We start from the raw sequence: 60948 nt of genomic DNA, 5'->3' as shown, positions 1-60948 counted from the left end.
TATTTCAAAATAGCATCATGTCAATCAGTCTTTTTGCTTGTTTGTTTTGAAGGAGGCGTATATGAAGGGCTGTTAGACGACAGGTCTCAAAATGTATACAAAGTATTTCACCTTTGTAAGGTGACTGTTACAGATCAGATTCTGCATACTACTGTTTTCATTAAAACAGCTGGATATGAAAAAGAAGAACCTGGTAATATTAAAGAATAAATCTTGCTCTCATTCATTGGTTTACTCCCCTCCTTTCCTTGCTCCCAATCCTTCTATGTATCATCCCACAAGATCTCTCTTCACCTCCATATTGTTGACTGAATCCCATTAGCTGAAAACATCCTCCTACCACTAGATGAAGAGAAAAAGGGTAGGAATTCTTGTTTGCGAATTACTAGAATTTCCAAAAGTCAACAGGATGATGGCATGCCATAGGAATGATGCCACCCAAAGTGGAGGTGCTTCAGTCCTTTCTCACACAGGATTTTCAGTGGCATCATTGGGACTCCTGCTGCTTCAGCAATAGCTTGTAGAACTGACACATAAAAAAATTCCACAGAATATAAACTGAATTTATGACATAACAAATAATATTTAATATATAGCATTGAATGCATACACATCAGTACCAGTGCCGTAACAACAAAACAGAACTTGTAAAATTAGCAGCAGTCTTTTTGCAAGTACAAAAATACACATTTTTTTCAGAACATATATAATAGCAAAATTTAACAGGATATATTATACAAACTCAAAGCATTTAGATAATGCATTACTCTAATATATTATATGATGTATGACACAGACAGACTGAGTGCACCCTCAGCAAGTTGGTAGGTGACAGGATGCTGAGACATGCAGTTGACACAACAGAAGGATGGGATGCCACCCAGAGGGACCTGGACAAACTTGAGAAGTGGGCCCATGAGAACCTCAGGAGGTTCAACAAGTCTAAGTGCAAGGTTCTGCACCTTGCCCCGGGTGGGACAAGCCCAGACATAGGTACAGACTGGGAGAAGAACTCACTGAGAGCGGTCATGCTGAGAAGGACTTGGTGGTGCTGGTGGGTGAGAGGCTGGCCATGAGCTGTCAGTGTGCACTCCCAGCCCAGAAAGCCAAAGGTGTCCTGGGCTGCATCCAGAGCAGCGTGGGCAGCAGGGCCAGGGAGGGGATTCTGCCCCTCTGCTCTGCTCAGACCCCACCTGCAGGGCTGCAGCAGCTCTGGGGTCCCAGCACAGGGAGGATGGGGACCTGCTGGAGCCAGTCCAGAGGAGGACCATAAAGAACATTAGAGGAATGGAAAAACTCTTCTGTGTGGAAATGCTGAGGATTTGGATTGTTAAGTCTGGAGAAGAAGAGGCTTCAAAAAGACCTCACTTAGGCCTTCCACTACCTTAATGGGACTTATAAAAGGAAGGGAGATGATTTTTTTATACAGGCAGATAGTGGCAGGACAAGGGGCAAAGTTTTTAAACTAAAAGAGAGCAGAATTAGATTAGAAAGAAATTCTACTCAGAGAGTGGTAAAGCACTAAAACAGGCTGCCCCAAGAAGTTATGGATGCTCCATCCCTGGAAGTCTTCAAGGCTGGGTTGGATGGGGCTCTGAACAACCTGGTCTAGTGGAAGGTGTCCCTGTCTCTATGGCAGGGGGTTGGAACTGGATGATCTTTAAGGTCCTTTCCAACCCAATCCATTCTGTGGTTTTATGTTTTAGATGTTGCATAATAAAATTACATGTGTTCTGCTTGCAATAATACATAATGCCATTTACAGCAATGTTAAGAAAATATTCACAACTTAAACATGAACAGAACAGCCAACAAAGCACAATAAATGAAACACAGAGCTGCAAAGGTGTTAGTTACAAGATTCAGCATTTCCCTTTACATATTTTTGGGCTTCCTTTTTACTTTCTTTTGCAGTGAAAAAGAAATAACTACACCTATTGAACATACTGTATAAACATACAGAAAACAACACACTTACTCCTTGGAGGACAATGAAGGTAATATTTATCAGTTTCAGAACAGTAGTATAATACCACAGTTATGGAAGCTATGCTGACTTTGCACGCTACATCAAAAGCACAAAGGACTGGGACTCACATCTGCAAGGCTCAACACTTGAGTGGTCAAGGAGAGAGGCCCAGCAGGCAGCCCGCTGCCCTGGTGGGTCAGGGAACAGGACACTGGCCTTAGTTACCTCCTGGGTCCCTTCCAGATTTTCAGGAGACTTCTGTTTGCTTGCTTTTAGCAATTTTTATTATTCCTACAATGTTCTTGCAAAGCTTTATATTGGAACATTACTCAGTTTCCTAAAAAAAGAAAACCCGTGAGTCTGGGGACTGCTCAATTAAATTTGAACAATCTGGATGTTAAACTTAAAATGAACACACATCAACACCAAAGGCATTTTCTTTATGGTGTTTATTTTAAGCATTAAAATTCCTCTGCAAAAAGCTTTGGTCAGTCTCTTCAAACTTTGGATTGCTGTAATGCTTTTCTAGACCTCCTCTTTGATCATGAAGTCTGTCTCCCCTGGTGACTTTCAGAGGCAATGGTTGAAGGTCAGGCTTAATGCAACAGCCGCCAACTCCATCAGTAGGTTTCAGGGGTGCTGACCTGCTGCTGGGCCCCACCAGGCTCTCCTCAGCCCCAGTGTCAGTAGATTGTGGAGATGGCAGCACCGTGGTGAGCGGAAGCAAACAGTCATCAGCCACAGCAGCAGCAGCATCCTCGTGTTTCTTTAGCGACTGGAAAGTGCTATCGAAAGGGCAGGAGGTTTCACTTAAGGTAAACAGAGCCTGGTCTGAAAACTGGGAGAAAGCACTGTCCAGGGAGCAAATTGATGACACAGATGGAGATGTCCCAGAAGAAGACTGGCTAAAAGAGCTAAATCCTGAGCAAATATTTAATCCTTCTGGCGTTGGAGGCAGGAGACAATGGGACAGGTCTTTCCTTTCAACATTTTGGTTTGTGTTGTCACTTTTACCAACGTTAATCCCTATATGCAAGCTCTGATTGCCGAGCTTTTGCCTTTCCACCTGCAACGACTGGCGCTGGCAGACACACTTCTCGTCTTCAGGATACAGGACAACGTCACAGCTGGCTTTGCGCGTCGCCTTCTCACGCCCAGCATCGGCGCGGGTGGAACTGGAGGTCTGGAGGCCAACTGCAGGCTCAGACGAGCGCCGCTGCCTCCTCACAGTCTTGGGAGCACCCGAGGTAGCTTCTGAGGGGAAACCACTGGAGTAGGGAGACTTATTTGAGTTTTCTTGCAAGGAAAACTTCAGGTGTGCATCGGCAGAAATTGCCAGCTTCAGTTTGGTTTGGCTTTGGATTTCATCCACCTCCGTCTGCTCCGAATCACCGTCGCTCAGAGTGAAGACAGACTCCCTGCTTCTGTTATCCTGATCACGGGTTTTAATCCAGTCACTGGAGGAAGAGTCAGCTTCATCATTTGCCTCATTTTCCAGGCTATCATAGGAAGAGTCATTCTGATGGAGAGAAGCAACATCTGCAAGGACAAACCAAGTGTTAACACATCGTGACTGAATCACCCTCTTGACAAGCAGCTTCTTTCTGGCAAGTATCCTTTACCTTCAGGAGCCCTTTTAAAGATTCTTCAAGCAAAAGTACTAATAATTTCATTAAAAATTACTGTCTTAATTTTGAACTGGAGAAGCTGAGGTGAGTACTAATCTACAGTTCAGCCAAGAAATAAAGTCAGGATAATGGCACAAATAAGGGTTAGGGGGTTTTTGCTGTTGTTTTGGTTTGGTTTTTTAACATGGTAATAGTAGCTAATCCATCTGTAAACAATAATTTACATACATATATACACATATGGAATTGATAATTAATTTCATTTTTTCTTTTCATTATTGGATATTGAAAGCAACATTTAGCTTTTCTTTCCTTCTTTCAGACAAATGAAGAGAACAGGGCATACTTCTTACCTCTGCTTCTTCCAGAAAATACAGTATTTTTAAGAGCAACACTATGAAGTTTTAGGCTCAGTTTAAACAGCCACCTCATTTGCCCTGAGCAGTGCACACCTGGGCCCTATCCTGTATCTGCAGTAACTGGAATTACATGAAATCTCTTTTGCTCTGGGTTAGGCTAAGCTGCCTTATCTCACATTTGCAGCAGACACAGTTCATGCACAGGCAGTCACCATGCCTCAGTGCCTGCCCAAAAGCTCATTCAGCTGCTGTAACCTGTCGTGGGTCTGAGCTCTCACTGCCAGCACATCCCAGCACAGCAGATCCCACGTGCTTCACTCTTGGGGAGGAGGCAGGCCAAATTTCACCCAATCTCACTGGAGGCAGAGCATGAGGAGCTTGAAACAGCCACACTGACTCAGTCAGACATGCTGACACAAGTGCCATTACCATTTTCGGTACAGGCCACCTGTGATAAAATTTATTTTACAAAAATGCTGCTTTAGAAATACTTTAAGGAGAGACACAAAACTCCAGGCAAAATCACAGGGCTGAAGAGAAAAAAAAGCATTAATGATTATCTGGAAAGCCCTATCAACTAGTCTGCCAAACACTTTCAGACAACAGTTCCATGATTTTTCTGTGCTAGAAGCAAAACCTGGATGTCCCATTAAAACTCTGGAGAGTTTAGTTTCCCATAAAAACTCTCTCTTTTGATAGTGAATAGACACTTCCAACCTTAATGTAATGGTGTGACAGCTGTATTATGACCATTGCTGATCAGTGACCTCCTAATATTTTAGGAAAACACAGGCTGATGCAAAAATTCTAGATTTGGGAAGAAACCTTTGCTAGATTTTTTTTTTTTTAATTTTATTTTCTTTGTTTCCCCTCCCTCCTTTTTTAACTGTAATGGTTCAGATGACTGGTATAGGAGCAAGAGTCTTTGTGAAAGCATTTTGTGGTATGATCCAGGTCTATGGTAAGTTGAATCAGTGATTATAACCAGTTTTTTTGGGAATTGAAGGGAAAGAGAACAACAGTATCTGGGTACACCACACGAAGAAGGAACAGCATTCTTCCATGGAATATACCAATCTTTTTCCTGGCTGAGTTCAGCTGTCTTAATGGAATCAAAACATTAGTCTGCATTACCTGAGCTGTTCTCTCTCTTGCATGTCATCAGTATTTCTCCGAAGAGGGAGGTAATTTCATCTCCAAAAATCCTGCTGCAATTCTCAATGAGGAACTGTACCAGACTAGAAATCTGCAACAAAACAATGGGAGAGAGATGTCAGATCTTCTATTATTCAACCCATAACAAGCTCACCATACAGATGAAGAACAGGAGCAAACTGTCACCCATGAAGGCAGCCAGAAACTACTCTCTCAGTCTCCTGGGCCTGATAAACTGTCCTGTTATACATCCTTGTAAACATCTTTTCCATTCTACTCTGTTCTGTTCCGAGGTCACCACAACCAGAGATCTTGATGAGAGAAGCATGTTGCTGATACACTGGGCATTGCTTTATGACCTCTCTCTTCTTCCAGGAAGATTATGGGATTGGATTGATGAATGTTGCTGGAGCCCTGACAAGTCCTGATCTGAAGAGGTACTGAATGTTCTCATGTTTGTAGCCAACAGCCTGATTGAATGGGATGAAGGCTGGTTTGGTTTTCTGCTACACCAAAGTGTTTCTTACCTTTTTAATATATTCACTTTCTATATCAGGAGTGGAGGAAACAGGAGGCCAGAGCAGGCTAGGTGCAATGCAGACAGCCAGATTAAATGCATTCATCTGGTTCTCTTCAGACCGCATTTCTATCCCATGCAGTACTCCAAAGATGTAACGTAAGAGAACAACATTAGCTCTGGGGAGATGCTCAATTAACCTGAAAACATATAAAAATAGAATTCTTCACATTAGTGACCACTTTGCATAGATAAACACAAGTCATGATAATGGAAATGTAGAAATAGGGTAACATAGTCCACTAATTAAATCAGGAAGGGTGTCAAAGAGATGTTTGTATTAAAAAAATATAATTTTCAGTTGAATATTTGTGGTTCTGCATTCTGGGATGTACATTTATAGGAAAAGAATATAGAGAAAATAAATAACTACCTTTGGATGCTTTTTATCTTCTCTTCATTATTTCCTTGATCCAGCACAGAGACCCACTTATCACACAGCTGGGATGATAAAATACTGCCTGGGATGTTGCGAAGAAAATCCTTATCAAGAGAAAAGAAGAACAAAACATATGAGCAGCTGTTCTGGGGCAAGTGAGGGAGTAGGAATAAGATACACAGATACAAGAGGATGTATCCATGGGACAGCACTCACTGGCAAGTATTGTTACACACAAACACCAAAATCAGAAGAAAATCATCGGAGATAGAGGCACTTTAGATTATGCTTAAAGTGAATATTTTCCAGCCTTTCTCTGAATTTTCCTGTCAAAACAGAGCTATTTGAATGCTTCATGTGATATTGCTGAACTAAAAAATCTGCAGTGAGACCAGTTATTTTGATGTTGCATAATGTCTGTCTTATCACTTAACTTCATCTGTAGCTCCTGTTTCTTCTCCTCAGCTGACAAGCTCAAATACCTCCAGATCATAAGCACTCCAAGGCATCCCTACATTCCTTCCCCTAATCAATGGAGTACTTAAACTAGTCATTGATGGTCTTGCCACTCCTCTTTCCTAACACCTCAGCCGTGGGCATGGAAATTGTTGCAGGAATTTTAGGAAGAAGGCCAAATCCTAGCTTTCCAAAATAGCTAGGGTGATGGAAGCTATGACGGTTTTTTGCATTGGTTTTGACAAACAAGACTGTAACAAAAGATAATGCATGGAAAAAATAATCCAAACATTTATGGCAACACTATAAATTCACTAGAAGCTGCAGTGTAGGGCAGTACTGATGTGTAAGGAGACAAGTCTGCAAACATGCCTTTTAGTATTTCATATGCAGAGGGTAACAGGCCCAGGCTGTAGCAGAGACCTCAGGAAAGCTGTCAGTAAAACAGACTGGCTACTCCTCTTCCTCCTCCTCGTTCAGTGGTAGCCTCCTTTGGAGATCCTCACAAGGTTAATGTGCCAGCCCATTCTTGTTAATTCAATCCACCAATTCCTCCTTGGGCCTGTCCCTGGAGGAAAGCCCTCCCTGGCTGTGCACATCCTGTGCTGCTCTCATCGAATGTAGAGTCAGGGAGGGAGTCAGGAACGTTCCTCACATACCTTAAACAAAGATGCTGTCACAAATATGGATTCACGGGCCAGGTCCACTTCAGTGCCTGAATCAAGCTTCTCTTTTAGCTCTTTGAATGTTTTTGCACTTCCAGAGCGCCTGAAAATACCCTTGGTGGAAGGCCCCTCTTGGTAAAGGAGGGAAAGCATGTCCTAAAAAAATTAAAAAGGCAAAGAGGATTTCTCATAAATATATTTTATTCTCCAGTGACACTAAAATGTAGTTTTGCCATTTTTGCCACAGCTGAAAACCTTTTAGTCCTAAAAAATATCAGAAATCAAACACAAGTCAAGGCTTGCCCTCCAAACCATGCCAAACTGCCCAGCAAAGCTGTGATTTGGGGCTCTCATTTTGGAAAATATCCCCTCAGAAATACCGTGCTGCCACTGCTGAGCGTTAACTTTCTGCATGACCTTCCAGGACCTGTGCAAGTTTCAGCCAAGTCGTTTAAATACATAAATGCTGTGGGGTATGGGAAAAGGAGAGGGGTCTATCTAACTCAAAGCTTTGCATTTGACAGTGGCCTCAGCCAGACACTACTTTGCAGGAAGATATGAAACCCTCACTGCTCATCACTGTAGTTAATATTCTCACCAACCACAGACAGAATTCTGTTTCACTGCTGATATCTAAAAAAAATCAGATTTTTATCTAAACTAGAAAATGCTTTGTTTGCTAATATATATCTGCACTCCTACAGCAGATCAGAGTCAGGTTTTTACCCCCTTTGCTGCCTGTGAGTGGTATCAGACTCTGCAAGCATCTCAGGGCTGTGAGCAGAACCAGCTCTGAGGCAAGGTGCTCCTGCTTGGGAGGTCATTCCAAGGGGGATAAAGCTCACCTTGTGGCTCCCCTGAAGCCAATGAGGCTGCATATGATTAAACAAGTAGGCAGCTTAGTACAGAGAAGGGAAAACAAGCAGATTCCTGCCTAGCTTTTAAAATAACAGGAGGGACTGAGTTTTTCCTGTTAAATAATAGAAGCAAGAAGAAAAGGAACTGCTGAAACTTCTTCTAAGATAATATGTTTAGGATGTTTGCCAGATGCTTAGTTCTCTGCAGTCTCCTGTGGGCCATATCTCAGACATGCAGGTCAACTCTTGCAGGCCTGCTCCAAGCAATGTAGAATTTGTCAGGTTTTTCTCTTTGAAAGGGGAAACACATGCAGACAGTCTCTGGGATTATGTGTATGCATGCAGTGGCCTGAGGACCAAGTTATCCAAAATGATGCCAAGAAAAGGGACACAGGGGTCCTGGGACACAGGTCTATCATCACTAAACTGAGTTAGTGAACAGGAATGGGTAAGGAATGGATTTTGGGGACTATCCTAGTCTGGGCTGTAAGGTAGGTCTTCCTGACACACAGCAGCACAAGTAAGTCTAATGGAAGTTATTACTTTTGCTTTTCTTTAATGTTATTAAACATTTTGTATTATTTAATGTATTCTTTAATGTTTCTTTCTCACTCTTGCAGAAATCCAAGATCAAGAATTCATGTAAGTGCAGATGCTTTGGAGGAGCACCTTCATGGCAGCAGGACTCATGTCAGCATTTTCATTCTCTTTGCAGGAATTTAGAGCTCTCCCCTCAAAACAGGCTGAGTCCCACAGCACAGGATGTTAGCACATGAACAACCTCTTTGAAAACACATTTTGAACAAAGTATTCAGAAGATAAAAATGGGAAGCCCCTATTAAACCAACAAACCCAGATGAAATTACATGAATGAAGCTACGGTGCAAGTTAACTCAGTGTGGCAATGGCTAAAAGAGAACCCTTCAGCTGTGAAAGCAAGCTGGAAGCTCTGAAGCAGTTATCCAGCATGCCTGCAGCATTCATCCCTGATATTTTCTTTCTCTTGCAGATAAATCCCATTCAGTCCCCCAGTATTCTATTCTCTGGAGATGCTTCATGGATTCAGAAGTAAGTTATATTTTGTGGCATAAACACAATGTTTAAAATTCAAAGCACAAAGTCTACCAAGTTGTGATTCTATGCTTAGTAACTCCAGGGATTTTTTCAAATAAAAAATTACTAATATTTATGTTTTGGAGAAATTTTTGAAATGCAGCATTGGCTCATCTCTTAAACAGAGAGAAGGAGGGAGCAGGTGATCATAGTCATACAGAGTCCATCTCTGAAAGGCTTATTTAAATAACCTAAATAATGAAAATGCACACTTCTCCTTCAAAACAAAACACTATTAATAGACCTGAAAAATCCCGGTATGATTCACTATTCAGGCAGTGTTAAAGCAGAATATCAAGCACCAGCTTAGGAGACAAAACATCTCTTCCTGTAAACTGGTGTGACCTCATGATTTCAGTGGGGTACTGGCAATTTCTTCCATCCAGAAGTCAGGCTGTTAAGATGAAGGGCCCAATCCTGCAGGGCTCAATCACACTCCATAAATACTTTATTCGCTGTACTGACAACAGGGCCTTCTAATGACCAAAAATGCCATATCCATGCCTTAATTATGCCTAGGAATGGGCTCTAGGATGACCTTTTTCATGATCCTAGGCTGGTTTTGAGAGGCACCCACAGCACCAGAGCTCCCTCAAGACAAGATGAAAAGATGCTACTGTAGCCTCCACACTCCCACCTATTTTTGCAGTGGTGCTGTCAGACCAAAAATGAGGACTCAAGAGCTGTTGCCTGCCCTGGAATGACTTCAATAAAGGCTCTGGAATTGCCTAGCTATGGGCAAGTGGCATTTTTATACATGTGTGGGCTGCCTATATGGGACAGTAGATGAGACATTTATGGATGTGGGGATTTTACAGAAATCTTGGGAGTGGTTTAAAAAGTATGTGTGAATGTGGCATTTATTTACATGGTGCAAGTGAGGATTAGGAAACCAGCCTTATAGCATGGGCTATAAAGGAGAAATAGCCCAGAGCAGCAGACTGATCATATACATTTCTCAAGCTGTTATTAACAGGGCCTGACCACAGTAGATGTTAAAAAACAAAGTTCTTGCTGGGAACTAAAAATGAGGTTTCCCTATGGAAATCTTTCTGGTTTCTTTGCTTGGGTAATTTCAATGTCCCATTTACAGACATATCCTCATTTACTACACAGAGAAATTCCACCACTCTAAGACCCAATCCTGAGCCTGGGACTCACCAAGAGGGGTTTGGGCAGGTTGTCATCCTCACAGATGGTTGTTAGTAAGAGGCCAAAGAGCTTCCCAGGAGCAGCAGATGTTGAGGAGAGGGGTGCATTGTCCAAGTGAGTGCCTGGGCCACGCCAAAAAGCCCAATTTATGATAGATCTTTTCCTTTTAAATGACTTTTGGCTTAAGTCTGGGGAAAGAGAAAGGTGTTTATTACAAGAAATGCATTTCAATTCTAGTTCCAGTATTTGGGTTTTGGTGGTTGCTATGGTTTCAAAGGAAAAAACGTCATGAACTCAACCAACTCCTTGCATCCAGCTAAGCCTAATCCACAATGTACATACCTCTGTGTGTGTATGTGTGTAGAATGTGTTGCCTTACTCATGCCCTGAAGAGTATCACTAGGATCTGCCCTGCACTGCTGGAGCAACGTCAGCACTCTTCACCAATTGCAGGATAGCAAACCTCAGCCTGCTGACTTCACAGAGCTGTACTCTGCTAAATAACTTGTTTTCCACCTACAGGTGCAAATCCACTGCCCCCACCTCAGCATGCTGTCCAGGACCATCCTAGCTCTCCTGACAGTGTGGGAGACTCCCCACAAGTAACACCAGAGAATCAACTAATGGGCTGAGGCATTTTCAGACCAGGAAAAGCCACTGCCTTTGCTCTCTTGCCCACAGCGCAGGATTATCATCAGTGTCCTCACTCCAAGCATTTGCCAACCATGGCCCAGGGACGGTGCCTGCCCTTTAATCAATGCCTTCCAGATGGCATTTCAGCATGCTGCTGGCACACTGCTGAGCTCTGCTTGTCTTCATTGTAACATTTCATGAGGTATCGACAGAGGTGTACTAACTGAAACTCTTGTTTCTTAAGTGTGGACAGAAGGAAATACTGGTATAGGGACACAAAAAGAGTTTTTTGGTTTTTTTATATGACCTTTCTCAACATCAGCCAGTGTGAAATCTTAACAGCATGGGTTACTGCTAAAGGGAAAAGGAGTGTGGACTGTTTATGACAGTAGTGCTAACCGGGTAAAACTTATTCTGATATATTTTTCCTTTCTGAGGTGTTTTCTAAGCCAATCAGCATTGATTTAGTTGCTTGCCTACCCCATACACATTTTAATCAGCTGGTTACTCCAAACATTTTACTTTCTGCTGTTGTGCAGGCCAGAACCAAGGCTTGCAGAATTAAGGATTGTGGTACAATACCAGATTTTTCTCTCCAATATTTTATTTTCTCCTATACTTTATTAGAATTGGGTTTTTAGCTGAATGAGTGATTTTCAGTATACGTCATTCCATCCCAAATAATGCTCCCTTTGGGAATGGGTGGAAGTCTTTTCATTAGATGCTTACAGGATGAAAAGTTACAGTTTAACTCAAAATGTGAACATATGAATGTGAAAGCCTGAATAAAAATGCTTTTCATAAAAAATAATGAGGATATACATTGTAAGTAGCCCAAAGCTTCAAGAAATGTAAGTCTGGCAGCGTCTAAGGTTTTACTTGACACATCATATTTTGGGAGAACACAATTGACCTGTAACTTTCAAAATGACAATTTTTTTTCCTTCAGATGAGCTGAATATTAACACCTGAATATGGTTTGCTTCACAAACTAAAGTTTGCCAGCATTCTAGTGACACAATGGCAAACACATACTGTTTGGTTTTTTTTCCTGTAAACCCCGTAGATCTCAGTGGAAGCAAAAATTAAGATGCTATTTTGGAGAACAAAGAATAGCAGAAGTGAATAAAAAAAGTCTTAAAATTAGGAACTCCTCTCAGTCTCTTACTGATTGTTCCTCTCTTAACAGCCATGTCTCAAACTGAGAATGTGAACAAGGGGTCTCTGCAACTAACTGCAGCTCTCTCCTGGGACAGGAAGGAAATCTTAGCCAGTGTTCTTCAGCATATCAGGGCAGAAACCAGCAACTGATGTGTGGCAATGAAATGTTCTGTTAAAATTAACATGTTAAAGAACACTAAAATGTTTTTAAAAATTAACATTGAAAAATATGGAAAAAAAACCTTAACATGAAAAACAGGAAAACTCCTTTTCATACCCCCTTTTAAAGGGTGTTGAGAATTCTTAAGCTGAAGAGGAGATGAGAAGGGATGGATGTACACTTTCCTTCCTTGAACCTGTGCAAAGTTATAATACTAGGAGGAAGCCAGACTCCTCTCAGCCAAGACAGATGTCAATTACTGCTCTGCAGATGTACTTCCATACAAAAACCTCATGGCCTTGTTCTGGTGGATTATTCTAAGCCATAAACAGAAAAAAGTAATACCAGTTTTCTGGAAAATTTTGGTCAGAGCTCACAGCAGCCACCTCTTCTGCTCATATTTTATATGAAGGGAATGTCTATTCATAGTTAGTGTCCTAGCCATGGAAATGGCATTTCCTTTCCTTGAAACTAATCAGAAACTTCTAAATAAATCTTCAGCTCTATTTAACATTGTGTTCATGAGCATAATTTAATGGCTATGTTTAACTGGTAGGTGACCATTCCTGTTACAAGCTGAAAGGCTACAGCAGAGGCAACAGAAACACTCAATTTCTTCCACATAGAAAATTCTCCTGTACTTTTAAAACCATCCCGCCAGGACAGTTGATGCAATTACACCACCACATTTGGTGTCCACACAGCAACATACTTGACATGAGGGCCAGCTGTCAGTCATGCCTGCCTGTCAGCACCTGCACTGCTGTCTAACCGTGGTGCACAGTGGTGGAGCTGGGCAGCTGCTCCTTGCTGCCTCCAGAAGGGACAGCATGTCCAGCACAGTGGCATCCTGCTGCAGGGAGATGATGGGAGGGAGGACAGTACAGCATGTGGCAGTGAAGTGTGGGGTTACAGATACTGCTCTCTGTAAATGCACTCTGTATGTGGCAGTGTGCTCAGTGGGTACTCAACACAGATTCTGGCCTGCTGATTTGAAGATCAAAAGCTAGATCATAGCCTTGGCTTGCATGCAGGCAATTTTTGCCATTTTCCAAACCCAAAACACTTAGGAAAAGCACAAGGAACAGTGCTGTATGTGAGATAACCCGCTTTGCATGCAGTTACACCTATACATTCCTTTAACAGGTTTTGTCTGATGAAAGAAGGAAAGGTGAATGGACTAAAAGCCTTCCTCCCATTTAGCACAGTCCCTGTGCATGACCTACAGGCTGCCCCAGGCTTCTGCTGCCCCTAGCCAGGCTCACTCCACTCCTGCAGCTTGCACATCACTGATGATAACACATCTGCATTAGAACTCTACAGGCCTGATTTGCATTTATATTTTCTTTTGCCAGTCAACATCAGCTGCCAAAGCAGGGCCTGTAAACCTAATTACACCCCTTTGCAAGACTGCCTCACTCTTAAAATATGCCATGAAGTAATATATGATACAAATTACTGGGAAGGGGGTGGATGAATGCATGTGGAAAGGAAATTAATTTATATAAAATGTAATCAATTTCCAGAATAATTTGTAATGGACTCTGGTATAGCTTCAGTGTATTTAATTTCTAAAAACATCTCAAATGGATTTTATTCATATTCATATATTGTGGGAGATCTTGGGTATTGGGGAACACCCAAGATAACAGTGTGGATGTTATTTATTCTATGATATGGTTGTTAATGGTAAAGTAGGGCAGAGTTCCTAATTGAGCTGAGTATGGTAGTGTGTTAAGAACAACAAAAACACACCATGGAATGTATCCTTGCCCTAAGTCTAATTCCCCAATCCTGTCACTATCTCCTTATTTGTTTTATCATGAGCAGAGCACAGTCATTATGTTGTTGACAACAAAGTGCAAAACAGAGAGCAGGTGCTCATATTTTCGCAGCATCAAGGCCAAAGGCACAAGAAAATATTACTTTCTTTATTTTACTCAAAGAGCATTGAAATAAAGTTCTATTTGCTGACCTCATCTGGACACCCATGTACCTGCCTAGACTTTGCCACTTGAGGGTCCCAGTGAGGTCCCAGTGAGGTAGGTGTGTAGTCCTAAGTACCTTATTGGGATGAAGGATACTGGCAAATGTTGCATGGGAATTCTGTGCCAAAGTCTTGACTCTTGAACTGCGAAACCACCCTGTCTTGTTACAGAACACAGCAAGGGCAGCAGAGGGAAGCTCAGCTAACACACTCACAAAAATTGCAGGGGAGGGATTCTGTCTTTCTTTTGCTGATTTTAGAACAATCACTTGACAGGCAGCTTGTCAAAATGTAACATACGAAGATGACACATATACAACAGCACACTCAAATCAGTGAGAGCTACACTGCAAAGTCCCCTGAGCAGCTGGAAGATACACCTGCACGCTCCTTTGCGCTTCCCACTGCGCCCCCAGCCCAGCACATTTGCCTTCTGCAGCAGAGCCAGGTGGCCAGGCAGTGGGGAGAGATGCTGGGGTGAGAGGACAACGTACCGTTCAGCTGCTGGCACACGGCCACCTGGCTGGGCTTCAGCACAAACTGGCACTGCAGCTCCTGGGGCAGCTGCTCCGTCAAGAAAGGGCCCTGAAGCTGCCTGGGGCAGGCACAGTGCTTTGATCCGTGGGGCATAGCATCACGAATGTGGCTCATTTTAATTCCAAAGGGATATTCATGTCCTGTTCAAAGAGAAATCGTAATAATCTCTGTTGGATTGATTCAAGACTTGCAAAATTCCATCTGCCCTGGAGAAAAAGCAGATTTTGCTTGCTGGCCCGCAGCACTTTCTCAGTATTCTAAGAATTGTTGCTTTTCTCCATATTTGCACGGGCATAAATCATACACTGGCAGATAGGGAGTTACTGAGTTTGGTATAGTTAAACAGATGTAAAAGTAAAATCAGATCTATTACAGCTGTATCACATAAAAGTCTGTCAGAAAAAAATAAAAGTGACTATTTCTGAATTCAGCGTTTACTCTTTCTACTGCTTTTATTGTGGCACTGAAAGTTTAGGTACTGCTTGCTCATATCATTCTGGAGAGAAATGAGATTTTGGGAGCAGTCAAGCCAAATTTTTGCTGAGCATGCAAAACCAAAAAAATTCCAGTGTGGAAGTGATCTTCCCTCCCTTAACATGTTAAGTCCAACAGCCATTAACTCAGTCAAGTGAGACACAATTATAGTTCCTGTCTGAGGCTGAAACAGGAAGGAAATGTTAATCACAGGGCTGATGCAAATGAGCTATGCTTGGCTTTAACCAGCATCTTTGGGGACTACACAGAGGCAATTCATTTCTGGAGGAGCTTTGAGAAATGCCACCGGAAAGATGCTTTTCACACTTGTCTAAAGACCTGGTGGATTAAATATATTGAATATGGATGCAGTGCTAAGATGCTTTAGTTAGCTTGCAGTTAGACTTGAACACTAAGAGAACAGAAGAGATGTTAGTTGAGATTACAGGTAGTATGAAGCTATGGCACAGTCAAACTCTGCTTCTGATGCGCACATATGATAAAAGTTTGCCTAGATAAGGCAAACCTTTGCGTAAGTATCAAGAACAGCATCACTTTCATGTCAGACTCTACTTTTCCAAAGACTGCAACTTGAATTTGCAGTGACAGTCAGTCAGTTAGGAAGACCTTTCCCATTTCTGAATTCTGTCATTCTATGTTTAAAGCCATGGATGTGATTTGATATGAAGAAGATACAATAATGGTCAGAAACCCAAAGTCTGGTATGTTTAAAAGGCAAAACAGTATGCACTCTCTATAAGGTGCACAAGTTAGACATTTTATAAATATTAGTGTTGTCTGACTCCAGAGAAGCATTTGTAGCTAAGGCTGTTTTGAGAAGGAATGTTAAAATTTACTGGGATTAGATTTGCAGGAGGAAAAAACCCAGAAAATCCACAAGTTTTCCTTGTTCTAATCATCTGCAAACTCATACTGCACAAGTAATGCTGGGCTTCTACAGGGAAATATTCTTACTAATGGAAAGGGATTTGTTCTTAGTGAATCATGGGCCAAAATCAAATCACTCCATCCAATCACTTGTGAGATTTGTGTTGATTCCTGGTCCTGAAATGTTTTGAAAAGCATTTTAGAAAGTTAACAAGCACTAGTTTGCTCCTACTCAGAGGGGAGCTGTCAGCCAGCATGAGAAATAGAGGATTGAAAAGGACTCCTTAAATGAGTGAACTTGAGTTGTGGAAGGAAAGATCATTTCTCAAAACTGCTGAGTTTTGCTGAGGAGGGGAGTAAACAATGCTATGGAGGTGTAGGAAGAAATATGGGAGAGCTGGACAACCTCCAGAAGAGGAGGTGACTGGAGAGGCCAACTCTGCAGAAACACTGGGGCTCATGCAACAAAACTGGGGTAGAAATAAATGAACTTCCTCAACCTCTTAGTGACACAAGCAGACAACTGCTCTTCAAAACAAAGGATCAGCATTTCACTAACTCCCAAGATAGGCAAATTTGCGTGATAGGGAAGTAAGAGAAAAAACAGGAATAACAAAATAAAAGAGGAAACTGAATTTCAGTCTTCTCTCTAATTCTTGCTGCCTACAGCAGTAGTGACCGAGTGAATATTAAAAACAAAACAATTTCAACAACTTACCAATAAGAGGGTAAGGAGAATGTTCTCTTCCTGAAATCACCCATAGCTTGTAGTCTTTTTCAGAGCCCTTTAAAACCAAAATTAAGAATCAGTTTGTCAGCCATTAAGGACAGGCTCTCACATAAAAATTTCTCACAATATAAGGATAATCTGCACCTTGCCAGCAGGGTCTAAGGAATCCCCTTTACTTTTGCAGTGCCCAAGCCTGCCACCAGCAATATTCCTGCAGTGTGTCTGTCATGTGCAATGTGATTTATGTGATCTGGGCTCAGCTCTGAGCAATGAGAGGTGCTGGAGCCCATAATTTCTGAAGAAAACGGGGAGATTTGCCCCCGCTTCCTTCCCTCAGACTAAAGCTCCTCCTGGCATCAGAGGGATGAATGTCAGAGCCCACTTCACTACCCTGCTCCACTCTCTCCCCAGGTTTTCTATATCTCTAAGCAGGAGGAGCTCAGGCTGGTGAGCCAACAGCATCCTGTGACTCACACTGGAGCACAGGGCAGGAGCACCTCCACCTGAGACCTGAGCCCACACTAATGATGCCAAGACAAGGATGGCAGCCCCAGGCTCCTGGCACTCAATGCTACCCCAAAATTTTGTTGTAGGGCTGCTGTCAGCCTTTCTGTGCAGCCCTTATGTGGAAGGTCCTGGGACTGCTGGAAGGTGTTGCAAGACTACTGAGCCCTCTTTAAAATGTACAGCAGAGAGGATAAATTTACATCAAAAGAGACAATTTTCAAAAGACTGGGGAATGTGATAATTTTTGGGAAAAGGTGTGAAAACCTCTGATTTAAATCAAATCAAATTAAAGCAAATTCTAAATATTGCCTTTAGCATAAATGTACAAAAGAAAAGAGAAAGTGGATAAATACACTGCATTAAAAGTGATCTACTTTGCCTTAAATCCCTTTCTGGTGACACTACTAAATCAGGATTGTTAAAATCTAGATGTTTTCTAGCCATAAAAACTGATAAATACCTCATGATAGCATTTATTTAGATCTGAAGTTAATTCCTACCTCCTTTTAAACAGACTTGCCTACTATCCTGTATTTTCTGGACCTTCACCCAGTGTTCCTGGCTTTTGAGACTCTTTCTACTTTCTGCATGCACCTGATGTAATGCTGATACACCCAATAAAGCCTTTGCAGTTTGCTCTCTGACTGCCAGAGCTTTCTGGCCCATATTAGCACTGCTGTTAAGTCAGCTAGCAGGGGGCAGAAGGAAAATAAATAGGCTTTGGAGACATCTCTGATGCCTCAGGGCAAGCAGCCAGGAGCAAATAAATACAGCTGAAGAGCACAAGAAAGGGTATTTACTTTTCCTTTTACATACATATATGAAAGGGTTCATTGCTGTGAAGGGGAAGCAGGGGGAAGGAAGAGTCAGTAAGCACGGTTCCAAGAGGCCGGCTGTTCATCTTTGACTGCAAATGCTGTCCTTTATGGCTTTATGAGGCCATTTGTCAGGATAAATGTGACTGTCCCAGAAAAGTCAGCAAGTGTACTTACAAAGCTGGGAAACCCAAGGCCCTTCCTTCTGCCCCACTTGGTAATTTGGAACAGATGATCAATGCCATTTTGCACGAGCTAGCTGTCATTTTATCAGAGAAACCACAGAGGAAAAAACCCTGATGTGTTAAACCAGAGTGAACTCAGCCAAAGTAATAGCCCCATTAATCACACAATATGTGAAATGTAGTTTTTATAATTGCCATTGAAAAGTCATGGAGCTCCTTTCAAGTGTTTCTCTGTGGACAGAAATAAAAAACCTTAATACAGTGTGTAAGGCCGAGCTTCCTTACAGCCAGAACAATCCTACCAGGGGGCTGGGTGTTTGATTGATATGCAGGCTACAGCTTAATTTATTTAGCTTGTTTGATTTTATTGCTAATCTTATGCCTCTAATGAAAAAAAGGCTTTCTGCTATAAAGAAGAAGTGAAAAAATGTAGTAAATTACTTGAGCAAATAATTCTGCAGGCAAGATTTTACATCTTTCAGATGGCTTTCATTCTTTTTCCACTTGAAATAAAAATGTAAAGAGGAGGAAAAGGTTGATTATGATAACTACAAAAGAACACAGTGCTGAAACCAAACCAGCTCCTCCTCCTGCCAATCTCAAACAAAGTGTTCTCATTAAATACTACCATTTTTCTGGTTTTTTTCTGTACACAGAGTGAGGAGGTGCAAATGACACCCATAAGATGGGTAAAAATGAAGCACATCACAATGAAGACTTGCAGCTGTAATAGCATTTAGTCTCCTGATTTTTGGTGCAGAGCAGGGGAGACAATCTGCAATTAAAATCCTAATTTTAATCCACCTTTTATCCTTTTCACCTTGCAATCCCTCTATCGACTCCAGAGATTCCTTAATTAAATGGACTACTGGATTCTGAGCCAGGGCCCAAGCCCTGGTGTAAATGAGATGTCTGAGCCATAACAAGATGGGTAGACACAAATTGCTGTGCCTGGGAAATGCCAAGCTTGCAGAACAGACTCCTGCATTAAAAGCCTGTATAAATTAGGGATAATGGATGCTGGAGAAGGCAAAATCTGAGGTTACTCCAACTTCTGCTGTGAGTCTCCAGAAGCCCCAGGGAAGCATAACAGTGGCATTTTGCTCATCATATTTGACTCTTCACACTCAGGGCTGTGGTAAGGAAAGACTTGTCAGACTCCATGCAATGACATCGTCATGAGTAAAACATTTTAAAAAATCCTGTAACCCAAAGAGCAAGCTGATAGACCAGTTAAAAAGCTGTCATCCAGGAGCTTCTACATGATCACTGGTATTGGTTGGAGCCACACTGTCAAACACAGTGAGAGAGCCAGAACTCTTGTCCCTGGCATTGATCCTCTACTACACCTGAGGCACCACCTAGTCTGGTTTAGGGTAAAGGAAGCCAGTTGAGGCAGTACTTGATCTAGCAGGGATCACTGCATCTATCTGGTACACTACCCTGCATTATCATAAGTTCTGTAAAAGCCTTTTTCCAGAACAGTTTCACTGTTTAAATGGAGTGCATTCAGATTCCATGCAATCACTTAGTTACATTCGTATCTCACATAACTCCAAAGGGTCCATGGATATCTAGAGTACCTGACTGGGACACTTGAGAGCAGTGCGATGTGGGCACAGCTGATCGTGCATGCTTGCACACTTTGAAACCAGCTAACAGGCAGACCAGCAGGTTTCTTGTTCATATTAAATGCAAAAGGAGCTCTATCAAACTCTCACTTCTTGTGTCAAGATATCTCCTCTTAGGCATCAGCAAAAGAGATTTAAAAGCAACTTGAAATATGACTGATCCCTTACAGGGATGAGAGGCCTGCTTGAAACTTTTAAGGCACTTGATAATCTCTGGAGGTCTATATGTTAACAAGGCACTTCTGCTGCATTTCAACAACTCTGAACTACCATGTTAAAGGATGTAATTAATGTTCATATCCTAAAACTTGGAAAAAGTGCAAGGGAAAATCTGATTGTTAAAAGTAACTACAAAGAAAGACTCATTAAAACTGGTGCAAGGACTTACATTAATTCCCAGCTGCTGCAGGGCCATCAGAATTACATCATTTGCTGTATCAACATTGGTTACACTTAGGGTTTTTGACTGTGAACAGAAAAAAGGAGAAGGGGAAAGTGGCATTAAAAGCTTGGATTTGCAAAGAGTATCTGAAGTGCAGCAGCACTGCATAATTCATTGTTAGAAAAAATGAGAAGATCCTGTTAAAATTTTACTTGATAAATAAATTATAATACATAAAGGACCAGCTGTCTGAGACCTAGGTTTGGCTCCTTTGCTTTGTCACATACTTTCTGTATTTGCTTCCTGCTTCCCCAACAGCTCAATCAGAAGAGAGAGTACTACAATTACCAGGGACATGACTTCCACATTAAAATATGCAAGAAGTCAGAACCACTAACTGCACTTTTAGACACTGCATAAGGGAAACATAATGGTTTTATTAATTTAAAAGCATGGAAGTTTCCTTTGAAAAATGAAACATTTCAGAGACTTTTTTCAGTAAGATATCAATTGTTAATTTCTGCCCTTTTCAACTGAAGATCTCCACGGTAAGAAAGTATTGTACACAGGCTGTTCATCCCCATAACCTTTCCCACATTCTAGATAGATTTCTCAAAGCTAGATTTGGCTTAGTACCAGAAGCACTTCCTCTTGGTAATGTTCCATCCAGTTAAAACACGACCTTTCCAGCATCCTCCAGAATCTGCTGATAGGCAGTTTGGAAAAGCACGGAGCAGCAGAGACCCCACTGCCTAACCAGCACAAAGAGCCAAGCTTTGTGTCAGCCAAAGTGCCAGGCACAGGCAGTCTTTCCAGAGTGAGATTTCAGCACCTGCTGCCTGGCACCAGTGCTGCTCCTGTACTGCTGGGCAGTGCTCTGTACCTCAGCTCCGTGGGTTGCTCCAACGCTTGCAGCACCACACCCACACTGGTCTCGCTTCCCAGCCAGCTCCCACACACCAAGCACAGGTCACTGAGCCTCTGTTACAGGCTGGCTTGGCTCTGCCACCAGGACTACACAGCTTGTGGATTGCAGCTGGTTCATGGCCAGACTAAAGCCTTGGCAGAACAAAGACAAGCCCACTGCAACAAACTACCCAGGCCCACCTGATGGCCCAAAGAAGGGAAGGCAGCAGAGCTGGGATGTAGGTGTTTACTGCCAGTCTCAAGACAGTTTACAATACCCTGACACCTTGTGTAGCACATCAGTTTTATGCTGGCCATAAGATGTTCAGGTGAAACAAACCCCTGACATTTTGCATTTAAAAAAGATCTGAGCTGTACCTTTGTGTAAGACCCTGACAGTAACAAACTGCCATGGCAATGAAAGGAAAGTAATGAGAATACTGTGTATCTTGCTTCAGGACAGATCTAACGCTCATACCATAAAAAATTTAACATTTGCCTGAAGCAATGACATCTGGCTCTCAGGAGTAGGTCAGCACATTTGCATAAATTTTGCTCTTGGCTAGAATACAGTTTGTGCCTTGTGTTCAGCCTACCCTACTGTCCAAAAATGAAATAATTCTTGGGCATCTCCAGCTGCTGTAGCACAGGAACCACAGCACCATAAGAACTACGTGCATCACAAAATTTCCATCTGTTCTGTTCCTCCTCTGTTTTATTACTGATAATATCTAGACTGCAGTGTGTGGTTCCTAGGACTGCCAGTATCAAGAGACCATATATGGCACAAGAACTAATTATAGCTAAGGAGAGAAGACAGTGCAGAAAGCCCCAACAAACCCTGGTACAAGACTGCAACACCTGAGTGCATGTATGATTTATAGACTTTTACACCTGAGCAGACCTTGATCTACAGTCCTGCATTTGAACTGTCACATTACTAGTATTGCTTATTAACATTTGCTTTAGCAACATGGCAATTCTATCATTGTTTACCTTAATAATGATTTTCTGGGAGATAAAAAAAGAAAAAAGGCAGACTCCTTTATGCTTACATTTATGAAAATATAGAATTCTAAGTGGAGAGTCATTGTTGGGCAAAGACTTACAGTGAAATCTAACTTCTGCGAAAATTTCTTATGCCCTTGCCCATGCTCCTTAGGAATCTAAGTTTGAAATACAGATGTCACAAGCACAGTAAGAAAGAAAAGACAAAAAGCAGGGGAAGAATTGACTGATTATCACTGAATGCTAGGGTATCTCTATGGAACTGGCTATATCCAAGAAAGTAGCTTAAATTGATTAAAAATTATATAGTCAAAAAGGTACAAATCATGCTGTGGATGACTTTCCTTTACCATCTACTCTTTGTCTATAAATTCACTGACATCAATTACTTGATGATTAACATGCTTAAGGCAATTTCAGGGTGTTCTTATACACTGCTTTACTGACTAAAGATCATTATAAACAATAAAACAACCACAACTTTGCAGAATTTAATGACGGCAGCTGTGGGATTAGATAAGTTTTACAAGCAAAAAAATAAAGGAACATTGTACTGACATTTCTGGAGATGCTTATGCATAAATTCTGCAGGAGGTGTTTCTTGGGACTTCACACTGTACATTCTTTAGTTCATGTGCCAGAACCAAGTATTTCTAACCAAGCACACTGCCTTTAAAACGGAAATCATGTATTAAAGACAAAGAACAAACATTTCAGGGCTGTCTAGGCCAAGATTTTCAAGGGGCTGAATCCTTAATGGAGATTGTAAACCAAAGGAAACCTCTCAATAGCCAAAGGATTGGCAGGTGAACAGCACTCATAGGTGATGTGGATTTAGAACCCCGTTTAGCTCAAGAACACTTACGTATGCACATGTTCCCACGTCCTTTGCAATTATTGTCAGAGGAATGCTTTTAGGATTGTCTTTTTCCTTCTCTTCTCTTATTCGACTGACAAAACAAGTACAAAACAAGTAAATTTTTAATACTGCACACATAAATAGCAAGACATAGATTTATACAGCCATCCAGCAGTAACTTGGTAAGAAGGAGATTGTTTGCAGATGTACTGCAAACAAACTGCAGTACAAACATCTCTGAGGACAAGAAAGCATCCAGCAGTATCTGTAAGAGATGCTGAGTGTGGCCCCCAATAATGCCCTCTTGTACTGAAGCTCATGGCAGAAATCAAGTAGGCAGCACAGAAAGGGAATAGGAAAAAATCAAGCTAAAACTACCCACTATCGTGATGCCTCAGTCTGCACTACAGACTCCTACTGGAGTCAGTTACATCAGTACAGACTAGTTCAAAGGACTGAACAGGAGAACAGTGAACTGGAAATCATCCCAGCAAGGATGATTTAAACAACCCAGGTACTCTGAAGAATCAGGTAACGACACAAGCCTCAACCAGAAGAACTGGGTGACCAGAAAACAGAACCATCACTAGAAGTTTTCTGTCCAAACACTGAATGAAATAAGACAGCTCCATTTATGCAAACCCTCCCACCTTACCCTCCAGCTTTGGGCATGTTTTTTCAGAGCAAAGTACAGCCAGCCTTGAGCAGCAGACAGGTTAGAGCAGAGGTTTCTGAGGTGGGCTTGCTTGAATGCCACCTCCATGGAAAGAGCTCCAGGCTCAACTTGAGCCACAGTGGCAGAGGCTCCTGCTGCTGTGTTGGGAAGGATCAATGTGTGATAGGAATTGCTCCAGTTCTCTGCTGAGAACAGAGAAGCAATTCCCTCCTTGCACAGGGATTGCTGCATGAAAACAAACAACTTCTGAGGGAGAAGATATAAGATTTTTTTTCTTAATATCACTTTGCAAGAGCTTATCTATCATAAAGGCATAGGCACCACAGCTTGGGGGAATCACTGGTCTAGACCAAGACTCTTTCCAGTGTCTTTAATGACCATATAATAAAGTACCTTTGCAAAAAAGACAGCCATGTTTCCTTTTGTTCTGCAGACCTAAAAGAATTAATGAAAAAACAGGACAAATCAGACATCATTCTAACACAAACATAGCCTTTCTATAAACCACAATGGAATGGACTGTTTCTTGTTTGCAATTACATAAATACCTACAAAAACTAAAAGGTTTATCCAGATTTGAATGAAAAGTCTGCTTCTCTGCAAAGTCAGCTGAAAAGCCTGTCAGGGAGATCAAAAACCCCAGTTACCAGTTTTTGCCACAGAAGGTAAAGCTTCACCAGTGATCTCAGTAGGAAATGTGTTGAGTTCTTAAAGAAATGTCCAACTAGAAAAGGAGGGTACTTTAAAAAAAAGAGTTTAATTCAAAAGTTTAAAAGCATTTCCTCAGGTACACAGATTTCTTTCCACTTTCACTATTCTAATTATCTTCTTATTTATTACTTGTTTTATCAGCACATCACAAAGCATATATAAGCCCATTTTACTTAGTAGGGTTTAACTTTAGACATTTTGATGCTTATCTCATTTATCTTTATCTCATGTATATACTTGGAAGGATACAAAGCTGTCCAGTAAAACATAGCTAATAATATGGCAGTTCAAGGAATCTAACCTAATTTTGCTTCAACTTTTTTGATTTAAATCCTGTCCCAGATGTAACTGCTATTCCCACTGCTGCTTTTGCAAATCAAGTTTTTCAAATTTGCGCATTTAGGGAACTACAAACCTATTCAGTGTGAGGGAAATGCATTTTTTAAATGCTACAAATATGATTCTGATTTGGTTGTTTCAGTTCTGCTGGACAGACATCTGTGCACTCATGCGTGGCACTTTAGATTTTTCTGTGTACCTCCAGACATCAAATAATTTCATTTCTATAAAATCTCTGTCTCTTTTTGACTGAAGCTATTGCTTTTCTATTCAACTACTTTCAGTTATCTATAAAGGATCACATACTGTCTTTAGATCAAAGCTCCTGTTTATTGGCAAGATTTCAATTGAAAATCAACAGAAAATTTAATCTCGGTCTCAGGACTATTAAGTGTAAAAAACATAAACAGCACAACCAGCTCAAGAGAGTGCAGTTTGTAGACAACATTGTCCTTAGGTATGGACAATGGGACACAGAAATTAAGCCAGATACTTCAGCTTTTGCTCTGTGTTGATAAAGAAGAAAATGCCTTTTCCAAGACTCAGGCAAATTAATGTGGCTAAGCAGCTGGGATTTCAGGGGGATGGTGCCCTCCCTCATCCAAAGTGACGAAAGAGCCCTCCTGCTGAGACTAAAATTATCCTAATCACTGAAATTACCTCTACAGCCCTTATGTGTCTTACAGTCAATGCTGCAAAGACAGAGCAAATTTTTTTTCTCTCTATTAAAATTCAGAGATTTGGCTTTAAGAGGAATTTTGACATTTTCTCTGGCACAATTAAATCGAAAAGAGAAATAGGACAAAATCAGTATTTCTCTGTGTGCCTCCTGCTACTTCCAATACATGGCCTTCTGTTTAAAACTGTCTTACCAGAATGTCTTTGATCCTTTCATTAGCTTGGCTGTTTAATATTTGTAATTCATCTCATTAATTAGCCAAGGTGTTTGTCAAGTTACACAAAAACCAGGTAATTTCTGCTAAGCAAGTTTGCAGCACAAAAGTGCTTTGCCAAATCACATACTTTCTCAATTTTTAAAATGATAAGCGAGATGGAAAATGAGGTATGGAGGGAAACTTGCTCTGAGCAGTAGAAGGAACTGGTTTAAGAATCAGCAAGTCCCTGCTCCCCACATTCACTGGTGCTGAAATGAATCTGTGATAGTCTCATTACCTGTCAGCCTGGAAACATTTACATAACTTGTTAAATAAAATACATCCAATTCTTACCTGAAATTTGCCACACAGTTTGTGGTGGGCCAGCCCAAAACAAAGGACCGGTCTGGGTCTGTGCTGCCTTCACAGACTTCTTCTGTACAAAATGCTGTCCACATCTCACAGAGACGCGCTTGGCACTTCAGTTTGAAATGAGAGTGTGACCTGCAGGTGGAAATTCACAGGTGTGTCACACACATGGAAACACAGAAGGCAGATTTAACAAATAGAGGGTCTTTTTCCTTCAGGCACATGTCAGGCTTGCACTGGAGCTGACAGAAGAAGCACTTCTGCCTCAGTTAATGTTTTATTGGTTGCATGTAAAAACATACCACTTTTTCATTTAAATGGGATCAACAAATCTCTTCTTTGTGGAATAAGCAGATTGCTTCTGGCATCCCTGGACATGCCCCTTCTCAGGAGAAATCTGTCCATGTCTAGAGTTGCCCTCCAAATCTTGCTATGAGGAAAAGATTGCCACTTGTATTTGACTCGACCTTCAGTGACTTTAATGCCATTGAGGAGGTCACAATACAGTTCTATTGCTTAGCCCCAAGTTCAAAAAATTATGATGAGTTTAAGTAGTGAGAACAAGGCCAGGACAAATGAAGCAAACCAGAAGAAAGAACAAGCAGAAAATTGCCATTTGTGTTCACTACACCACAGGTCACCACAAAACCCTCACAAATTTTCTACATGGTAACTTTAGGACCACACCACTTGAATGAGCCAAGACCTTGCACATTCTCAAAATATTTACTCATTGACAAGGAAGACACATAATTTTCCCAATTTTTAAAAATTCAGCCCTTCCTATGTTTTATGCTACTAAACAATTGAGTAAAGGTCAAATTTACAGAATTTCACAGGTTAACTTCAACTCTTTTCTTCCCATAGATTTCTCTTTGTAAGCGTCCTTCCTTTGTAGGATTGGTGAGCGCTAGTGCTACGTGAGAAACAAGTAAAAACCCCCAAAGTCAATCCAGTTCTGTAGCACTGCTACAGCCACTCTCTTCAAGCCTTGCAGAGTTACCTGAGCTATGGTTCTCCTGGGCCAGCAGGGAAAGGCTGGAGCATCCACTCCCTGAAACCAAGAGCACATCAGCTCACCACTGTGCTGCAAATGTGGATGGGGACAGCGCTGGGCACCATGGTGATTAGTGCTCTATAAATAAATACTCCAGGTAAGCAGTTTCTTAGGGCTTTGGTGCACATGGACTGCCTTCTCTGAGATTAGCCTCGTTTACAAGGTATTTGATTTGGGACAGACTGAACTAAGACAGTCTGAAACACGAAAGCACTTGAACCTTGTGGCTTTAAAGAGGGCATAGATGAACTTGGCTGGTCTGAATTTTCCAGCTGACATTGTACTAACAGGTGTGGTGGGATAGTGCAGCACATTCAGAGGAAGGCCAAGAAAGAACCATCATTACATATCGAGCCTAAGATTATGGTGTCTCCTGATCAGCTGAACATTTCACCTCTCTTTATGACATTTTGCTACCCAAGCAAAGAGAAACTTAAAGTACAGGAGCATATTTCAACATTCTTGTTAGCAAATCAGTTTATGATGCAACAAGTAAGATCTGTCAAGAATAAAAAAAAATAACTGTATTCTGACCATGGAATGAATTGAGAAAATGTAGAATTACAAAAAAATAATACTGTGAATTCTAATGTAGATATTAATAAGTGGATGTCTGGTCTGACTCCACCAGATAAATCTGCTGAACCTCCCTTCCTCCTCAACTTCTTTTTGCCATTACCCAGTACATTGAACACTCAACATGCAGTCTGATTTTTTTTAATATTTACAGTCCATAAAGCCAGATCCCTACAGTGCCAGTAGCAGGTGTCAGCAGGGCGTTGGCAGAAACACAAGGACGTTCTCCAATCATGCTTGATGTATATTCTTACCCTGTTTGCCATGCCTAGTCGCAGCTTTCAGCTATTATCACTATTCAAGTGGCCTGGTTTCCAGAGGTGCTGAAACAGTAGCCTCCATTAACATCTAAAGAGCCTGAAGTATAGTTCTATCCCTATCTGCCATGTCCTTTATGCAATCCATGACTTCTCAGCATTTGTGAGACATGGGTCTTCTATTTAAATGCCAAAGCATTACCATTGGACATGAATATATTGCTGACTTAGGAAGCAGCATGGTAAAACATTTAAAAAATGGGTACAGTAACAATTTAATGAGTATTGTTTATTTTTTTAAGGAAGTCCCCTAGCAGATGTTACTGTCAATATCTGGCAGATCCCAAATCGACTGAAATCAACAGAAAAATCATGAAGACCAATGCTGTAGATATTGACACACCCCAAGCTGTGTACTCTGCAAAGCACACACAGTTCCTTTTGCTTACAATTGGATACCTTGCAGCCAATAACAGATGGAAGATTACTTTCTCTCTAGATTTGCTAATCTCCTAAACTGAATGATCCAACAAAAGCATTTATGGATCTACTGAGAGACTGCTACTGTAATTCCATGTATGAACTCAGCCATTAATTCCTATGTCCAGTCACTTCAGGAAAATACCCTTCAAAGGCATGTGTATGTACACAGGTGCACATTACAAAGGAGAAAAAGGAAACCATTTCTCTGTATCTCCCACACAAAAACTTACATGAGACACTTTCATCATTGAATTGACGGATCCTTGAAATATTTACTCTGCCAAGTAAAAGCATACACTGTCTGTAAGAAATCTAATCAATATATAAAAAAGAGTATAACATTTTATATACTTAACTTTGGTTTAGTTAGAAAAATTCTTTCAGTAAATTCATTTGTGACTTAACCCTCACATAAAGGTGGTGACAGACAGGGCAGCAGAGGAACACAGCATGTGAGTATCATTCTTATTTTTTATAAACTGGTGTAACGCATCATTGTAAACAGTAGGAGTTTGTATTTCAGAAATTATTAGAAAATAGCAAAAAAATGAACCCACAGGCCCCTTGCCCAAAGTCATACATGGACCAGTTCTAGAGAGGACTTACTTACCCCTCAAAAATTCCAATGGGAGCAATGCCAATTTGTTGCCTTTAAGCAGGAGCTCAGCACTGTACAAGCAGTTTACTCAGCAAGCTCAAAGGACACAAGACACTTGTTCTCTTTAGAAAAAAACTGTACCTATTTGCTGGTCATACAAAGCTGATTGTCTGAGCTCCATTTGTACAGTGACTGGTCACCTGCAGCTGAGCTCACACCCGCACGGGGTCCAGCTGGACCGAAGATACCCTAGAGGTTCATATGCTCCAAGCTGAAAAACTACTTAAGACAGAATTATTCACAAGGAATAATTCTGATGTGAAGTCAGATTCAACTGTATCAATTCTGTCCTAGTCTTACTGCTTTGACTCTGCACCAGCTATTAAAAAGTCAATAGCAATCAACAGTCACGGCCACATAGCAATATACACACTCGGGTTTTCTTTCTAGGAATCAGCATTGGCATTTTAATGTGTGTCAGATTTAAAAATGCTGATTTTTAAGTAGTATTCATTAGTGACAGCTCTGATGCTTTAATTGCTGACAGGGCAGCTGTAGAGAGAACATCCCAATTAGTTCTTCAAAATACATGAAATCACTCAAAATACTATTTTTACCATTTCTAGAAAAGACTTGCTCACCCCCCCCCCCTTTTTTCACATGCTAAAGCACAAATTGTCCTCTTCCACCTTTTTTAAACATTTTATCTCTTCACCATGTTAAATCACATGCTGTAGGAGCTGCTATTACTCCCTAGGGACCAGATTTTTGTGCAGTTACACCAACTAGTGCTTTCCTATGCAAATAGTCCCACTGGGATACAGCCAAACCTGCAGCAATGTGCAGCTCAGCCTGGGGCTGTAACACATCTTGTGCTCAGCAGGCTGACCAGGTGGAGATGGCTTTATCCCTCCTGACTGTACTCTCCCACAATTTAGAAGCTAAGCCAGTGGACAGAGACAGAGACCCCCAAGAGCATGACCCCCCTCACCTACTATCAATGCTCTTTCAGCACAGGTGAGTTTTCCACAATAAGGAGCTGGTTTTGCCTCAGTGACTGTAAGAGGAACCCAGAAATCTATGTAAGTTGGAGGTATTTCACTTTACAGCTGAATTAGGTGAGGTGAATTCCACCCTGAACCAGCAACAAACAAAAATGAATACAATAACAGCGCTGTTACTGCTGGTGCTGGTAGAATACCAAGATTTCCCCTAAATATCCTTACGCTCTCCACCCACCCATAGTGGAACATGTTTGTGTAAAATATCCTCTGTGTTGTCACACCACATCAAGTGAAGGAGTTCAGCTGGGAGGGGGTTATGTTGACTATGTATGATTCAAACAGACACAGCTCAGATTTCTACATAAAACACAGATTTCTTCTGGCTTTTCCCAGAAGCCCCTGAAACAATTGCTTAAGCAAAACAACACATTGCAAAAGCCCAGGATTCACTTTAAGATTGCCCACCCTGTGAAACCAAAACACAGTGCCTAACAGAGAGTGAAGCTACATCAGGATTTTTTATTATTATTCCTCCATAACAACAAGTGAAAGCACCCTCTAAAACTGCCTTAAACCACAAATGCCACATGAAGCTGGCATGCTTCAAGCCTGTAAATGTGATTTAATTGTGAATGGTAGAGTGAATAATCAGAGCTCAACAGCAAGCCTGATTACACATGAACACTACCCAGACTGCTCAGCATGGCTTCCCCTTCCCCAAGCTCCTTCTGGCACAGAAGGACAACCCACAGAGACAGACACTGCAGTGCCGCCTGCAATCTCTAGTTTTATACAGCTGCTCATCCCTGATGTGCATCAAAGCAGCTTCCAGGTAAGGGTTAAAACCTCTAATTCCTCTACAACACAACCACTGGTGTTTTCCAAACCCCATAAGACTGAGGATGACCTGTCTAAAACGTGAAGTTGAAGGTAGCACACTGGACATAGCTGAGCACCAATGAGTCTTTTGTGACACTGCATTCCCAAAGTGGAGAAGATGACAGAAAACAAGAAATATGTCAAAAAATATCTGATACTTCCATAAAATGCTGCATCCTGAAATTTCCCTATGGCTATGAGGTTTTCAAAGGTCCCTGGAGAGGTCAAAAGAAAACATTTCCTTATGATTTAGGGAAAATTTGCTACTAAAAAAGCATTCTGGAAATCTGTGCAATGTTCCACTGAAGGAAAGGTCTGCTCTGCAGGAGCAGTGCCTGAGGGGCCATACTCACTTGGACTTGGCAACAACCAGAAGGTCTGTGAAGAGGAAAAGGTGTCGCTCCTGGGTTTGCAGACTCGTCTTCAGCTGCACGTGGCCGTCCAGGATGAACGTTCGGTTGTGGCATATGAAAGACTGCACAAGGGGCCATGCCTCTGGGCTGATGGGGGACAAGCAGCCTTCCCTGCAAAAATACAGAAAATAAACGGAATAAAGGAAAGCAAATCAGCTAGTTGCCTGTGAGTGAGAACCAGGCACTGACTTCCCACACCCACTGACAAAAAGTAATTTATTTGACCACATTTCATTGAAAGGTGAGAGACACTTACAGGATAATTCAGCAGTCAGATTCTGACACAAAATCTGTTAGGGACTGTCCTCTCTGAATCTTTACAGCCCAAGCTGTAAAAGCTGTAGCATTTAGCATGAGTGCATTCAGCAAAGTACAACCATATAGACACAGCCCTTCCCATTTTTGCTGTTTGTATTTGTTTCCCTTTGTATTGAAGTCTTAGAGAAAATTTTCTGTCTCTTGTATGCTCTCCAAAAAGACAGAGGACACATAGACATGATAATTGCACATCTACCTTGATCAGAATAGGACTCATGCTCAGGGTTAAAAGCCATTTATAGAAATTATTCAGAAATGATGACAAATAAAAGGTGTTACTGAACCCCGCTGGAGACACACCATGTACTAGATGCAACATGAGAAGGCTGCTCAGCCTTTCTATCTCCCAGCCCACAACCCACAAACACTGAAGTAAGCTCCTGCTGCAGGGTTTGGCTGTGTGGCTGGAGCATAGCTATGCTCATCCGAGACTGCAGGGCAATCCAAAACCAAACCTCTGGGGAAATACCAGGCTCTCCCCTAGAAGACACTGATCTTGTCTAAGGAGGTATTGAATAAGTTGCAGCCCAAGGTGCAGACATGATTCTCTCAAACTCTCCTGATCTAACTGTTCTACATAAAGCAGCTGAATAGTCATTAAAGCAGAAATAGATTTTCTCTAACATGATGGTCAGGCTTACTCACCCAGACAGGATATCCCTACTTTCTGAGTCTTGCTCTAACAAATTACCATTTTTATGGAGCCAAACCAAATGAATGTGAGGGTCTAATAGAAGGACACTCCTTCTCTAGGGTTCCCCAGAAGCTTGTAGCAGGTCAGGCTCTCCCTTGGAAAGCCAGAGGGATGGCCTCAAGCTCTCACAAAAAGCTGACAGAACAGAGCCTGGGTCTCCTATACCCTGGTGTACCTTAAATAATGAATTTCTGGATTAAGTCCAGGAACCATCAGTATCTTTACTCATGATCTTAAAATCCAACTTTTCAATTATTTGCTTTCCCATGTGATGCCTCAAAATGAACCATTTCCCTCTGGCAAAACAAATCAGTTCAATTTTTATTCAAATGCATTTACTTTTTTTTTTTCCTCAAAATATAATTCAACTAATTAAAAAAAATTAAGCTAACACTTATCAGGCAGGATCAGCTTGGCAAGGGCAGGCTGAAGGGAACAGTTTTGCAATTCCAGTTTATTCCTGGTCCCACTGGAATGGATGACAAACACCTATTGACTTTTCTGGTAGAAGAAATGGAGCTTTATACAGTGAAAGACACAAAACAAAATAGGTGGAGGGAAATGAAAGAAAACAAGAGCAAGCTCAGGAAACCTTCAAAGAAGGTCATAAACCTTGTACCTCTCTTAGAGCCTGGATGACTCATAACCTTCCTCTCCTTGATACTTGTGGCTGGATTATGCAGAAAGTTATTTAGGAAATCCTAACAGCTGGGAGAGAAAGGATAAGCTCTAAGATTGGCCTACATTAGCAGGACACACTTTCACTGATGTATAAGGAGCTGGCAAGGATTTCTACTTGTTGGGAAGGGCCTCAGATTTGGCCTTGGAGCCTTCAGTTTTTAAAAGAATTCCTCAACTTATTTTGCCTTAAACTGTGTCTTAATCTTGTCTTTCATTACCTAGCCCTTCAGGTAAGAGAGAAAGAAGAGGAATTACTTACAGAATTAATAATGCAAACCTAAGTTATTTGATCATTCCTATGCAGAAGTGGTGTCCAGACGTGTGGAGGCTAAAGCAGAGGGAGGAGTTTTGGTCCAGCATAACAGGGATACACATTGTGTGCCCAGCAACAGGAGCCAGAGGAACAACAAGCACCTTTCCTACCCTGCCATTCCCATAGGACTAGAAATTGCCACCTCACCAGTTGATCAATGAGCGAGTGTTGGGCAACTGTGACCCCATTTCATTAACTCCCTAGCAGCACTTGGCACAGAATTCAGGAATGCTGATGAGTCTACCTTGTCAACTGCATGAAAGTCATGCACAGTCTTTACCTCATAGATTATGCTCACCTGTACTTGAACCCAGTCACAACAACTGTGAGGAAAACCCTTTCCATGTTGCACTGCTGTAAGCAATCTTACAGTCATAAGGTCTGGCTTTTGTGTCTCCATATAGGCAGTTCTGTTTGATGATTCCTATTTGTACGTTTTCTACATGATGATTCATAAGCCCAGGAGCCTCTCAAATTAAACTAAGCAAAACTTTTGCCATGTTGGTACACAAATGAAGGTGTAGTAGATTTAGTAATGCCAGCAGGGTCAAGCAAATTGAACTGTCTTTTTAGGCAGTGCATCTCAAGCACATCTGTCACCTGAACTTTAATAAGCACTCTTACATACACTAATATTAGAACTTACCTGATAAGCCTTATTAAAAAAAAAGAAGTGCCAATATTTTCTTCAAAGTGGGGAAAAAAAAAAAATCAAAGCCATTAATTTAGCCAGAATCTTCAATCTTCTAACGCCCCAGAAACAAGGAACATGGAGGAAATTCACGTCAGCAGTGACAAAAATGTCTTTTGGAAAGCAGGCTTTTGATCCTCTCAATTAATGTTCCTTTGTTACACGACATGAATGACACCCAAGTGTTGTTACATTGAAGAAAATGCAAATCAGCAATATCCTCAGGCATAGGGATTTATATGAGAGAGGTATTCTTGCAGTTCAGTTTTTGATGGCTCAATAATTTTTATGGCCATTAGATGGGTTTAATTTTGAAAAAGTGCTAAGTACGTAAATACTGACTCTCTGAAAATTCCTTTCAATAAAATTAGGCAAAACTCAGGTCAACATGATTCCTGATATTAATAAAAAATGAAAGTCAGTGATGTAGGGCTCTGCCTTTCCTGTGTTTCCCTAAAAATCACTTTATGATTAGCACATATAAAAATCCCACACAGTAACATCTTTCCATTTTGGCAGAAAAAAAAAAAAGCTGTCATCCAGGTTTGTTAAGAAGAAACTATGAACTGATTCTGGAAAGATGGGGTTAGATGAGGATCCTGTAGAGCCAGCAATCAGTCATGTTCCATTTTGTAAGGAAGCAAGGCAGACATGTTTCAGTGGCATTGCCATTAGTCTTAAGTGGACTTTTTTTTCTAAAAGTAATATCATGGGGGTCTGAAATTTCCATGTGGGATTTTAACTAAGGAGAAAATTCTGTAATTTGAGGATATCTACAGAGATATTCTTGAGCTCTTCAGGCAAAGACTAAAATCACTGTGCTGGATGAAATTAGTAGAAAGATAATTGAAGATTTCTCTCTGGGTGTTTCCAGAACATAAATTTTTACACCTCTTATTTTTCAAATTAATCAAAATAGTCATTTTGTGCCTATTCAAAAGACACTATGATTTAAAAGACCACTTCAATTTTGTAGGTGAAACACAAAAGGGTGAAATCTACAGCAGTCAGCCAAATACTGAAAAACACATCTTGGATGCATTCGGTGTGAAAGCAAACATCAGAGCTCACTTCATTGATCCTGTATTTACCAGAAACCACAGAAACACAAAAAACACTTCTTCCCCGTGAAGAGCTTCCTTGGGGTTTCCAATAAAGCTGATACCTGAATGGCATTACCCACAAAATGTTTATTCTTGGTGTTAATGGAGACATCAGCTTCATTCTCTGTTTATAGTGAAAACAATGAAAGAAAATACACTTTTTGAAGGACAGCTTAACAGTCCATGCTAAGTTGTTACTAAACCCATGATCCAAATGTCATTTATTCCAATAGGAAGCTTTGCCCTGATTTCAGCTGATGATGACTTCAGCCTATCATTGGTTTAGATTAAGCTCTAAGATGCCTCAAGGGAACAACCTGTTCCAAGGTAGCTAAGCTGGAATAAACTGCTGCAGGTATCTCAGCTATATGACATTCCTCTCACAGACTGCTCATGTTCCATCCTAAACCTCACTCCATTTTTTTGGTTATTGTTCTCTGCCAGAACTTTTCTCCACTGATGATCTCTCTGCAGCCACAGAAGTCAATTTCCTCTTACGATGCAGCACCAGTGCTCTCTGCAAGACTGATACCTATTGAAATAAAATTCCATTTCTCTTTTTAACCTCTGAAGTTCTTCTCAAGATGTAGGTGAGAAATTCACCTTTTCATCAGCAGAGCAGTGAAATGATAGCTATTCAAAAGGCTGAAACTTGATCCAGCCCAGGCACATGTGAGGCTGCACTTGGTCTGTCAAACACATATGTAATACCTTTCCAAATCCTCTTACTTGGCCTACACTCATTTAACAAATATGTACTGTAGGTATAAATCCTGCATGCCTCCACTGGTGCTGAAGCTCAAGTAAGGACCAGAAGCTCTTTCCAGTTTTCATACAACCAGTCATAGAAACATGGAATATCCTGATGTGGAAGGGACCCATGAGAATCATTCAATCACAGAGTCACAGAATAGCCTGGGCTGGAAGGGACCTTAAAAGGTCATCTAGTCCAACACCTCTGCAAAGAGCAGGGACATTAGAGCCCTGACCAACCTGACCTCAAATCCTTCCAGGCATGGGGCATCTTAACATTTCTCAAGGAAAACCATCTTACAGGCCACTTTTATCTACTGGAAGGCTGCTCTAAGGTCTCAAGAGAGCTCTTCTCCAGGCTGAACAGTTCCAATTCTGTCAGCCTTTCCTCTTAGGAGAGGTGCTCCATCCTTCTAGTAATCTTCATGGCTTTCGTCTCCCAGCTCCAATAGGTTCATGCTCTTTCTGTGCTGGGGACCCCAGAATTGGACTTAGAACTTCAGGTAGGGTCTCACCATAGTGAAGTAGAGGGGGAGACTCCCCTTCCTCAACCTGCTGCCCGCACTGCTTTTGATGCACCCCAGGACATGCTTGGCCCTCCAGGCTACCAGGGCACTGCTGACTCATATTCAACTTCTCATTGACCAGGACCCCCAGATCCATTTCCCCCTGGGCTGCTTTCCAGTGTCTCACTCCCCAGTCAGTCCGTACATCCACAATTGCCTCATGCCAGGCGCAGAATCCAGTGCTTGTCCTGTTAAACTTCATGCAGCTGGTGACTGCCCATGTCTCTAATTTGCCTACATCTCTCTGCAGGGCCTCTCTGCCTTCCAGGAAGTTAACAGTTCCTTCCAGTTTGGAGTCATCAGCAAACTGATGTTAAGTGTACCTTCAAGTCCTATGTCCAAGTCATTTATGAAGAAAGTGAAGAGGATCTGCCTACAGGCATAGGGCTTGCAGCTTGCAGCATAAATCTAACCTTGTTTTGGCTACAGGCTAGAGAGGCCACCAAGCAGAGCACCTGCTAACCTTCCTCATAGTGCTTAGGGACATCAGACTTCCTTTGTATATCTCAAAGGCCAGTTTTGGATGGCTCTAAAGAATAAACAATTTATCTTCTAGGAATAACAAAGCCAATGAACTTTCAACTTCAGTGTCTCTCAGTTCTCGTCTCTCAGATTATTTTACCTTTGCTGAATCACAGCTTTGGGCTAGAGCAGCCCACTGAGAGAAGCAGGAACTACTCACATCCTTTCAGGGCTAGTGAAAACAGCAGCTATCTGCACCATAAGAAATATTTACAGTTCAGCCCACATTACAGATTTTTGCCAAAATGGATTAGCAGTCAGAGAAAACATGTCATTTGTGACCAGAGATACCCCCAAAAGCAAGCAAGATCTAGAAGGTAAGTTCCTCCACTTTGTTAACAGAGCTTATATTGTACATCAGGTGACAATACTTGTACTTTCTTTCTGTGCCTCCTACTCCGACCCTTAAGCTCCTAAAGAGTCCTGTGAGAAGGAACTTCAATAGGATCTCAATAGACGGTTTCCTTGTTTCTTTGCTAATGAGGCAGGACCTGCTAACTGGGGATTGGAAGCCAAGATGGTTTACTGCTGGAAACCATTAACACTCAGACATAGACCCCATACGGTGGCTAGAGAGTGTTTTGCATTCAAGGTAATTAACTTAATAAGGTAGTGAGAACAATTCTTGAACTAACCAAAAACAAATAGGTCAAATTTGGTGTGCAAGAGCTTGCCAAATAAGGAGACGTAAGGTGGAACAAAAAACCCAACCAAATCTGTAACTCAGCAGTGAGTACTGACTCACTCACCTTGCAGCACTCCTTACAGTGCACCAAAGGGCAATGTTAAGGTTTCAGGACTTCAACACACATCAAATTCCATCATAAATGGTAACCTGGTTGTGACTTGAACTGTATTCTAGCCAATTTGACAAAATCTTTGTCAAGACTGCCAAAATAATCACACAAAACAGATCACTGTGTTCTGTACACTAAAGGAGCAGAGTGAAAAACTAAATGAAAGAAGAGCTTTTCTTGTACACTGAAAACAATTGCCCGTGCTCAGGCCTGAACACAGGACAATGGAGACAGTCCTGTTTAAGCTCCTGATTAATTTAGTTTCTATCATGTTGGCAGCTTATTAAAGCATATGCTTGAAGAATCACTCCTCAGGCTAGAACAGTTGTAAAGAGAAAGCAGGCTACAACTGCACTACACCCATTCACAGACCTACCTCCAAAATCTGTCAGCAAGGGGCTTTGTCTTTGAAAAACAGTTGAGGAACAAGCAAAGCCCTGTGTCAGTTCTTGCTCATTCCCTCAAACCAGCTGTAGATGGAAAAGGGTAGAAACAGGGAGATACAACATAGTACTCCTCAAGAACGCTATCTATCTGGAGATGTCCTTGTGAGAGCTTCTGGCTTGGCACAAACTATCTGTAGATGGAGTAAGGAGCTGAAAATAGATGCCAAAAGCCATGCCCATTTCCCATGACTTGCTCAGTCCAGCCAGCTCCCTCTCCTGTTCAGCACAACCACGCAAAGCCCTGTTGGCCTCAGGGATGAGCATTCACAGCTCCCATTACCATGAACAAGGTAACACAGACAAGGCTCACCCACACGAAGCAATCTGCAGCTCAGAGCCTTACTTAGACAGGTAGATATATATAGCTATAGATATATATAGAGATAGAGCTATAAAATCCTCTGCATTTTTAAAGGTGCTAACTGCTCCTTTCTGAACCACAACCAGTGCCCTCAGCGAGTCACCCACGTGCTCAGCATCTGCCCACTTCAAATCTTCATGATCCTGAATCTACACTTGTAGGGCACTTTATTGAAATAAATAATAATTATACTTGGAGGGCAAAAGAAAGAACAAAAAGCATGAGCTTGGAAAGTAGGAGTGTTTTTCAGGAAGGTGGTAGGTAAGATGTAGGCCAGCACAAAGTTAGTATGCAGTTGTAAACTTACACGGACTATTTATAGAAGGGACTTTAATAAGCAAGCATAAAACTCCCTTAATCACATGGGCTGCCAACCCATTTCTGAAAATCTGCTGTCAATTGATCCCTGCTATGCTAAGGGAGCTTCGTTCTGAAGATGCTGGGCATGTTTGCATGCTGTTATCTTTGGTAAATCTTATGCAGTTGAAGCAGCACTTTGTGAAACAGTGCAGCATTCCAGAAACAGCAAGTCTATTTTCTGCAGCACTCCTTTAAAGTCCCCTAGGCCATCACTGTTGTGGGTACAGTAGCTTTTGTACCATGAAAAAAGTGAGATCTGCTTAGTTTTTCAAAGAGCATTAGTTGCTAAGTTTTACAGTGCCTGATTCTACTTTACATGTGTTCTTTACTGGTTCAACTTCATTTTTACAAGCAATGTATTTGAACAAATACAGGGCAGTCACTCCTCACCCCTGCATTTTCCCTTAGGGACTGTGCCTCTGGATCCCACAGGGAGTCCTCTGATCTGGAGCACGTATCAGCCTCAGTTCACAGCCTCCAGCACAGGGCTGTCCTCACTCTACCCAGGCAAGCTGGACCTCAGAAAACTACACCCAAGATCAAGCACTGAGTCCCAACAGGGTCACAAAGCCTTCAGACCAAAATGTGCTGCAAGCCACTCTTCAGCACTGTCAGGGCAAGCACAAGCCTGGACAATGGAAGGAAGATATATTAGTTGAGACTGGGAGCAAGTTTTACTCAGATAAATGGACAAATTTTTATTTTAGGGCAGAAATCAAAGATAAAACTTGTACTTATGAAATTGGGTATCACTTCTCTGCTTCTAAAACTCAGTGTGTGCATTTTAATGAAATATATATTGAGAAAAATATTCCAACTTAAATTATAATAGGATTCTAAAACTTGTCTTGTGTCATCTCTGCATGATGTCAAAATCTCATCAAACATAATAAAAATTATTACGAAGAATAAGGTGGTTTGCACCAAATGTTTCAGATGCTGAGGCACATAACACTACTTTTCTGTAGTCTGGCAGTAAAATATCACATAGCTGTAGGGTAAAATGCATCATTAAAACAAAATCCTCACACTTTGCAGGACAGAAGGTTGGCAACTTAACTGTAAACAAAGCTGCACTTAAGTAATTTTTACATAGCCAAAAGGACAATATTCTCTGCAGAGCAAGCATGCACTACAGTGTGGAGGCCGGAGACAGGAAACACGCTTGTGGTTTGGTTTGCTTCCAAGACTTCTTGTTTTATTTTAACAAACAGCTGCAAGGTGTTTACTCTGAAAATTTAACTCAAGGGCAAAAATTCTCTATTGGTATAAATTAGCACCACACGTTTTGGTCCAATTTTGCCTATTTCCACCAGAAAACAATTTAGGGCAAGTTATTTAAATCCTATTGAAAAGCTCTTGCAGTGTGGGTGTTCTCCAGTCAGTCAACGAGTTCAAGGGGCTTTGGTCTAAGGACAACCCTTGAGCAAGGGAGGCATCTGGGAGAGGACACATTCACATACAGAAGTTAATAAAAGCTTTCTGGCCTTTGGAAGAATCAATCCTCTGTTCACCACCGCAGTTCCCACTCACTTTTACTTACTGACATAGCAGCACCACCTTGAGTTACTCTCTCTTTGCAGTTGAACCAGGGAAATGCCATTCCAAGCACTGTCTACCCAAACAGAGGTTTCATTGTTCAGACAAAAAAAAAAAAATCACCAAGAAAAGTGACCTTTGGGGGGAAAAAGAGAAAGATGATAAAGAAAAAAATAGGAAAAAAGTAGGATGAACTGAGAGGAAAGAAAAGCCCAAAACTTAACATCCCAGCTCTACAGTTCTGCACCATGGCTATCTGGACTTTTTGGAGCTTCTCATGGCCTGTAAGAATCCTGGACGCACAGGCTACCTTTGCTACTACCAACCAAACTTCTTCCAACCTGTTTGGAGGAGGAATACAGAGGACCACTCTGGGATCTCAGTCCCACCAGGAGATCCAGTATTATTTTAGTCAGCTGAAGGGATAAGGTTTTGTCCTACCTTAACATTTTGAGAAGCAGCAATTAGGAAAATTAATCCCACTTAATCATAATTGGAACATTTAAAAGCCTGGCTTAACTCCATTGACTTTGACTTACCTCATGGATGAAACTAACCTTTTATTCAAAAGAGGTTTTCATATATCTTCTTGTAAAGTGTATTACAAGAGTTCAGCACAGGTCATATAACAGCCAGGAATTCTGGGTTACCAAAAATAGCTAGGACATTCTACATATCTCTACAGAAGCAGGTAATTTAAAGCTGATGTGCACATGAGGTAAAAAGACTGGTTTAGAAATCCCTTCTGGACCATCATGAATGGCTGTCAATGAGCCTACACGTTTCTGCTGACCCTAACATCTCCAGCTACATGCCACACAGGCTGTAGATGGGCACAAGTAAGGCACTTGTGTGACCATGTCCTTCCAAAAGGGAAATGGCATTTTCTAGTTGACTGCCTGGGTTTACTGCCTGTCAGTCACCCTACTCAATTATTGGGTAATACCAGTGGGGCTGCTCATGGTCTCTCAAAGTTTCACTGCTCAATAGTCCTTCCCCTTCAGGCTCTCATTTTCCCATTATTGAAGAAGCAATTCAGATAGGTAGGTTAAGATCAGATCTTAGGAAGAATTCTGTACTGTGATAGTGGTTAGGCACTGGCACAGGTTGTCCAGAGAAGCTGCAGATACCCCATCCCTGGAAGTGTTCAAGGCCAGGTTGGATGGGCCCTCAGCAACCTGGTCTAGTGGAAGGTATCTCTGTCTGAGGCAGGAAGCTTAGAATTAGATGATCTTAAGGTCTTTTCCAGCACAAGCCATCCTATGTTTCTAAGAACTGTGGGACACAGTGGGGTGAACTCCACAAAGCCCCACCACAGACCTGAAGAGAGGATCTGCTCAGCCTCTGTGTACTGGCTTCAGTTTGTACGAACCACTTTTCTAAGAGGGATGACCAATATAGGTGCCGACATGGAAGACAGGACTGTCACTTCACCTATCCAGCTCTAACAGGAACAAATCTGGCTTTGCTTTGCCTCCAGGGCTTTGAATTTTATTTTGATACTTGTACAACAGCACAGGAATTATCCTATTACAGTGAAGAGATTATTTGATATGCCTGCTGCTACCAGCTGTGGCAAGCGTAGTGACCCAGATTCCTTATGGACATGCACAGAGCCACAAGCACCATAACTAACTGCCCACCTATTTATTCAACAAGTTTTTCACATAGCTACTCGGGCAGATTAGTCAGAGTTTCCTACTCTGCTAGTGATCTGAGCTGGGGAAAAAAGCTGTTAGAGGATCGCCTACATCTCTATGCTTTATGATGATAATTACCTGTTCAGAGCTGCCAGCAGTTAATGCTGTACTGGGACGTGCAAAAGCAAAACTTTAGGTGTTTGGTAAGCAATCTGGTCAGCAGGACAGTGTCTAAAGAACAGAGGCACTTGAGAGGTCAGGAAGCCTCTGAGATGTCTTTCTGTCATGGGTTTAGAATCTTGCCCTGGAGGCTTATTAATCTTTATTGGATCTAGCCCCCAGTACTCAAACACTAAATAATGGGCACAGAAAATACCTAAACACAGATTGTTACTCCCATAACATGATTAAAACCCCTCACCAGCAGCTTTGTGCACCACATGGATGCAGCTGAGCCAGGAGAAGCAACGCCATATTGGCCCAGAGGAGAGTCCAATGGGTATTTAATACTGGCCCTTGTCAGAGGTGAGAGCACCAGAGGCTGCACATCAGCCTGCACACCATTAGAACCTTTCTGCTTGTTTACACAAGAGAAATGATCACAAAGCAGACTGAGCAAGTTGGTCTGTGATTTCCTCAGGTATGCTGTTCCCCAAACTGCTTGGCCAGACTGTCACTCGGCAGAGATTTTGTTGTCTAAAATCAGCAATACGCAATGGCTGGACAACAGCTGCATTCTGCCAGACCTCAAGGCCTAATCCAAAAAGTCCTTTAAATGGGCTGCCAAGCAGCCAAAAACACATGTGGACACTGAGACATCTGGACAAGCAGAGCCCTGCACTCATCCTGATGAGCACTGCCCCTCACTGTCTTCACACTGCCACAACTTGGTCCAAAAGAGAACTGGCTTAAGGCACTGGTGTTAAACTATTAGTCATTTATTGTAAAATTAATCCCTTATTTAAACTCCAATCCCTCCAAAATCCTGCTTCCAAGCCTTCCTTCTTCTTACCTCTAGCACTTTCCTTTTAATAAAAAAGCAGAATATCTCTGAAAGCTGCAGCTCATTTCAATCTCCAGATGTACAAACATCGCTAAAAGCCAGTTTTGTAGGTTGTAAATGAAGAACTGAGGGTTTTTTCAAAAACAAACATATGTACATATACACTTACACAAAACATAACAGAAAAAATGCAGCAGAGGGGCAGGATTGCCAATCTCTGAGTTAAAAGGCCATCTGAGGCCTCAGAAAGGTCACCTTGTTAACAGTTAATAAAATTTTATCCTCAGCTATTATTATGTAAAAGTAACTTTTGTGTTCAAACACATGGTTTAAGGAAGCAATATTCCAGTGTTATAATTAGCTTTAATCAAACATGAATTAGATATACTAGAAAGTGACAACTTGTAGAATATCATCACAAGTTGTTTTACTTTAATGTGTAATTCCATTAAAAAGGAAGAGCATTAAATACAAAATAGCAATTTAAAAAAAAATACTATTTTTCTACAATTTCACGTATGCTTACCTTACCAGGGAAACATGACATCTTGAGGGGAGAAATCCAGGGCAGGTCTCATACAGAGACTTCTGCCCATTGGGATTAAGCATAAAATGCATCAAAACTTTTCATGAAATAAAAAGTCTCAGAAAAAATCCTGATCAAGTGTTTTGGGACTGAACTAAATCTAAGAATTAGACCCATTTGCTTTGGTGACTGAGTCTCTAGGAATAGGATTTTCCCTCCTTTTTGACGACTCGCTGGAGCCAGCTGGGCTGGTACCTGTCCATGCCAACTCCCGCTCTGGTTCCGAGCCCCGCTCTCCCCGCTGGCGGCGTGCGCCCGCTGCGGAGGCAAATTCCCACTGACCACGTGTGGAAGGCACGCCTGGAAACCAGCACACACACACACACACAGAGGGTGGCCTTTGCCCCTCACAGCCCTGCAAACTCACGGGCGAGGCAGTGCCTGTCCTGTGCCACCGCAGGGCTGACCCTAGGCCATGTCCCCACCAGCAGCGGCACCATCGGCCGGCCAGGCCATAGCAGCCCAGGCCCACGGTGCCACTTCTCTGCCAGAGAGGGGAGGCCTCTGCCAGGGAGGTGCCAGCCACAGTCCACACTCCAGCAAATGCTGCCAGGGTGCCTGGGGGCTGTGCAAAAGCAACACGCACCTCTGCACGGGCAGACAGGAGAGCAGGCAGCATCTCTGCATCGAGGCCTCGTCCTGAGCCAGCAGGTAAAAACGGCCGCGACGCGCGGCCCAGCGGCCTGCGCTCCCTCTCCAAACGCACCGCGCAGAGATTGCACTGTGGAGCAAAGTTATTCACTAGCATGGAAATGACTGCAGAACGAGCAAAATTATCACAGCTGAAATATCTATCTAACAAGCTGGTTACCTGTTACTTACTAATGGACTTTTATCCCTTTCCTGCCTGCCATCGGTTTTGCCTGAAACGCCAACTACTCATCTTCCCTGTGAAAGAGAGACAGTTAAGGCCTTCTGGCAATTTACGTTTATTAAAAGTCTCTATTTTTGTCTTCTTCCAGTCAAGTAGCTTGGATCATCCACATATCTTCTAACTAAAACCCTGAAAACACAATGTCCAAGACTCTGGGAACACTCTGTATTTGACTCATGCCAAGTGGAATGTATTACTAGATTACACATATGATCTTTGTTATCTGGGATATTTAGCCTTTGGCACAGGACCCCTAGAAGATGACATGCCAGAATCACTGTGCACTGAAGAAGGAAAAACAGCCTATCTGTGAATGGCATAACATTACTTCTATGTAAACAAGGGGCAAAAACACCTTGGAAACTTGTGAAATCTTCAGTTTTTACCTTCAAACTTCAAGCTTACTTCTTCAACCATAAAAGCTTCATAACAAAATTGAGTAGGGGTAATATTTTAGGAACTTCCTTTTCAGGTTCTTTAGGGATTTATCCATAAAACTTTCTAAAAAATATCCTTTGGGATTTTTTTTTAAAAGAAGCCTGTGCTTCCAGCTTATACCAAAATAACATCATAAACACTCTTCATACTGTAAAAAAGAGTTGTTACATTTTCAGTATTTTAACACCTTTAATGTGTAGAGACACAGATCTATAAATGGTCTTCCAGACTCAGAAATTGTGAAATTATATTACTTGGTTTCAGAATGTAAAAATATCACTTTCAAAGATCTGTTGAGGTGTGCAATAGGAAAGGGGAAGCTGCTGGCAACTGCAGCACAGAGTTTAGCTGTTCCTGTGAAATATTAGAGATGAAGCATAAGACCACCAATGCAGAGCAAGAACTTGCGTTTTGTCACATGTGAAAATTGTTTTGAGGGACAGCAGAACAGAAGCTGAAAATTTGATTTGAAACAAGTCTTTATTATTCTGTATCAATTATTTGAGATGACAATAGCTGATGCTTTAAATCCAGGCCTCAGACATTTCTGCTTCAAGCATGTAATTTGCATTGCACTGAACTGTATCATTAAATTGTGCATGTTTCACTAAAAGACACCAAGAAAAAGTAAGAGGAAAATTACAACTGCAGAACAAGTCTGAGGACAAATATAACTAAGCCAAATCCTTTGCCGATTTCATACTCATTAATGGGGTTATCAATCAAATTTATTTTTTCTGCACCTGAATATGAGCCAAGAAAAATACCAAAAGCTTACTTTTCCAATGTATTTCTACAATAACCTTGCTCAAACTGCTTCCAAAGAGTACATCTGATGATGTGAAGAGTCTTTACATGGCTATTCATCACAATTTTGTGATGAAAAAGAAGATGTACAGGGAAAAAAGGAAGAGAAACATGTGGCAACAGCGGTGTACATATCTTCATCTCTTGGATGTAAGGGCCCAAATTCCACTATAGGATCTGTAATATTTACTGTGCTCCTCTTCTGCCTGCAAGTACAAGTCAAATGAGGCATGGATTACAGCACAGTTTCCCTTCTGTGCACCACCATGCCATGCAGCCATCCCAGAAATTCTTCTATAGGCAAATATCATGCAACTCCTTCTATATGATTGACAAGTCAAGGCAATATTTATAAAAAAAGGCTGAATGTTCATTAAACCAAATGATACAACTGGAGAAAAAGACAAACTTTTAAGCACATAAGACTTTCAGACTTGCTTCTCTTTCAGGACTGGGTAAGAGGACAGTGGCACAAACAAGCATCTGGTTTTTCCAGCTAGATCATCTTGTCTTGCTCACATCCTTGTGTCATCACAGCCACGATAACACTAAAAAACCTTAGTCCTCTGAATGCTAAATAGCCATCTCCAGACGTCACAATGGTTTCTTTGAATAAATAGCATTAATAAACTTTAAAATGCCCCAGAGTAAGTCTGTCCAAAGTGCCACTACATTTTATGAAAGTGCCCTGTATATAAACCGGGACACCTGACATATAAAGTGGAATAAAAACACAAACTGACTTGGCTTCTAAGTATTTCCTGTCCTTTTAAACTTTGCACTTGTTCATTAATTTCAACAAATATTGAGGTGAGCCAGCTGCTGAGGTGAGAGTATTCAAATAAATCCCTCACAGATGTTTGTTAACTTCAGATAGGAGCTTTATTATCTACAAGTCATTAATCAACCATTAACAAGTAAGTGTTATGGAGTCCCAGTATTAAGGTTCACTGCCAGAGAAGAATAATAGATTTTGCAGACTGGCTGTGTCTATAAGAACTAAGAGCAGAGACAGGTCTGAGGTAAAACATTTGGAGGAGATTAGAAAAGATGAGAAGTCGTTTTGTTGCTCTTCAGCTCTCCTTCAGAGAAAGCACTTCACCAGAGTCAAGCATTTACACAACAAACTGAGTGGAAAGATCAAACTCATCCATCAGTTTGGTGATGAAGAGGAATGTGCTTTGCACAGCCAAACAAGGAAATCAGGCACAGGTGAGAACTGCTGCTCCTGTCACCAATAATAAACACCATTGAAAGTGTCAACCTCTAAACTGAAAGACACTGAAGCTACAAAATCACCTGCTCCGACTTCAGCGTCCTCGGACTTCACCCAATACCTCTCACAAAGGCCACAGACTTCAGTTCAAAACAACAGAAACAGCTAAATTTTGCATGCCACAGGCAGACATGACTGAGGCAGCATCCATCAGTTGTGAAAACAGCATCATTTGTCGAATAGGATAAGCACTGCTTACTGCAGAACAAGGAAATGCATTCCCCTCCACCACACTGTTTCTACCAACTGGTCTTACAAAAGAATCTTTTCACACACTAGATTTGGAAATAATTCTGATCTGGGCTATACAAACAAGACACTTAAGAAAGCATAATTTTTTTTATATAGGTGAAAATGTAGCGTGTATTACACCCAGAGTCTCTCCAGCTATTTCTGATACTTATGGAGCAGGCAACAAAGTAAATTTAAAAAGTAGAATTGAAGAAAAATATTCATGTCTGAATACCAGCAGGTAAATGAATTTTGACCTTCCTATTTTTCAACTCTGATTTTTTCACAGCATACTTTCACAGGTTTCTGAAATACTGTGCAATTCTGCATGATGTCAAACCAGGTATTAATTAGATCAAAGACAAAAAATTTTCCAAAGCTCACGTACTGATTGCTTAACACATCACAGAGTAGGAGAAAATATTCCTTACAAAGCCATACTTTTATTTCCCTCAATAACATTTCTTCATAAAGAGCAATACACAGCTGGAAGCATTAACAGCCTACCAGATGGTTCACTTCTTGATAAACACGTTTTCTAAGTTTAAAGTCTAATGAACTGTAGTGCAGGGAGAAAAAAGTTACGTATGCAGAGCAGTTCAAATGGCAGGTCAGGGCTGGGGCTGGACAGGGGACTAGCTGCACAGGAACTTCCATTTCTATGGCAGCTTTACATTGGAGGTGGGAGGGAGGATTCTGGCAGAAGACAAGGACAAAAAAGGCTGAATGTTTAACACCAACCTATTCAACCCCTCAAGTGCTAATACTGGACAGGGGAAGGCTGTGATCACCAGATCCTGGCCCACAGCATTGTACTAAACCAGCACGTGCTGCCAGAGCCCTGGAGAGCCTGTACCATGCAGCAGGCAATGATAGAAGAATCTTAGCTCAAATTAAATTGTGCAATTCTACAATGAACAACCCTGAGTTATGCCTGACACTGTGGAAGTGTCCAAGGCAACAAGCATTCATCTTCTACCCATCCCATCTCAGCAGCAGGCAATCACAGCCAGTCACAAACTGGTCACAGCTGAGCAGCCCAAATGTTGCATGCCCAGTTACAAACTGCAGAGCAGCCCTGCCCACCCAGTCAGGTATAAACAGCTCAGTGTGGCAGCACTGGGGAAACCCCCTCTAGGAGACCAGCCTCATGCCTGGGCTGGTTCTGGCACATCTTTCAGCAGGCTTTATAGCTGTGCAGATACCGAGGAGCCTGAATGGTGTTGAACAACCTGGTGTGGAAAACAGTTCAAAAACCTTCCAAGTTTTGGGCTGAGGAACTGCAAAACTCACTGACTCACCTTGAGGCCGATCTAGATCTGCTGAGTGCTTTGACAAAGATCAAAGACGGCGCAGACTGGCGTCTTTGGGCCAAACTCTTCATTTTCTGATTGGAAAGAGAATCAAAATGAAATCACAGGTGAGATTCAGAACAGTAACTGCATGCATACAGACCGGAGCCAGACTCCAATTTCAGACCATGGGGAAAAGGCTAAGTTGTTGCCCTCAGCAACCCTGGAGGGGGCAAATATCACACTGTAAGAAAAGCAGGAGCACTACCAGAAAGCCAGTGTAAAGAAAAGCTGAAAATTAATGTCTATATACAGATACTTGAAGTACCCTGCACACACAAAATAAACATCTAGAGCTGGTCCTCAACCACTTTTTTGTCTCTTAGTAATTTATTGTGCTTTAAATTTATCAAATATCCAGGCGGTGGTTTAAGTTTCAAATACTTCATACACTTCTGTGTCAGATCTGACATCTACCATAAATTCAGGTTTGGATTCTACCCACCTGACCTTACATGCAACATTAGGCTACTCTCTTTTAACAAATCTTTAGAGATGAGAGTATTTTCCTTCCCTCCTAATCTATCTGGAGCATTATATCTAGCCCCTCAGTAGCCAACAGTGACATTTTTTTCATTCCTGATTATATATGAGAAAAATAAAATAGGGAGAGGCAGAACAGTCATTAGCACAGAACTAGTATGAGAATGAGAAAAAGGAGACACTCAAAGACAGAGAACACCACAGGGAAAAAAAAAAAGAAAAAGCACAAGGAAGAGATGAAAATGTCAGTAGCTAACAAGGGAGCACGGGTTTCTAATCAGTGAAGTTGAACACTACAATAAAAATACTGAACAAATAAATACAACCGTTTTCCCCAGAGGTAGAAATTTTCAAAAGCACCCACAGGAGACAAAAACACACATTTCCCTGAACACAAATGTATTCACCACGATGCATTCAGTCTTCCTCCTGCAGACAGAAGCAGGACTGAGTAGTCCTGGCCCTAACCCTGGAGGGCTGTGTTGAACCGGTTGTGCAGCCTGCTGCCAAGGTGCATGACCTCTCCTCTCACTGACCCTCTACCAGAAGGGTGACTGTTACCTTATTTAGCTCAAATACTTTTCAGAATAAACTGATGAACAAAAGAACCAGGGTCAAGCTCCTCCTGAGACCCTGACAGGAGAATATCCAATGATGCAGTGGTACCTTACACCGCCCTGGCCACCACTGAGAGCCAATAAACAGGTGAACCAGTGACAGTCATGAAGTCTCTTGTTCTCAGCTAATCACAAAGCATTACTCTCTTCCTTTGTACCAAAAATAACCACTCACTACGAGGACAAATATGTCAGGACAGTCAGAACAACTGATTTTTCTGCTAATGTATGTGCTGGACATGGCATACATTTTGTTTGGGCAGGTGCACGGTGTGCTTCCCTCAGAGAAACTGAACTCTGCATATTTTACTTGCTTTTGACAAGTGCACTTCTTTTACTCACAGCAGTCCATCTGTTATTGTGTCATTTTTTTGGTTCTCTCCTTATTGATGTAGAGCACGCTTGTTCTGACACTCAGTTACAGCTACTGTGCAGCAATTGTTACGAATTCAACTGTGTAATTTCAATTCACCTTTAAAAATTATCCCCTCCTCCCTATTTTATCAAAAAATAACCTTCTCAAAACAGATAAATTAAGTCTGGGAACATTTAGCTGTCTCCAACTGGACTATAACTGGATAATAAGAGATTACTAATAAGAGAGATGCCCATTTTTAATAGTTTTTTTAAAACAAATAAATAAATTGTTCTAGTGAATTAAATCTTTTTGTCTTACTGCTAGCAAATCTGAAAAGCTGACAGAGGTTTTAAAAGTAGCATACCTGCAAATACAAAGACAAAAATAGATCTGTGTAACAAAGCAGTGTAACATGCTACAGAAGACCAGCCACATATGTCACTCAACAGGCAGATTTTAGGAGTTTATATAAAGCATGAACGCCCAGTGGGAAATTTACTGCAATTTACTCATTACTGAGCAGGTGGTTTTTTTGGGGGTAAAAACCAGAGCATCTCAGCTCCTGCAAATTCAGTGGAAGTTTGTTATGTTTTCAAAGAGATCTCCAGGTCTGAAAAGAAAGCCGCTGGAAAAATTACAGTATTTTTAAATCTATGGCAATTACAGCATTTTTCTTCTTAATACTTGGGTAAGCAGTGCTGAATAGCGCCTGTGCCAGCGAGATCCCAGTCTTGACTCAAATGTCTGAAGACCAAAGTAAAGTCTAGACCACAGCAAGTTTATTAAGAGCTCAAATAGCTGGCAGAGATAATCCTGGTGGGAGGGGACCCCAGCAGGTCTGTGATCCAGCCTCTCTGAACCTGCTGACAGCAAGACCCATTCAAACACCTCCAGCGCAAGTCTGTATTCCTCCAAGGATGAGATTCCACAGCCTCTCTGGGCAAAGTCTTAGCATAGCTACTAAGCAAATCTTAACAGGAAAAAAAAAATAGCTTCAAAACATAAAAAGATCACTGATGAGAAAAGGAAAATATTCGCAGCACTCAAGTGAGTCAGGTCAGCTGTATGCAAATAAACACATTACACAGAGACATTGATTACAGACAGAAAGGAGTGTTTTATTTTTATTTTGCTATGTACAGAGTTTGGGAAAAGAAAATAAGTGACCTTCATGACAACTTGAATTGATTCACTTTGAGAAGGGAGAGGATAAATTCACTTTTCATTAAGTTGGATCCAGTTGCCTGCTATCCTCATTTTTATCGCTTTTATTATGTGCAAGGATGGCAATGTGGAGAAGAGGAGATATATCCTGAACAGCTGTAGTGAGAGCAGATGTTTGGGAGGAAAAGGAGATGCATTGACCAATTATCTAAGCATGGGACACACAGAAGCATTTCTCAAAGTGTCCCACATCATTACCTCCTATTTTTTCATGTAAATATTAGAAAGGTCAATACAGACAGAAATTCTCATACTCGCTGGCTGAGTCACATCCATGTGAAATGTATCATAAAATCAGTATCTATAATGAATGTTTACAGTGTGCCAGATGCAAAGATGATAATCTTTTGTCAGTCAGGACGAATCAGAGTTATTTCTGTCTTCCTCAAATTCAAAAGCTTGAGTTCCTGCCCTCTCCCCTCCAATTCAGGTTTAACTTCATACTTTCTGCATTTCTGGTTGTGTTTGTCTTGACTTTTTAACAGGAACAAAAAGGTTTTGCATTTTCAGTTGTTGGACTGGTGGTAGTATTTGGCCAGTTTCTCATCTGGTATAAAAAAGTCATAGGCCTGTAGACGGGAAAAGAATGAATTTATACCAGATATCGATCAGACCTACAATCTGACACACTGTTCTGTAAACTGGGATGGTAGGCAGTTTATGAGCAGATCAGCCCACCATGCTGAGGACAGAAAGCTTGCAAACCATCACTAAAAATATGCTGTCTCTCCTCAGGAATCAGAACCCCTATGGATTACAGTAAAATCTGCACAAGTATCTCACAGGTCATCTGCTGGAAGAAAAATCTATTCCTGGATGCCAGTATTCAACTAATTTTACTTCGCAGTTTAAGTGGATGATGGTACTCCATGAAATTTATATAAATCAATATATTGCCAAGTTACAATATTGATTTCCACTGTGGAAAAGGTAACACATAATAAGATCAGAAAAACTGGAACTGCTCCTGCACTTTATTATTATCACACTTCTAAAGAGAATGGTAGAGCATGAATTAAATAAAGAATGTATGAAAAAAATAATGGTACTTACTATTTATTTTGTGTTGCCAAGTAACTTAAGTAATGCATATATGGTGTTTATCATATTTTCAAGTATCTAGAGAAGGTAAAAATCTATGCAATAAGTGCTGCAGCTACTGCAGATGTGCTGGAGGTCAGAGCAGGCGGGCTAAGACAGGGACTGTGCACGATGATTCCCCAGGAGCACACTGCCCACATTGCCAGGTTGTGCTGCCTCACCCATGCCATGGTCAGACACATGCAGGAAGATTCCTCTCCCCCAGCCTCTGACTCACACACCTGAGCTGTCTGCCCTGTACTCCTTTTTCAGCTCTCAGAGAGAAAAGGATAATTTAGGGCACAGTTCATCTTGTCTGAAGTTCTCCTCCACTGACTGTAAAAGAAAAGTAAGGTGATCTAGAAAATAGAGTTAATCATCAATCCTCTCCTTGCTATTGAGCAAAAGACAGGGAACAGAAAAATGTATGTGCTCAGTAACACAGGGAAAAAGGAAAAACTGTCTTCTTGCAGTGGTTTGAGCTTAGGATGAGAAAACTATGCTGTATGATGTCTGTTTAAGAGACTCACACAAAACAGTTGAAAAATTTATTTAGTTCCTGAGTGACAGGTAAACACAGCAGAAATGCCTCCTCAGCAATGTGCAGATAACCTTGTTAAAGCCTCCTCAGACACTGAAGGATTTCAGGCTTCTGATTTACAGGCTCACTCCAGAAATGGGTCAAGGCTGGGACATCTGCCTGGGTCATTTAACTGGGTGACAGGGACAACCCTCAGATGTGCCAATGCCTCGAGCTGAGGATTGCTTTCAAGTGGCTAAGCTCTCCCTTTCACTGCTTTATTTTTCTAATGAAATGAAGTCTGATTTTAACAAATCCTACTCTGTAAATGTATTTAAGTTAATAACTGTGAGGGATTTCACCCATGCAAACTCTGCTCTTGTTGTCTGAGCAACAAAACATATCTGTAGCACACACTCCTCGTTTAGCCAGATATGAACCAAAGCACAGACAACAAATCCTTACCAAAAACTGGGAGGCAAAGTTCAGCTAACTGCCTGACAATCAAAAAATCACAACAAACCTCAGCATATAGCAGTTAATTTTCCAAGAAAACTGGGCATCACTCTTACCCCTGTATCACTGGGCCACTTATGACAGGCAATAGATTGTATTTTCCTACATAATATAACCCAGTATTTGTTAGACTTACAGACTTGGGGTGTCAAAAAGTACCAAAAATAACTATCATCTCTCATACTTTGTTGAAGCAAGAAAAGGACCTATGCTGACCTATAACATTTTCGAGCTGTCATAAACAGATGAGGGTGCACCTCAACAGGGTGAGAAGATGACTGCATTTGAACTGCTGGCTCAAGCAGCAGTGATGTAGGTCCCACAGAGAGACCACTTACCATAAAGGCAGAGCAGGTGACAAAACTATGTTCTTTTGTTTATGCTGGCAGAATACTTGTACTTACAAGGACCTTCCTAGCAAGAAAGCCATTTTTGGATGGGTAATTCAATTGGAGAAAACAATTGTAGGGGCACAAGAGAAACAGAAAAGGAACATCATGGAACATCATCATGGAACAGCAGCTACTAGAGAGCACAGCGAAGACTGAAGGCAATCTCAGAGTAGAAAGAAAAATGGATAGAAGAAGCTAAGAGCAAAACATGTTGCACCAACTACTTCCCAAAGGATACAAATCTTTTTAAGACTGATATGGATGTCTTCAAGATTCCACTCATCTACATCACAAGATGAAGATGTGAAAGATTAGGAAAAACATCATAGAGGCGGGGAACATCAAATATGTTGCTTGTGGGTCCTATGGTGAGTCAGGGCACTGCTCAGACCAGTGACTCTGTTTGTGGTGGTCTTGTTGAAGCCCGAAGTTTCCATTCAAGCCTGCCACAAAGCAGGAAGGTTAAAACATGAAAAAAATTCTGCCCCAGTTTCTGTACATAAAGACTTTCTCAGGAGCAGTTTATGGACGACAGAGTGAGGAGATTCCCCCCATCCCACATCCATACTTCAAGCAACATTAAGTAAAGAGGCAGTAATTTGTTACTTGCAGCTCTTGGGTATTAGATCCCACATGACTTATCGTGCCCCTCTCTTTCCTACTGCCACCAGGAGGGGCAAACAAAAATCCCAGGAATACGAAACTCAAGAACTAGAACACATTGTTTCCTGCATAATTTTCAGTTTCTCTCATGGACAGAGAAATGAAGGATTGCTAACACTAGTTCATAATTAAAGCAGCACCAGGAGGCACATCACAATACTAAATTACCATAAGCCAGCACAGCCTACCAAGGTGATTTTAACCTAACGACCCACTTCGTGGGTGATTTCATTAAAGTAGGGGCTTTTTCAGTCACCATCAGAGACAAAGTAGCTACAGGATGTGTCTGCGGGATGACAGGAATTGTTCATCACTTCACTAAATAGTGCCAGAAGTGTTCCTATGTGTCTGAAAATTCCAGCACTAACGGGTGTGATTTTAGAAACAGCCCACCAGATCCTCAGCCAGTACCATAGGACAGTCTTGCAGGAAGAAGAAATCTCTGTTTAAGGAGATTTATGTTAAAAAAATACATATATTGGCATGAAATCAAGGTATCATAAAATACAATGGCAAATATATACTTGATTCATCTTTTCAGAGTAAAACAAGGGATGAAGATTATGTATGATTACTCTTCCAATGCCATTAACTTGCTTGAATTTATCCATTAAATACACTGTTGAGGAACACTATAACTCCCTCTTCCCTGCCAGTAAACTGTTGCTGTATTTGTGATCAAAGAAACACATATTTATGGTGATGGAATTGCCAGATTTCAAGTCTCAAACCATAAATGCTACTCTGATTAGTGTTCAAAATGGTTAATTTTTCGCACACCTTGTAGATGTAAATATTAAAAATGGCTGAGCCTCCAAATATCTAAAGCAGTTACTTGAAATCTTCGAGGAGGCACCAAAAATCCAAGAAGTGACTCCTTTTGCTACCAGATATTGTTTTATGTAAAATATTCAGGGCTGGTTGGAATCTAGCCCCTCTGAAAAGAGAGAAGTGAAATACCAGGAACTTATAAATATGGTTAAATGACCCAGCTGCCACTGCTGACACAGTTACACTGACATAAAAGACATCTCTGCTGCATAGTTTGTTTTGACAAATTTGTAGAAATAAGCTCTGTCGGTATAATCACTTTTACTCATGCTAGTTGAATCCACTTTAGAGTTGCATCAATTTACTGGTATTGGTTACTAAGCTAAAGAGTCAATACAAAACTTCTCTGTAGGTCAGTCACACATAGTGACTCCAGTGACTCCATCAAGTCCAGTAAAAGAGGGGAAACTAGCCTAGAATTTTCCAAAAGCATTAACTAAAATAGCGCACTTCAATGTCACCTTTTAGCAGTGTCTTGAGTGCCTTGTAAGCTTTTAACAGAGAGAACCTCCCACAGACTGTGAGGTAGGTTAGCAGTGCAAATTATTTTGCATGCCAAGAATAGGCAAAGAACAGCTTCCAAGATATTAGTTTAAATGGTCACATAAACTACATGAAAAAAGCCCTAGACATTTTCTGTCCCTGTCTGGTTCTGCGGTGTGATCAAGCACGTGATCCTTCAGCTTCGTTTTGACAGCCAAGCAGAAGACAAAGTAGGAGTTCAGAAAACCACAGAACAATGCAGCAAATCTCAGCTAATTTGAGAAAATATAGTCACGGTAATAAAAAGGGAGAAAGGTTCAGTGGTCGCCTAGCATCACATACTTAGGGGTAGCTTTTGCCAGAAAGTGAAACAGATCATGCTAAACACATATTTGCAACAAAATTGTTTAACTTGACATGCTGTGCCACCAGTATCAAAACTGATTTCACGCCACACATTCTTCCATTTCACTGCATGTAACCAATACAAACAAGGTAAGCTCCCTGGTACCAAAAAAGACTTTCTGTATTGTGAAAAAAATGATGCTTTGGCACTGAGTGGAAGGCAACACAGAGAGTGCTGTCCATACAGTGTATATAGAGTTCAAAGGACCCAAATAGTAAAAGAAATATTTGAACTGTCACTGAGATCCAGCTTCAGGCAAAATTAGGACTACTCCTTCCCTTTACATGGATAAAGGTAGGAATCTTCTTCCCCAGAGAGGCATAAAGATGTGGCATGCTAGTAATGTCAAGGAAGCACCACAACCATGGACAAGCAGCTGAGCTGTTGGCTGGATGTCGGTGGCTGCCTGTGTTGGCTGTGCATGGTGTACAAAGCTGCCATATGCTGCAGGGCCCAGCCAGGGTCTCAAGCTGCTTCTCCACAGGAGGATCTCCATCTGTACCCCTGCTGCATGTGCCTCCACGCTGAGGAATTCCAAAAGGGCTGCCAAGATCCGTAAAAAGTAATATCCCTGCTCTCTTGTCAGCGTTGGCAAAAACAAGGTCTGCATTCCTTTGACTGTGGGCTCTTTGGAGCAGGAATAGGAAACACAAGTGCTACCATTAATATTTGTCCTCAGAATGCTGAATAATGAAGTGGAACTTGCACAATAAAAACGTTCATCTTCGCAGTACTTTAACATAACTTCTCATTTCAGATGGGTGCCTAGCATCAGGGCTCTGTCAGGTTGGAAAGCACATGGTATTCTGTCTTCAGCAAAAATGAAATAAATGTTTGCTAAAAATCAAAGCTGCACATGTAGCCATCTCAAATTAGACCACAGTACTTGGAGAAGGTATCTACTCCATTGTTTTGCCCAGCTGGGCAGCAGAAGGTACTCCAGCACCCTGTGTAGGTATATCACATGCCCAGTTCAGAAACCAATCAGGTATTAACTGAAGCAAAGCACAGTAGAAATTTTGGCCAAACTCTCTCCAGGCAACCATTCCACTATTGACAGCAACTGCCATGAGAAGAGGTCCCCAGGGCTGCAGTCAGGCTGGAGCACTATGTGGCTTGGTGGGACACAGCACACATGGACACAACCCACGGAAACACACAGCATCACCTCCCAGCCCAAAGACACACATCAGCAGGATGTTCTCTCAGTTCTCTCTGCACTGCTGTGCCATGGCCAACAAAACCCCAGTGACTGCTTAGCCACAGGACCGGACACAAGCTCAGGCTTTACTACCATCCTATATTGTCACTAGGTGGACAGATTTACTTAGGGACACTGAAACCTGGCCAGTCATTCTAATCCTGCCAGCCTATTTGGCAGTCGTCTGAAGTGCACGTCTAAAAACAAGGCAGTGAATACATTTAAATGCCATTGTGAAGCAAAATCCAGAAGGCAGAAAGGTACCAGCTCTACTTTGGATAGAAAAACACTACAGCACTTGCTAAACCCAAGAGAAAAAAAGAATTCCTGTTTTATACAGCAGGAAAAATCTGGTTATCACAGCTCGCTTGTTACAGCTAAGTAGAAGGCAGAAACAAGTGCTTGGCTGTATGCAGAAGAGAGCATTTTGCACTTGATTGTGTCAGATGCTGAAAAGCAATTTGAGACACCAAACACATTTTACAACCAGTTTTGAAGATGGGATGAGGCTCTTCCTCTATCAATTGTATCCACTTTGCATAAGGTGCTTCTTCAGGAAGCTTCTTATATTTATCTTGCACAAAGCACGTGTGAGAGCAGCCACCAAACATCCTCATCTCTACCAAACCCTTTCCTCGCTCTTTCCAGGCACACACGCGGCAGATTCCTCTTCGATTCCCCTGAAAAACCACTCTGCAAACCTTTCCTAGGTCCCTCTGATACCCACTGAGCAAAACCTCCAGAAATCTATCCAGCAAAACGCCCATTAGGTTTCCCCATGAAATCGATGTAGCAAACCCCCTTATCGCTCCAGCACATCCATGCAACAACACCGTCCGCTCTAGATGACCGGGAAATCCATGCAGTAAAGCCCTGTGACTCCGCCGAGCAGCGCCCAGCAAACCCCCCCGAGCTCCTCGGGACAGCTGCGCAGCGGCGCTCCTCACCTACCGCGGACATCCAGGCAGCAGCTTCCCGGGACATGCGTGCAGCCACCACCCCCGAGCTCCCCGGGTTATCCACCCGTCAGAAGCCCCTCGGTCACACTGGGCACCGCCGCACTCCCGGCTCCCCGGGCAGTCCGTGCACGAGCCCTTCCCGCCGACAGCCCCGGCTCTGCCGGCGGCTCCCCCGACCCCGGTTCCGACGGCGGCGTGCAGGATCCAGGGAGAAGGCGCGGCGGAGCGCGCGGTGGGGCCGCGCTGACCTGCGGTGCCCGCCGCGGGAAGGTCCGGGACAGGGGCGCGGGCCGCGGGGCGCTTTCCCGTGTAGTCTCCGGGGGCGGCCTCACCTTCTTGCTGTCGGCGGCGGCGGCGAAGCCCCTGCTCTCGCCGCTCACCGAGGACGAGCGGCCCGGGCCGAGGTGCTCCTGTTGCGGGGACATCACGTCCATACAGCCCCGCGCCGCCGCGCTCCCGCCGCGGGGACACCCGCGCCGCCGCCGCCCGCACCATGGACAGGGCGCGCCGCGCCGCGCCACGCCCCCCCGCGTGGACCCGCCCCAAGGGACACGCCCTCGGAGGCCACGCCCCCCCCTCCGCGCCCAGCCCCGCTCTGTGCAGGGGGGCCGGGCAGCGGGAGGGCGGTGGCGCGCATGCGCGGCCTCCGGGGGGCGGGGGGGCAGGGGGGGGGGGGGGGGTGGCGGGGGGTGGGGGGGGGTGGCGGGGGGCGGCGGTGCGCGCGCTCGCGTCCCGCGCCTGCGCCCGCTGCGGAGCCGGGGGGCGCGGGCGCGTGGGGAGCGCTGAGAACCGGGAGCTGCGGGATGGCAGGAATGGGGCGGGTGTGGCAGGGGCAGAACACTGCGGGACGTGCCGGGGGGTCACAGCGCTGGGGTGCGGTAGGGACAGGGCTCTGCGGAGCCGCTGGAGGCTCCCAGGAGTGGGGCGGGGGTCGCGCCGTGCCAGAGGTGTGGTTCCCCGTGTGTCCCTGTGGCAGCCAGGTCAGCACGAGGCATGGTTCTCCCTCCCGCGGGAGGGTCCCGTCTGAGGAGCAAGCCGTGGCTCGGGTGCAGGTGTGGCGGTCCCTGGGGCAGAGGAGAAGCGACAGTGGCACCGCAGGCTCCCGGTGCGCTGGGGGAGGCCAAGGCGATGCCATCGTGCTCCAGAAAGCCGTGGGCAATAAGGAGGAACCACTTGTTCCACTAATGGATGGTGTTGGCTCAAGAACAAATGCTTGTAAGTAGGCTATAAATAAATCTCAGCTGGAGAAGGGAAGAAAGCGTACTGATCGTACTGATCCTAAGAGGAGGAGGTTAAAGGATCCCTGCCAGCCAGGAGCCGAAGGTGTAGCTCCCTGAATGGTGGTGGTTTGATGCAGCTGGTACATTATTGCATACTCTGGTTAAACACGGTGTCTTCAACGGTGAGGGGCTACTCCTGATCACCCAGGAGGTTCTTTCCAACCCTTCCTACGCTTTGTGAGGGATATTTTTATCTCCAGCCTTTCTAGCTGTTACAGACTCTACATGCATTTTCTCCCACGTTGAGCACAAAAGGGAAAGCAGAAAAAGTGAGATCCTACCATCTCATGTGCAGCTTTTCAAAACCACCACTTTCCTTCTGCAAGAAGAGTTTTTACATTCCTGTGGTGAATTGGATTTGAAATAGATTCGGCTTTAACAGGTTACTTTTCATCTGGAGAACCCAAGCTGGTTCTCCTCCTGGAAGCACAAATGGATGTGCTGCTTCTGCAGTTTGGTGGCGGTGGCTCTTGCCATATATGACTAAAGTAGTAGTAAATGATGAATTTGGTTCCGTGTTATGCAGCTACCCTTGATGCATTATTTAGGCTCAGCATATCCTTGTAATAGTGCTTCAGTGAGCTCTTTGTTGAGAGTGATGTGGGCATCTGCCCTCTCCTTGTACCCTCATTTTTGCAAGTCAGTGGAATCATGTAAGGAAAGATGAAATATTTAAGTCTGGAATGCAGTATGAGTTCTGCCTCCTCAGAAGCACTGGGGTATTGTGGATCTGACCTGACTTTTTCTCCCTACTGTATGACTGGCCAATAAAAAGAAAATCATAGATATCTGTGACCACCAGGAAATAGCTCTTGGATGACACTGTGTCTGATTTCAGCAGGCCCAGCAAGCTGACCCTGATATCTTTGGGAGAGCAGTGGATGGTTAGGGCAGAGGTTTGTGTGCAGTGTGTGTGTTAATGTGTCATGAGTTGTGCCATTTCCTCTTCGTTGCATGTGTAAGGTCTTTCAGCTGAAGTGTAAAAACCTTGAAATTATGCATTCTTGCTATCTGTGCTAATGTACAGACAGATGGCCATTCCTCACTGAGGCAAAATAGTATATATAAAAAAGCCTTCTGAATTTTTAAAGCATGAGTCTCTGAAAACCATGATGTCAGCTGATTTCTGCACATCTGGGCCTTGGCACAGGCTAGGCATCAGGCCAGCTGTGAG

At 42.3% G+C, this 60948-nt stretch overlaps 1 protein-coding gene across 1 annotated transcript; it reads right to left on the bottom strand.

The window, feature by feature from the left end:
• Positions 1 to 634: 634 nt before the first annotated feature.
• On the bottom strand, positions 635 to 58969 carry ARHGAP20 (Rho GTPase activating protein 20). Its single transcript, XM_005516245.3, is given in 16 exon segments — positions 635 to 2510; positions 2513 to 3508; positions 5091 to 5202; positions 5639 to 5828; positions 6062 to 6171; positions 7183 to 7344; positions 10320 to 10498; positions 14746 to 14928; positions 16869 to 16935; positions 20407 to 20484; positions 23180 to 23264; positions 24243 to 24284; positions 26129 to 26278; positions 31351 to 31521; positions 48711 to 48796; positions 58827 to 58969. Coding segments are annotated over 16 exon segments (2757 nt in total). The 5' UTR covers positions 58929 to 58969; the 3' UTR covers positions 635 to 2466.
• Positions 58970 to 60948: the final 1979 nt, after the last annotated feature.

This window comes from Pseudopodoces humilis, chromosome 2 (assembly GCF_049639895.1).
Source record: "Pseudopodoces humilis isolate 2021_Gansu_Grassland_sample_001 chromosome 2, ASM4963989v1, whole genome shotgun sequence".
In the NCBI taxonomy this organism is placed as follows: domain Eukaryota; kingdom Metazoa; phylum Chordata; class Aves; order Passeriformes; family Paridae; genus Pseudopodoces; species Pseudopodoces humilis.
The sequence above is the reverse complement of the archived record's forward strand: the minus strand, read 5'-3'. Positions and strand labels throughout refer to the sequence as shown.